Source organism: Phyllostomus discolor, chromosome 12, assembly GCF_004126475.2.
Source record: "Phyllostomus discolor isolate MPI-MPIP mPhyDis1 chromosome 12, mPhyDis1.pri.v3, whole genome shotgun sequence".
Taxonomy (NCBI): domain Eukaryota; kingdom Metazoa; phylum Chordata; class Mammalia; order Chiroptera; family Phyllostomidae; genus Phyllostomus; species Phyllostomus discolor.
Window position 1 is genome coordinate 2,679,598 of NC_040914.2, and position 72,089 is coordinate 2,751,686.

The following is a 72,089-nucleotide window of genomic DNA, read 5'->3' on the forward strand; positions in this document are numbered from 1 at the left end:
GTTTATGAGAGCACCTGCCCACACTGTGCTGAGTGTTCAGCAGTTTTTGACCAAAAATGGCATGACTCCCATGCCCTAACCTCTTTGTTCACCCAATCTTGCCCCAAGTGACTTCTTTCTGATTCCGTGGTGAAAAAAGTCCTCAAAGGAAAATGGTTTGCTGATATGAAAGAGGTGAAACAACCAAACAAAAAGGCAGAAGCACTAAAAGTCATCAAAATCTCTGAGTTCAAAAACTGTTTTGAGCAGTGGAAAAAACTGTATTTCATCAAATGGAGAGTACTTTGAAGGTGATCAAAGTTTAAACATAAAATAAATACAATATTTTTATAAATAAATTCTGGTTGGCGGAGTCCCTGTGTGTGTGTGTGTGTGTGTGTGTGTGTGTGTAATATGTACTGCTTTATTTCTCAACTGTTTTCTTTTTGTTTCTTTTTAAAATATTTTTAAATTTTTGCTCGAATACAGTTGTCTCCATTTTTCTGCCACCACTTTTAAAAGCTCCACCCACCCCCACTTCCCACTCTCCATCCTACCCCCCTTTGGCTTTGTCCATGGATCCGTTACATCTTCCTTGACAATCCTTTCCTTTCTTTCCCTATTATCTCCCTTCCTCCTCCCCTCTGGTTATGGTCAGTATATTCCTTATTTAAATGTCTCTGGTTATATTTTGCTTGCATATTTGTTTTGTTGATTAGGTTCTACTTATAGGTGAGATCATACAGTATTTGTCTTCCACCACCTGACTTATTTCACTTAGCATAATGCTCTCCAGTTCCATCCATGCTGTCACAAAGGGTAGGAGCTCCTTTTTTCTTTCTGCTGCATAGTATTCCATTGCATAATGAACGTTTTTTGATCCATTCATTTACTGATGGGCACCTAGGTTGCTTCCAGCCAGCACTTGGCTATTGTAAATTGTGCTGCTATGAGCATTAGGGCACATAGCTTCTTTTGAATTAGTGCTTCAGGGCTCATAGGGTATAATCCCAGCAGTGGAATTGCTGGGTCAAAAGGCAGTTCCATTTTTAGTTTTGTGAGGAAATTCCATACTTTTCCCACAGTGGCTGCACCAATCTGCATTCCCACCAACAATGTACTAGGGTTCCCTTTTCCCACAACTTTGCCAGCAATTACTGTTTGTTGATTTGTTATGGCAATTCTGACTTGTGTGAAGTTGTGTATCATTGTGGTTTTAATTTGCCTCTCTCTGATGGCTAGTGGTGCTGAGCAACCTTTCATATGTCTCTGGACCCTCTATATGTCCTCCTTGGTGAAGTGTCTGTTCAGGTCCTTTGCTCATTTTTTAATTGAGTTGTTTGTCTTCCTAGAGTGGATTCATGTGAGTTCTTTGTATACTTTGGAGACCAAACCCTAGTCCGAGGTATCATTGGAAAATATGTTTTCCCATTTGGTTGGTTGCCTTTTCATTTTGCTGATGTTTTCTTTAGCTGTGCAGAAGCTTTTTTACTTTGTCGAAGTCCCACTTGTTTATACTTTCCTTTATGTTCCTTGCTATAGGGGACATATAGATGAAAATATTGCTGTGTGGAATATCTGAGATTTTCCTGCCTATCTTCTCTTCTAGTACTTTTATGGTGTTGTAACTTACATTTAAGTCTCTTGTCCATCTTGAGCTTATTTTATGTAAGGAGTAAGTTGGTGGTCTAGTTTCATTTTTTTGCATGTAGCTATCCAGATCTCCCAACACCATTTGTTGAAGTGGCTATTTTTACTCCATTTTATGTTTCTGTACCCTTTGTCATATATTAATTGACCATAGGGACTTGGGTTTATTTTTAGGCTCTCTATTCTGTTTCATTGATCTATGTGTCTATTCTTATGCCAGTACCAGGATGTTTTGATTAGTGTGACCTTGTAGTATAGTTTGATGTCAGGTATGGTGATCCCTCCTACTTCATTCTTCTTTCTCAAATTGCTGTGGCTATTCAGGGTCATTTATGGCTCCATAAAAATTTTTGAAATGTTTGTTCCACATCTGTGAAATATGCCATTGGTGTTTTAATAGGGATTGCATTGAATTTATAAATTGCTTTGGGTGGTATGGACATTTTGATGATGTTAATTCTTCCAATCCATGGACACGGTATATGCTTCCATTTATTTGTGTCTTCCTTAATTTTTTTCTTCAGTGTTGTGTAGTTTTCTGAATATAGGTCTTTTACTTCCATGGTTTTGTTTATTCCTTGGTACATTCTTTGTCTTTTTGCTATATCAAATGGGATTTTCCCCCCTGATTTCTGTTTCTCATTTCATTTTTGGTATACACAAATACCATTGATTTCTGAATATTGACTTTGTATCCCACTGTTTTGCCAAATTCACTTGTTAGGTCGATTAGTTTTTTGGTGGAGTCTGTAGAGTTTTCTATGTACCCTATCATGTCATCTTTAAACAATGACAGTTTTACTTCCTCCTTTCCAATTTGGATGCCTTTTATTTCTTTTTCTTGTGTGGTCACTGTGGCTAGAACTTCCAATACTGTGTGAATAGAAATGGTGAAGAGAACTGTACTTGAACAACAATAAAATATTTTTAAAAAAAGAAATGGTGAAAGTGGAAATCCTGGAACTTAGTTCCTGAAAGTGGAACTAAGATCTTGTTCCTGATCTTAGTGGGAAAGTTTTTAGTTTCTGCCCATTGAGTATGATGTAAGCTGTAGGTCTCTCATATATGACCTTTATTATGTTGAGGAATGCTCCCTCTACTCCTACTTTGGTGAGTGTTTTTATCATGAATGGGTTTTGTACCTTATCAAATGTTTTTTCTGCATCTATTGATATAATTGTGTGATTTTTGTCTTTTCTTTTGTTTATGTGATGTATTATGTTTATTGATTTACAAATATTGTACCATCCTTGCATCCCTGGAATGAATCCCACTTGGTCATGGTGTGTCATGTTTTTGAAGCATTGCTGGATGTGGTTTGCCAATATTTTGTTAAGGATATTAGTGTCTATGTTCATCAGCGACATTGGCCTGTAGTTTTCTTTCTTTGTTATATCTTTATCTGGTTTGGGGATTAGGATGATGCTGGCCTCATAAAAAGAGTTGGTAGTCTTCCCTTTTCTTACATTTTTTTGTAATAGTCTGAGAAGGATAGGGGTTACCTCTTCCTTAAATGTTTTGTAAAATTCTCCTTGAAACCATCTGGTCCAGGGCTTTTGTGTGACAGAAGGTTTTTTTTATTACTGCTTCAATTTCACTAGCTGTTATCAGTCTGTTTCAGCTTTTTGCTTCTTCTTGATTCAGTTTTGGAAGATATATTTTTCTAGAAATTTGTCCATTTTACCCAGGTCATCATACTTCTTGGCATACAGTTGTTTATTGTAATTTCTTATACCTCTTTGTAATTCTGTGGTATCAATGGTAATTTCTCCTTGTTCATTTCTGATTTTATTTATTTTAAATGAGTCCTCTCATTTTCTTAATCAATCTGGTTAAAGGCTTGTCAATTTTGTTTATCTTTTCAGAGAACAAGCTACTGGATTTATTGATCATTTGAGTTCTTTTTACTCTCTGTGTCATTTCATTCTGCTCTGTTCTTGATAATTTCCTTCCTTCTACTGGGTTGGGGATTTGTTTGTTGTTGTTCCTCCAACTCTTGTAGATGTAGGGTTAGGTTGTTTATTTGTAATGTTTCTCTCTTTTTTAGGTAGGCCTGTATTGCTATGAACTTCCCTCTCAAGACTGCTTTTGACTGTGTCCTATAGGTTTTGGACTGTTGTGTGTTCATTTTCATTCATTTCCAGAAACTTCCCTATTTCTTCCTTGATGTCACTCTTAACCCATTCATTGTTTAATACCATCTATTCATCTCCATGACTTTGAATATTTTTTATTTTTTTCCTTGAGGTTGGGTTCTAGTTCAAGCCCTGTGGTCAGAGAAAATGCTTGATATGATTTCAACTTTCTTGACTTTGCTGAGGCTTGTTTTGTTTCCATCATGTGGTCTATCTTTGAAAATGTTTCATGTGCATTTGAAAAGAATGCATATTTTGCTTCTTTGGAATGAAAGCTTCTATATATATCCATTAAATCCATTTGTTCTAATGTGTTATTCAGTTCCACAGTATCCTTGTTGATATTTTGTTTGGAAGATCTATCCATTTTTGACAGCAGGGTGTTAAAATACCCTAGTATAAGTGTGTTGCTGTCTATATCTTTCTCCTCCATGAAGTCTTCCATGATTTCCCTTATAGACTTGGGTGCTCCTATGTTAGGTCCATACATGTTTATTTTATGTTTTCTTGGTGGATTCTTCATGTGAGTATTATGAAGTGTCCTTCTGTGTCTCTTTTTATGGTCTTTGTTTTGAAGTCTATCTTGTAAGATATAAGTATTGCTGCCCCAGCTTTTTTTCCTGTATGTTTGCTTGGAATATTCTTCTCCAGCCTTCACTTTCAGTCTGTGTAGGTGTTTTGTTTGAGGTGGTTCTCTTGTAGACAACATATTTGCAGGTCATGTTTTCCTATTCATTCAGCTACTCTATGTCTTTTGATTGAAGCATTTAATCCATTTACATTTAAGGTTATTATTGATAGGTACTTAATCATTGCCATTTTACTCCCTTTGCACCTGTGTTCCTCTCTCTCTCTCTCTCACTGCTCTTCTTTCTCTTCTTAAAGTAGTCCCTTTAGCAGTAGGTGTATTCTTTCAGCCTTCTTCTTTTTCTGGGAAGCTTCTTATTTCACCTTCCATCTCAATTAAGAATCTTGCTGGGTACAGTAGTCTCGATTGCAGGCCTTTTTTGCTTTTCATTGCTTGGAATATTTCTTGCCATTCTCTCTGGCTTGTAATGTTTCTGTTGAGAAGTCATCTGCTAGCCTTATCAGGGTTCCCTTGTAAGTTTCTCCATTGCTGCCTTTAATATTCTCTCTTTGTCATTGAATTTTGCCATTTTAATTTTTTTAAGATTTTACTTATTTATTTATTTATTTATTTTTAGAGAGGGAAGGGAGGGAGAGAGAGAGAGAGAGAGAGAAACATCAATGTGCAGTTGCTGGGGGTTATGGCCTGCAACCCAGGAATGTACCCTGGCTGGGAATCCAACCTGGGACACTTTGGTTCCCAGCCCGTGCTCAATCCACTGAGCTACACCAGCCAGGGCCTAATTTTGCCATTTTAATTTTGATGTGTCTTGGAGTGGGCCTCTTTGGATTCCTCTTGATTGGATACTCTGTGTTTCCTGGACTTGTGTGGCTTTTTCTCTCATCAAATTAGGGAAGTTTCCATCATTACTTTTTCAAAAAGGTTTCTATTTCTTTGTCTTCTTCTCCTCCTTATGGTATCCCTATTATATAGCTGTTACTACGTTTCATGTTGTCCTATAGTTCCCTTAACCCCTCTTTGTTCTTTTTCAGTCTTTTTTCCTTTTCTTGCTTTTTCTGGGAGTTCTCTTCTACCTTGTTCTCCAGCTTGCTGATTCAGTCCTTCACTTCATGGCACCTGCTTTTGATTCCTTGTACTGTGTACTTCAATTCAGACCTTGTATTCTTCATTTCTTCTTGGCCATTGTTAATTGTTTCTCTGACTTTTTTCTTGCTTATATAGTTTGCAGTACATTTCTCATAGTTTCCCAGTAGTTTTTGGTAGTTCGAACTGAGTTCATTGAGCTTCCTTATAAACATTGTTTTGAACTCAATATCTGATAGTTGACTTGCCTCTGTTTCAATTTGCACTCTGTCTGAGGACTCCTCCTCTTCTTTTGATTGAAGGTTCTGTGTCTTTCCATTATTTGTAAGGCTATCCTTGTTTGCTTTTGCTTCTTAAATTGATGTATTTTGATACCCTGAGTTTTTGGTGTGAACTTCTATGGTAGGAGGCCTGTGAGATTCAGTGGTGCAGTCTCCTTGATCACCTGAAGTTGTTCCCTTGGGATACCCTCTATGCTGCTTATGTTGGTTTTCTGGAAGTAGTTTGGTTTTGATTGTTGTTGGGTCTTTCTTTGGTGAGTCCTTGCCTCCAGCTTTTTGACTGAGGGTCACTCTGCCCACCACATCTTGTGTGCTGTTGTGCAGGTGCTGCCAAAACAAAACCACAAAGCCCAAGAAACAAACCTAAACCTACAAAAATACCTCCCCCCAACAATACCACCATCAACATGAACCAGTATTAATAACTGTGTAACAAAATTAAGGCTATTATAAGAAAGGAGAGTGAATGTGAGATGACGTACTGAAAGAAAAAGGGTAGACACTTTTTTACTGACAGGGTGGAGGAAGGAGCACTAATAAGAAGTGGGAGCTGAAGCAATGCAAAGAAAGAAAATAAAATGTAAATCATGAATAAAAAGGGAATGAAGAATAGAATGGAGTATGAGAAGAGAAGTGTATGGTATTAAGTTTAAACAGAAATTAAAATAATATAAAATAAAATAAAGTGAGAGAGAGAAATGAAAAAGAATAAATAATTAATTAATAAAAATATAGTTCCCATATTGGAGAGGAAGATCCACCACAGAACTTTCATTAGCAAGCAAGCTAAAATTAATATAGGTGGTATGGGAATAAGAGGGGAAAAAGAAAGAAAGAAAGAAAGAAAGAAAGAAAGAAAGAAAGAAAGAAAGAAAGAAAGACTTCAGAGATATTTAGAGGAATAGGAAGTGATTTTAAAATGATAGAGAGAGAGGGTATACTAGGAGTGAGGAACAAAAACTAGGCTAAGACAGGGAAAATTTAAAATTTGAGGTGTATGGAAAAGAAATATAAGGAGAATAAAGAAAAGTAAAATGGCAGAATGAAAGATAAATTGAAGGAAGATTAAAAAAAGAAAAATCAGGCTAAGACAGGGCAAAATTTAAAATTTGAGATGAAAAAAGAGTAAAAGAGGGGACCAGTTATTCTGATATTTGAAATACCAAATTAGTGACACTCTAGAGATAAAATTGAAAAAAAATGCAACAGCAGGACTTCAGTCCAAGATAGAGGCATAGGTAGACACACTGAGCCTCCTTGCACAACCAAAAGGACAACAATACATTTAAAAATGAAAAAAAAAAACCCAGAACTGAAAGAAAATCAAACTGTATGGAAGTCCAACACCCAAGGAGTTAAAGAAGAAACACTCATCCAGACCAGTAGGAGGGGCAGAGATGGGGAGCCAGACAGACAGGACTTGACAAGGCAGCGACTGGAGGACAAGTCCAGGTGAGATGCTGACTGGTGGAGTGGTAGGTCCACATTTGCATGCGGATACACTAGGAGGAACAACTGAGGAGTGAGACAGACTGTGTAACCCATGGTTCCAGCATGGGGAAATAAAGCCCCAAACTTCTGACTGAAAAACCCTGTGAGGTGGAACAAACTCCCAGCCTCACAGGAGAGTTTGTTGAAGAGACCCAAAGGGTCTTAGAATGTACACAAAACCACCCACCTGGGAATCAGCACCAGAAAGGCCCGATATGCTTGTTCAGCTCTCTGAAAGCCAGCAGAGAGCTGAAGAAGCAGGATTGTTCCCTCTTGGACCCTTCCCCCACATACAGTGCCAGAGTGCGATGAGGTGGGTTGCCCTGTCCTGGTGAATACCTAAGGCTCTGCCACTTACTACATAAGAGGAACTCCCAGACACACACACACACACACACACACACACACACACAAAGGCAGAAATGGAAGAACAGATCAAAGCTCCGGAAAAAATACAACTAAGCAACGAAGAGATAGTCAATTTATCAGATGCACAGTTCAAAACACTGGTAATCAGGATATTCACAGAATTGGTTGCGTATAGTCGCAAAATAGAAGAAAAGGTGAAGGCTATGAGAAGTGAAAGGAAAATATACAGGGAACCAACAGTGATGGGAAGGTGACTGGGATGACCCACATCAATGGTTTGGACCAGAAGGAAGAAATAAACAGTCAACCAGAATAGGATGAAGAAACAAAAATTCAAAAATATGAGGAGAGGTTTAGGAACCTCTGGGACAACTTTAAATGTTCCAACATCCAAATCATAGGGGTGCCAGAAGAGAAAGAGCAAGAAATTTAAAAACTTATTTGAAAAAATAATAAAGGAGAACTTCCCCAATCTGGCAAAGGAAAGAGACTTCCAGGAAGTCCAGGAAGCTCAGAGAGCCCCAAAGAAATTGGACCCAAGGAAGCACACACCAAGGCACATCATAATTACATTACCCTAGATTAAAGATAAGGAGAGAATCTTAAAAGCAGCAAGAGAAAAGGAGGCAGTTACTACAAAGGAGTGCCCATAAGACTATCAACTGATTTATCAAAAGAAACCTTGCAGGCAAGAAGGAGTTGGAAAGAAGTAGTTGAAGCCATGAAAGGCAAGGACCTACATCCAAGATTGCTCTATCCAGCAAATCTTTCATTTAGAATGGAAGGGCAGATAAAGTGCTTCCCAAATAAGGTCAAGTTAAAGGAGCTGATCATCACCAAGCCCTTGTTATATGAAATGTTAAAGGAACTTATCTAAGAAAAAGAAGGTGATCCAAAATATGAACAATAAAATGACAACAACCTCACAACTATCAACAACTAAACCTAAAAACATCAAAAAGAGAAAGAAACTACTAGAACAGGAATAGAATCACAGAAATGGAGATCACATGGAGGGTTATCATTGGGGGAGAGGTGGGGGAGAAAGGTACGGGGAATAAGCAGCATAAATGGTAGGTAGAAAAATAGAGGGAATTTTAGAATAGTATCAGAAATGTAGAAGCCAAAGAACTTATATGTAGAACCCATGGACATGAACTAAAGGGGGGTAATGAGACTGGGAGGGTGTGTGCAGGGCAGAGGGGATAAAGTGGGGGAAATGGGACAACTGTAATAATCAATAAAATATATTTAAAAACAAAACCAAAAAGAAACAGAAAAAAATGCAACAACAACTACCCTACCCACAAGCAAGTAGCAAGGATTGCTGAAGGTGGGAGAGAACGTGTGTATTTTAACAGCAGGGAAAAATGACTTGAGATTACCATTGATAAGAAAATTAGCTTTGTGTTTCTGTACAGAGGAGAAATAGAAAGAGTACGGAATGGAAACAAGTTGTAGCAAGAGAAAAAAAATAGAAGTAAAAATAATGTGAGGAAAGAAGGTAAAATGGGGTAAGAGAAGGGGGGAATATGCAAATTGAAATACTATAGTAGTATTTATATATTATATATGTTTGTATTTATATATATTATATATATATATATATATAGTAATATTATATAATCTTAATATGTACAAACTTGCCAGACAAGAAATGAATGTTAAAAAGCTATGCAGGAAAGAAAATATCACAAATCATGGAGAAAACCACAGTGGATTTCATCTCAGTAGCCTCTTGTATTGTATTTACCACTGTTTTTTTCTTTCTGGATCTGCCTCTGGTGATGTCAGATGGTGACCCTGTCTGATGTTAGACAGCCTGTTTGATACTCTCAGTTATCTACTGTCTGTGGCTGTCTTCTCCAGTTGTTAATCTAGTCACTCTGCACTGAGAGTGACTAGTCAGGATTAAGCACCACAGGGCCTGGGCAGAGACCCTCCTGGGGTCAGAGCTATTATTTCCCCTCAGGCTGCTGGCACTCATAGGGGAGTGGTCTTCCCAAGCAGGATGGCTGCTGCCATATGAGAGATGACTCAGCACTGGTATCTCAGTATCATTTCTCTCACTTCTCTCCCCAAAGATTCCGTCCTCAGTTTCTCCTCAGGCATCACCAGCTCACTCTGCCACTGCCTTTGCCAGAGCCCAAAGTAAGTGGCTGAAAATGAAAATGTGTGTGTTGGCCCTTGAAACAGCTCTTGCATCTCCAGCCATCCATCTCTGATAGAGAGCAACCCTGCCACTTTTTGATGCTGGTCATTATCTGTGCACATTATCTGGTGCTCTATGCTGGGAATCCTAGTTTAGGGTTTAGACCCCATTCTTCTCAGAAGGATCCAACTGGCTGCTTAATTATCCCTCCAACACTGCTGCCTGTGGGTGCCCAGCCAGCCTTAAGTGTCTATCCCACTCCTTAGGAGACAGGTTCTGCTGAAGCTGATTGTTCTGTCTGTCCGAGGTTATAAGGCTTCTCTCTCACTATTGCTCAGTTGTTTGTTCTGGGTGGTTTCTCCACAATTGATACGTAATTCCAGATTGGTACTGGGAGGAAGTTAGTGTGACTTCCATTTACTCCTCCACCATCTTCCTCTATCCCTCTTTGTGTAATGATACAGTCTAGATGTTGCTGTGAAGGTATTTTTAGACGAGATTAACAATTAACATTTACTAATCAGTAGACTTAGAATAAAGCAGATTACCTTCCATAGTGTGGGCAGTCCTCATCCAATCAAACATTTTAAGAGAAGAAGATTTAGATCCCCTGAAAAAGAAGGAATTCTGCCTCCACACTGCCTACAGACTCAAACTGCAATACCAACTATTCCCTGGGTCATCAGCCTGCTAGCAAGAATGCATGTTGCCAGCCCCCATTATTGTGTGAGCCATTTTTTAAAAATAAATAACACAGACCACACACCTTATTGATTTTGTGTTCTCTGGAAAATCCTGCCGAATACACCTGCTATCTTGGTTAGTGTATTCTATGGATTGTCATCATGCTCTGCTGATAATTCAAACTTACTGCTCTGTGGGTTCAGGGTCATCACTAATAGAAAATGCTAGCCTTTCCTTTCTGAACAATAGTGCTTTATTGATCCTTAAACAATAATATTCCCCTAGGAATACATGTACTTCCTGCAAGTTCTCTTTCTCTCTCTTTAATCAACCTTTCCCTCATTTTTATCAGATCTTTTTCAGACAGGCTTAGGTGTCTGGAATACTTCGCCTTTTAAAAAACCTCTCTTCTCCCAAAACTCCTTCTAGCAAATGCTTCACTTCTAGTCTCAGTAGAAAAACATCTTGGAAATTTTTTCTAAATTAACTTTCTCTAATTTTTATTTCACAGCCTCTCTATAACTGTGTCATATCAGGAAACGTTCCTATTGCTATCCCAAGGCTGCTTTTCTCTAGGTCAGCATAATCTCCACATTGCTAAATCTGAGAGTCACTTTTCTGTTATTATGTTTCCTGACCTCTTAGCATTTGATACAACTGACCATTTTTCATCAGTCTCTTCTTTTGATTCTATGATACTACATTTTTCTAAAATTTAGTTTAATGGCTGCTGCTTCTCAGTTTCCTTTGCTTGTTCTTCATCTCTTCTTTGATCTCTAAATACTAAAGGGACCCAGAACTTGATATTTGCATCCATTTTTTCACATTTCCTACATGTTTTTCCTTCTGCATTTTCATGTATTTATGAATTAGTATTAAAGATGATTCCCAAGTCTTTGTCTATAGTCCAGCCTTGCCTATCCCTGGAACTCTCAATTTACATGTCTAGCTCTTTATCTCCCAGCTCATTGTGATTGTTCACTAGCAACTCAGACTGCACATGTTTCATGTGGCCCTAGCAGAGGTCTTGATTTTCTTGTTATTCCCCTCCTCTTCCAGGCCCCCACAATTTAGCAAACAGAATCACTATCCCCTATTAGATAGATCAGGCATTTTCCTGTCTTTCTCTTTTGTCCTCACATGTAACATTCCCACACATAACCCTCCCCACACATAACATTCTAGTAGACAGTATTGTTTTCAATGCTGCCTCAAAGTAGTAGGCCATCAGGCTGCATTCATTAATACCCAGTTCTCACATTAAAAACTGTAATTGCTGCTTAACTGGTCTCCATGCTTTCACTCCTGCATCCATACACTCCACTCTCTGTACAGAAGTTAAATGATTCTTAAACTCCATGAACAGGGTTCCATTTCATAATATCTTTAATGGCTACTGATCTCTCAAAGAATACAACCCAAACTTTTCATATTGGCATACATGTGCCTACCTGACTTGGCTTTGCCTCATTTCATTCTTATCCTTGCTCACAAAGACACATATTAATTCAATGGCCTGTCTTCGCTACCTCTCAAGCGACACTTATACCACCTTCAAGCCTTTAAGCAATTCTTTTGCCCAGAGACTCATCCTCATGACCTCACTGTTGATCTTTCTTGTCATCTAGATCCTTGCTCTACTCTCACCTTCTAAAATAGGTATTTTCTTGTCACTTGCTCTAAAAGTGCATCTAGTCCCATCCTATTTTAATTACTTGCCCAATACTCTTCTTTCTTGGTTACTCATGTAGTCATTCACTATAGTTTGTTCATCATCTGTCAGCAAGCACTTGATTGGAACTTACTGAAAGAAGGAACAATGTCTTTTCACCACTGCATTTCCAAAATGAAGATTGGTCCTGGGGTATTGAAAGTACTTTATAAGTCAGAAAGAGAGAAAGAGATGCTGGTGTGATTGCTGAAAGCAGTAACTTTTTCTTTGTACTCCTTAAAATGTTGCTCCCTTTCAAAGAAAGGAAATCAGCCTTAAAGAGAAAGGTAATTTCAATAGTGCAGACATCAGAATAGTGGGAACATACAGGTCTACAGCAGATACAACGTTGTTATATTTGTTGTCATGGGCTTCCCTCATTCTCATGAATATTTTAGTCTCATTCTCCACTCTCATTATTTACCTCCTCTTTTAGTTTTCTTGCCCATAGCTTCCCATGTCCTTCCATAGCTCTTCTTTGTTGAAGAGTTGAATTATTGTTTATGAAAAGCCAGAACTGTATGGTCCATGCATGTTGGAGTAAATTAAAAGAGTGGGAGGGAATCTGAAGGCTAGGAAGCCCTACCCTGTTATTTGCAAGAAGAACAAGAACCAGGAGAAAATGAAGGAAGCGGGAGTGGGGACTGGAAGTAACTTACTTATCACTCCAATATGTAGTGACAAAATGGGTCTCCAATACGCTTCACTGAAATCATGACTACAAAATTCCGTATATGTGTGCCTAACACTTATTAAATTGTCACTGAGTAATCGTAAACCCCTCTTTGTTTGTTTGGAATGAGTATGAGTTCACTGTGATGTAGCAATGTTGATGCTACTCCCCTCGATTAACTTGTGATGTTTGTGTTTCTTTTAACATTTCCATTGTCATTGAATTTGTCTAGACCTCCACTCTGGGTTAGAATCATCACCTTTCATGATGCCTTTTGGGGGGTCTTGCCCAACTTAGAACCTGCTCACATTACTCTCTTTGGCTAATATTATCACTGTACTTCACATTTGGTTAGAGTTAAAACACATACTCCTATTTGAGAGCTCTGTTCAGTTTCATCAGTATATGTGTTTTACCCTTACCATTACACTTTGTGGAATATTTTGATAAAAGTGTGGCAAAATTCCTCTTCTTCAAATTTATTTATTCTAATTATTCTTTATCCACTCTGACAATCTCTGACTTTTAGTTGGTATATTTAGACCATTCACATGTGAATTGATTAATATCTACTATATCTATAATTGCTTTCTATTCAGTGCCTTTGTTCTTTGTTTCTTTTTTACAAGATTTTATTTATTTATTTTTAGAGGGGAAGGGAGAGAGAAAGAGAGGGAGAGAAACATCACACCACCCACTGGGGATCTGGCCTGCAACCCAGCCATGTGCCCCACCTGGGAATCGAACCAGCAACCCCTTGCTTTGCAGGCCAATACCCAATCCACTGAGCTACACCAGCCAGGGCAACTTTGTTTCTTTTTGTCTTCCATCTTTTTCTTCCTTCTCTGGTTTTAATTGAATATTTTTTTTATTTTAATCATTGTTCAAGTACAGTTTTCTCCCTTTTACTCCCAATCCAGCCCACCCACCCTTAATCGAATATTTTATATGATTCCATTTTCTTTTCTCTATTATACTTCTTAATTTTTTAGCACATCAATTATACTTCTTAATTTCTCTTTAACAGTTGCTCTATGTTTGCAGTACACATTCACAACCAGTTTCAAGTCAACTTTAAACAATAGTATACTGCTTCGCTAGTAATGTAAGTACCATATAAGAGACTATTCCTAATTCCTCCACCCCACCCCCTGTAACATTACTGTTATTTATGACACTTATCCATTAGCTAAACTCACCAAATGCAATGCTGCTCTCATTATTTTATCTGTTAGATCAGTTAAGAATGAGAAAATAAGAGATTTTATTCCTTCTCTAATGCTCTTTTTTTCTTTATGGAGATCCATGTTTCTAATCTATATCATTTTCCTTCTCTCTAAAAATTTCTTTTAACATTTCTGATATTGTAGGTCTACTGGCAACACAGTACCTCAATTTTTGTTTGTTGGAGAAATTTTTGTCCTTCACTTTTGGAGAATAATTTTTCTGGATACAGAATTCTAGTTTGGTGTTTTTCCTTTCAACACTTCAAATATTTTACTCTATTCTCTTCTTGTTTACATGTTTTCTGATGTAAAGTCTGATGTAATTTTTATCCTGGTTCCTCTAGAGGTAAGGTTTCCTCTGGTTTCCATCAAGATTGCCTTTTTATCTTTGATCTTCCGAAGTTTGAATATGCTATGCCTAGGTGTACATGTTTTAGAATTTATCTTTATTGGTGTTCTCTGAGCCTCCTAGACCTCTGGGTTGGTGTTTTTCATTAATTTTTGAAAATTTTCCACCATCATTACTTCAGATATTCCTTTTGGTCCTTTCTCTCATTCTTCTTCTAGTATTCCTATTATGACTGTGTTACACTATTTGTAATTGTAGTTTTTGGATATTTTATCACTGTCTTTTTTTACTCTTTTTTTGTCTTTTATTTCTAGCTTCCTTTTGTAAAGTTTCTATTGACAAATCTTCAAACTTATTCTTTCCTTGGCCTTATCTAACCTGTTGATGAACCCTCCAAAGGCAGTCTTCATTTTGCTTACAATGATTTTTATTTTTAGCATTTCTCTTTAAATTTTTCTTAGCATTTCCATCTCTCTTCTTATACTACTATATGTTCTTGTATGTTGTCCACTTTTTCCATTAGAACCCTTATAATATTTATCAGTTGTCTCAAATTCCAGTCTGATAATTCTAAATTCTCTGCAATGTCCAAGTCTGACTTTGATGCTTGCTTTGTATATTGAGATTGTGTTTTTGCCTTTTAGCATAAGCAGTGCTCCCCACCCCCCACAATACCTCTTCTCCCCCTTCCATCACAGCAGATCCCCCTAGAGATTTCTGGGAAGCCTAAAAACACACAGCACTGTTAAAAGTCATTAATGGAAGAGGAGCAAGAGATGCATATGAACTTGCCTCTATAGCCCTACCCATCCCAGCAGAGCCTGATAAAGAAAGCTGAGAAACCCTGAGCAGTACTGAAGTGCCATGAACAATTGCTTGAAGTGAGGCAGAGCTGCAAGGTCATGAACTTGCCACCTTGGCCCCACCCAAACCATCAGAGACAGGAGAAGAAATTGGAGATACCTTAAACAGTACAGCAGTGCCACCAAGATATGCACTTGCCTCCACTTCCCCACCCATTCTAGCAGATCCTGGTAGAGGCAGTGCAGACACCTCCAAAACTACCAGTGACTCTACCACCCACCACACACCCCATCACAGTAGTAGCACACTATAATAGAGGTAAGCTAGTCACAAAGTATACCTCCACCATCCAGTGGGTACACACACTTTTTCTTTTTCAAAAAAAATTTATTGTATTTTTTTCCATTACCATTTATCCCCTTTATACTCTTCTCCACCTCCACCACCCCACAATCTCCACACTGTTGTCCATGTCCATGAGTTCTTTTTCTTTTATACATTTTATACATTTAGAATCAATGGAAAGGAAGGTTACATGAAATCTATTTAAGATTAAGGATGTGGAAGGAAGGAAGCAAAGCAAGGAAATCAGCATCCAGTCCAGTTTATAGGATTGAATAAAAAGTAAACTGGAGAGATATGCCATTCTTTCTTTTAAAAAATATTTTATTTATTTATTTTTAGAGAGAGGGTAAAGGAGGGAGAAAGAGAGAAAAACATCATTGTGTGGTTGCCTCTCGTGTGCCCTCTACTGGGGTCCTGGCCCGCCACCCAGGCATGTGCCCTGACTGGGAAGTGAACCAGCGACCCTTTTGCAGGCTGGTACTCAACCCACTGAGCCACACCAGCCAGGGTAGGTACACAATTCTTTTATGTTAGTTAAGTACAGGGTAGTTAACATTTAACATTTACAATAAATAGGGATAGTATGCAGACAATAAAATCATGTATTTCCTTAAGGGTAGTTACCCCTCCAAAAGGTCTGGAAAAAAGAATTACTCTGGCATTTCAAGTGTGTTAACTCAGATGCAATGGACAGGATTGTATCTTGAGGCAAAGATAAACCTTTTACTAAAAAAGCTACAGGTCTGGGGTGTAACTACCAATCTTGACCTGCCCAGTTCAGATTTACTACATAACCCCTTTTTGGTTCACAGTATGTATGTATTAAATTTGGTTATTTTCTCTTGTTAGTCTTTTATATATTTAATTATTGGATCAGCCAAAAGAACCTTGAAGATAGAGAAAAGTTCTTCCCCCCACCCCATAGGGACATATGAAATCATCAGTTTTTAAAGTCTTAGGTGATAGGTAGCAGATAAATTTGGGTGTTTCCCCTCTAAGAAGGTGTGAAGCCTTGTCCCCTTCTGAGAAGAGAAGGACTAATGCTCTGTTTAGAGCATGCACAGTCTGGCCTGGTTGCTCAGTTTTGGTTGTGGTAAACAATATGATACAGCAGAGCTAAGCGGTCAAAACATGTGCACTAGAAATAATAAAAAATACTGAACAAAATAACATGCTTATTGGAACTGAGGAAAACGTGTTTATGAAGAACCATGCAAAACAACATGAGCTTGCAATCAGAAAGGGCATAAAAGCAGAAGCTTCCGACAGAAGGCTGAGACAAACAAGAGGGAGGGAGAGAGCAGTGCACCACTGCTCCTCTGATGGACCCCGCTCCAGCTGACTCACAAGCCACCACAGACTCTGACTTGCACGACCCTGACCCGCGGCCTCCCTGGGTGCCCAGGACCTGATCTGGGCTCAGGACTCAGCTTCCTTGTCGTGTTATCACTATTTTTACTGGATTTATTCGGAATCAATCGTAACCTGAGTGAATAGCATAGTCACCTGCCTTGGCTCACTGTCATTCCTTGATGTCAGGGTAAAGGGCTCTTGGGTTCCCCAGGTCTGAGAGGCTGGTGGTAGGTAGCTCAGGCTACCCTTGGGTATGGGCTCCTAAGGCTCAAGGGGAGCTCCAGCAGGGACGTGGTTTAGAGGAAAGACTCTAGCAGATACTTGTAGTTAAGAGTGTGGCCGGCAACACCTTCCTAACAAGCTGTTACAGAAACAACCCACCTCACCCCCAATCCCGGGGTCTTTGGTTCTATGGTTCATCTTTTCCCACCTCATCATGTTAGGAATCGTGGCTCTCAATGCCAGTTTGGTAAAAAGGAAAGGAACTATACTCAAAAGTTATATAGGTTCAGAGTAATGGCGGAATGTCGCCATTAAATCACAAAGTCCTGTTAAAACACCCACAAACACACACACCTCCCCTTGCCAAACCAGGACAGTCACGGTACCGCATTTCAGGAAAAGAAATACAAGTCCGTATCAGGCTTAGACAACCGTTCTTGATCCAGAACCTCATCCTCATGGTAGGCGGGTGGGAGCCCTGCATTCTTTCAAAACACAGAAAGAGAGAGCTCTGCATGACTGCTACGTCTTGCTTTCCCGCTTCAAACCCGAGTGATTAAGAGAGCCTCCTCTCTGCTCCCCAAACCGGGTGGATAAGCACCAGCACAGCTGCGGAGCCCAGGTTTAAATTCTGGCGCGGATCTTCCTCCCTACCCTCATTTCTGACTCCTCCCACAATCGGCTACACCTGCCAATAGTCTGGTTTCTTCTGCCTTTCTCCGCTGCCACTGTTAGTCTGGGCAGTTTAGTCCCGGAGGTGTGAAGTGAACCATCTCCAAGCTGTCTCGCAGGCGCAGTAACCCCGGGAGCTGCTTCCCAGTTACATTAAGAGTCAAAGTCCTACCTATCCTCCCTAGCCTGCTGTTATTAATATGCAAAACAACTCTCAGTCTCCGAGCTGTTGCATTTCCTAGCCCCCAAACTAGGCGTGGGGGGGGGGGGGGGGGGCCTGGAGCCTCTCAACCTACCCTGTTAAACCTACACATTACAAAGCCACTCTTTTTTCCAGCGCCCCAGCCATTCAGGAGGTGGTTTAGAAGATTGGAAAAAGTTCTCCCGACCCTTCCCGGCTGCACGCAGCAGACAAACTACGTAACCCAGAAGTCTGAGCCGGTTGTGAGTTGGAACCCTAAGGGACTGTGAAAGGGGCGTTCCTTGCTGCCCCTTTTGTTGGGCGGGACTTCCGGTGTCGTCAGCGAGCTAGTTCTTTAAATCTGGGGATTCTTTGCTCACTGGCTCTCCTGGCTCGGTGGCCCTTCAGCACCTTACAGCACCCTACGGGAGAGGACAGCCACCTCCGTGCCTTATAGGACCTGGGAGAGGGTTCAGCGACCCCACGGACAGTCTCTGTTGCTGCCTCTTTCGGTCCAGCTCCGAGCACGGACTTCATTGTTGGTGCTAGTACTAAATGGACCTGGCGCAGGTGAGTGCAGAGTGCCCACAACCCTGCCCACTCGCACATCTATCTTCATTGTCTGGCTCCCTGACGTGAGAACTGGTGTTAATTAGGGAAGTCCTCACCTTCACCTCTCTGCTCTTGTGTCTGCGTGTCCCGGCATGGGGTCAGTTACAGCCCATGCATGGAATCCAGCATGGGGGTTACATAGAAAGATTCTCATTTCTGGCAATCACCAGAATTTTTGTTTCCGGTGTGGAAGGAGGAAGTGTAGTTTCACAGAATCTCTCCAATATGCGCGACCCGCGTGGGTCTTCCTGCTGAGTGGACGTTAGGCTACTGAGTGCAGAGACCTCAGTGTGGATTCCAGGCCTGTGTCTACTTGACGGAGTCCACTCATTATCCTTGACCTACATTATCTCAGGCAAAAAATGGGAATGTTAACAATTGTTCACTCTTGGTTTAGGGAACTGGAGAGTGCACTTCTGTTGCCCCAGAACCACCCAGGGACCATCGTTCTGTACTCTTCCGCCAGAGAGGTGCATTATGGACCTATGTTAATCTTAGGGCCTTACCCCAAGGAGAATCTAGCCCTTGAGCCTTCCTGGGCTCTGGCCTCCACAGAACTGATGAGTGGAGTGGGACGGATAGTCTGGGGAACAGGTGGATGGGAAAAACACACTTGGAACTGCTGCTCCTCTGCTGGGGCACAGAAGATCACAGATCTGCTTGAGAGCCAGGAAGGCCCCCAAATTCATCACTACAGGTGCCATCTTGCCAGTGGGATTGACGTGCCACTGACAGTAGTGAATCTGAATCAATTTACCTGTTTAAGACACTCACGTGTGAAATGCAGATGCATTACACATTCGATGTGGATGAAAAAGGGGTGCTGTAATAAATCTAACTAAAAGTAACATCACAGGGTGATCTCATCATAAATTCCTAATTGGGCAGTCATGCCCCAGGTCTAAACTTCTTTAGTAAAAGGTTTATCTTTGCCTTAAGCAAGCCTTGTCCATTTTCTTCTGCATCTACATTAACACACCTTTGAAATGCCAGAAATAATTCTCTTTTATAGATCTCTTGGAGGAGTAACCACCCTCAAGGGATAATCTCGTTAACTATCCTGTACCTTGCTTTCTCCCACCTTCAGGTAATCTTTAAATTCTCTCCTTAATTCGACCTGTGTAAGAGCACTATAAAACTGTCATCTAGAAAGTGTTTGAGATCTTGCTTTCCAGCAATTGTCATCAGTTTTGGCTCAAAGAAATTCTTATAAAAATTGTCTACAGGTGTGGATGTTTCTTATGTCAACATCAGTAATGATGCTGTGCAGCAGTGTTGTGTCTTCCAATGTAAACACACAATAGGCCCTCTTTGGCTCCTTTAGATGGCACCCTGTTTACTTTTGTCACAACCCTATAATCAGCATCAGGACTTGTCTTATTTATTTGTCCTCCACATGGTTCCATTTCACACTCATTTCATGCTCCCTCCAGTGCCCCCTCCTTGGAGAGGCTTTCCCTACTCACTCCATTTAAAGTCCTCTCCAGTCTCTGTTACCCTCATTCTGTTTTGTTGTCTGTAGAATCCTTACAGCCATTCAAGACAGTATTTCGCATTCCTAAACCCTGGAACATCAGCCCCTGTTCTGTGCTTTGTTCTCAGATAAGAAGAGTACAGGGCATATAACCAGTGCTGTATAAATGATTAAAGAGTGAATGACTCCTCTTCAGACACTTCTGCTACATCCACCTCTGTCCCTCCCCACCTCTTCTCTCCTTCTGTTCCTCCTTGCTCACTGCACCCCAGCTAAGCTGCCTTGAACATTCCTAGCTCTTTCCCATTTCCTGGCCTTTGCCCATGCAATGCCCTCAGCCTGGAAAACTGCCTCTTTACTTCCTTCCTAGCTCTCTCCAGTGTCGTGTCCTAGAAGGGTCTTTCCCTGGCTTTGTTAGTTCTAAATAAATATTTGCCATCCCTACCTGCTCATCTTCTGGAATCTGTGCATAGAATCTGGTACAGTTACAAAAGCAGAGATGGGGGTTTCACTGATTTGTTTTTTCCAGAGTATTCTGGAAGCAGAGAGGAAAAATAACTATAACAGCCATAGCAGCTGGCCGTATTTAGCACTTGATCTGTGCTGAGGTGGAGTTAACCCACCTCCTCAGAGTTAGGGTCTGTTATCATCTCTGCTTTATAGAGGACGAACTTCAGGCCTGCCAAAGGTCACAGCTCCAAAATAGTCAAAAGTCAATACCCCGTACACTGACAACCAAAGCCCACATTGTTGTTGTTTTTAAGATTTTATTTATTTCTTTTTAGAGAGAGGGGAAGGGGGGGAGAGAGAGGGAAACAGCAATGTGTGGTTGCCTCTTGCATGCCCCCTACTGGGGGCCTGGCCCGCAACCCAGGCATGTGGCCTGACTGGGGATGAAACCTGCAACCCTTTGGTTGGCAGCCTGTGCTAAATCCACTGAGCTGCACCACCCAGGGCTGCATTCTTAATCACCCTTCCACCCCTAGTGGACTGGGGAAACCTGGAGGTTACACCTAATGACAACTTTTTGCCAGGAAGGAGGTGTCCTTTGAGCACATGGACTTGGGAACAAGGGAGGATGGTGGAACTTCCAGCCACATGGAAGTGTATGTACACAGGCAGGGAATACCTCTGAGATGTGCCTCAGGAAGGTGAGGTTGTGTTGTTTTTTACAGATGTTCAAATTCTGCCTCTGTTCCTGGGACATATAACTCTGGGTAGCTTGCTAAAGCTGCTTAGCACCACTACTGTGCCATGGAGATGATGATGGTGTGTTGACATCATAGCTGTGAGTGGTAATGGAAGCAGGAAAAACACATTGAGCACTGACATGTGCTAAGCATTCCAGGATTTGCTTCATGAACATTTTTTTTAATTCTCACAACTACCTAGTGCAATGGGAACTATTACTGTACTGATGTGGAAATCAAGGCTCAGAGAAATAAGTTGACTTTCCCCAGAATACAGAGCAGACAAGTATCATTCCCAGTAGGGTATATTCAAAGTCGGAATCTAGCTCCAGAGCTGGAATGTGTAGTTGCTAGAGTGTGATGTGTGAAACCTTAGTATGGTAAGTCATGCGGTAAGGACCAGCAAGGCTCAACTGCTGCTGCTTTTGTCATGACTGGTGCTTTGATCATTGTCCTGTCCTCCCTATTCTTCTTCATTCCCAAAGTGCTTGCTCTCTGTGTTTCTCAGGCCATTTGGCCTTGCCATCGTCTATGTCTTTCGTGAATAGCTTCAGCATAGACAGTTTTTGTCTCTAGCATGGTCACATTCTGTCCAACAGCAGTGTCTGACTCCCTGGAACTGGAACAGAGCTAGGCTTCCAGGAAGTGCTCAGTGATACTGGCCTTGGGGCTCTGTGGTCCTTTACCAATGACTGGGCATCGGGCTTTAATCTTGTTTGACTGGCCATGGGCCAATGAAGCTACCTCTGTTTGACTTTTCAGGCATCAGTTACCTTCAAGGATGTGGCGGTGACCTTTACCCAGGACGAGTGGGGGCATTTGAACCTTGCCCAGAGGACCGTATACAGGGAAGTGATGCTGGAGACCTATAGGCTCCTGGTCTCTCTGGGTAAGGCCTCACTGCTCCTTTGAGTAAGTACCCACAACTTCCTTCATTCTACCTTTCATTCAGAAGATTTCTACAGGATGCCCTTTCTCCTGCCCATAGCCCCAATGTGTATTGATTTCACCTTCTTCTGCCTGTTTCTCTGTATCTCCTACAGGGAATAGTGGGCAAGAAATGTAGTTCTCCTTGCCCTGGTTTGTGTGGCTCAGTGGATTGAGTGCTGGCCTGTGAGCCTATGGGTCACCGGTTCAATTCCCAATCTGGAAATTGTCTGGGTTGTGGGCCAGGTCCCCATAAGGGGTGCACAAGAGGAAACCACACATGTTTCTCTCCCTTTCTCCCTCCCTTCCCCTCTCTCTGAAAAATAAATAAATAAAATATTTTTTTATTTATATAAAGGGAGAGAAATTTTTATATAAATAAATATTTTATTTATTTATTTTTAGAGAGAGGGGAAGGGAGAGAGAGAGAGAGAGAAACATCAATGTGCAGTTGGTGGGGGCCATGGCCTGCAACCCAAGCATGTGCCCTGACTGGGAATCGAACCTGCAATGCTTTGGTTCGCAGCCCGCGCTCATTCCACTGAGCTACACCAGCCAGGTAAATAAAACCCTTTTTTTTTTTTTTAAAAGAAAGAAATGTAGTTCCTTTCAAAATGGCTCAGGTACTGAAGAAAAGGATTTGTAGGAGGAAATAATGGGTTTCTTTTAATACCCAAGGGCAAGATGTCCAGTCAGGAATCATGAGAGGCTAAAGACAAAAAAATGGAAGAAATCATGATTAGATTTTGGCCTCAGAGACTTCTGATCCTTTTGTCTGTCTCTCTGTGGGTCTTCTTGTGCCATTCTCAGCAGATAGGCTTTTTCTGCCACAGGGAGTAGATAGCTAGAAGAGGCCACTCCTGTCCTTGCTCTAAGAAACCCCCAATTTCTTGTCTCTACTTTTCTGTGTGTGTGTGTGTGTGTGTGTGTGTGTACATTTTTTTTTTCATTTCTATCTCTTCCTCTGTACCTGGCTATTTCTGCATGGATGTCCTAAGGCTACACTTCCCTTTACCTTTCACCCTGGTGGTCAGCACAGGCTGGCTTTAGCCTGTCCCTTCTCCAGATTCCCAGGAGATGGAAGCTGAGTGGCCAAGCTTGGCTGGCTCACAGCCCAGTCAGCAGGACCCATGGGTAATGTGATACTGCTCAGAAAATGAGTGAACCAGACGGGACACCAGGAGGTATAAGTCCTACTGGTTAATGTTCTAAACAACACAATTTATTGAAAAGGCTTCTTTGACCCTGATGCCTACCTGCTCATCCCTTGTGTCCTAAAGTCTAGGCCATGGTTGTGTCTTGGTATGGCAGATCATTTTAGGGAGTACAAACATAACAAATGCTATTGGTGGACAATTAGAGAAAGCCATTCTTTTTTCTTTTATTTCTTTTTTAAGATTTTTATTTATTTATTTTCAGAGAGAGGAGAAGGGAGGGAGAGAGGGAGAGAAACATCAATTGGTTGCCTCTTGCTCGCTCCCAAATGAGGAACCTGACCCACAACCCAGGCATGTGCTCCAACAGGGAATCAAACCAGTGACCTTTCGGTTTCACAGACCAGCATTCAATTCACTGAGCCATACCAGCCAGGGCCCTTTTTTCTTTCCTACTTGCTGATTGTTTAGGGACAAAATATCTGTGCTGAGTCTTAAAGCCCCTTTGACTTCCTGGAATTTTCCTAAACAGAGGAGACAGCCCCCAACTCACAGCCCTGAGCAGATGGTGTGAATTCACTGAGACTTAACAGTGCTCTCTTGATTTTCTCATAGTAACTTTCCATTTGTGGCAGGTGAAACTGGTTTTTCAACTTCTCAAATTGACACAAGATTCCCTTTTTGAAGATATGTATTGAAATGAAAAGTGGGTCAATATAAAGAAAAATAGTTAAAAAAAAAAGAAAGAAAAGTAGTTAATAGCAATGGTCATAATGTCCTATGAGCATTGGTGCATGTAGATCCTGTGACAACATCTGAACAGTTTGGGGGGTTTTCTAGGATGGAGGTCAAAGGAGATGGAATCGGCACGAACAGCCAACACTACCTTACTCAGCATTTAGGACCCAGTGACAATATTCTTGGCCTTGGTTTTAGGTCACAAATCAATGTGGACAAGAGCAGCCTCATTCCGAGGTTTCCTCTCCATCCTGAAGTCCCAGGCAGTATGGAGACATTTCTTTTTGTCTTTGCTAAAATATACATATATTATTTCTTTCTCTACAAACAGGATATCGAGTTCCCAAATCAGAGCTGATCCACCTCTCGGAGCACCTTTCCCGAGAAAGTGCCTGTCCAGGTGGGTGGCCAAGATTTATGCAGTGGGTGTCATGGAAACCTAATGGTGAGGGGCCCACTCTCTGGAATTCTGTGGGAAGCTTCTTGTGGCCTCTTTGGGTGCCTGGGGTCTTGATGTCCTTCTGTCCTCCTGTGACCTGCACACATTGTTTACTGCCACTGTGTGAAGAACCTGTATTGTTAGATAAGAGTGAGGCTCTGGGCTCCAACTCTTGGTCTTAAAACCTGACTTTGCCCCCACCAACCTTGTGACGATAGGGAAGTGTCATGGTTTTTTGTGTCTCAGTTAGCTAAGTTAGGCTAAGTTAATGCTCACTGCAGAAACACATAGTCTCCAAAATGTCAGTGGCTCAATATATGAAAAATATCTTTCTCACTTATGACAGGGTCCATGTGGGTCAGCATGGGAGTTTGTATCACATAGTTATTCAGAGACCTGTGTGCCTTTTATCATCCACATGCAGCTTTATGGTTACCCTGGCATCTTTCTGCTGCGAAGGACAAACGAAAGGAAGCTAGGACTCTAGGTCACACACAGTTGTACACACACATCACGTCCCATCACATTCTGTTCAGAACTCAGCAGTTGGCCATCCCTCTTTGAATGAGGCAGGGAGGTGAGATTTAGTTGTGTGCCCAAGGAGAAGAGCAGATGGGTTTGGTTTACTCTACCTACTCTTGTAAAATTAAAGTGGTAATAATTTGTAACTCATTGGGCTGTTTGACAGTATAATCATTTAATGCACGAAACTACTTAGCACCATGCATAGACTATAGTTAGGAGCTCAACAAAATTCCACTGTTAGGATCTTTCATAGGATAATATCATTCACAATGCGTAATATCTCACATGCTCTTCTGGATTCGTTAGAAAAAGAGCCTATCTTACCATATCTGCCTATAATTTGTTCCCTCCCTTCTCCATCCATTTATCCATCCTCCCATTCATTAGGCAGAAGCGGTGCCTGGCCCCACTTGCTGTCTGTCCCTCCTTTACTATAAAACTTCAAGATGACATTTGGATTTGTCTGCCCCACATCTGGGCTGGTGAGCACAGTTGGAGTCATTGCATGTTTTGATTGGCACCACTGCAGAGCCAGGTCTTCCTGTCCCCTGCTTCCCTGTGCTGCTCAGCCAGCTGGTGAGTGTCTCTAGCAAGACCCTCCTCCCTGAGTCTCTTCCAAACACTTATTTTTCAGTTACATTCCATGTTCCATCAAATTCTCCATGCCTAGAAGGATATCATAATCTTGTCTACCGCTCTGTCCTCCACAGTTTCACTAAATGGCCCTGAAAGGGAAACAACTTTGTACAAACCCGTAACACTCTGCCTTCATCTAACCCAGCATCCAGCCATCCTTATCTTGCTTATTTTGTGTTTTTCACATCAAGTGAATCCATCACCTCCACCACCTCCATGAGCTTCACCACTAACATCCCAGTCTAAGCCCTCATCATTTTTGATGGTATGATGCCAGCACACTGCTAACTGGTCAAGCCACATCTTGCTCCTTGTTTCTGGTCAGCTCTGTCTCCTGCACCAGCTCCCCACCCACTCAACCATTGATCCAAGCATCGACCACTCCCTGAACCACTGGTGTCTCAGCATATAATATACATCATGTCTTTCTGCTTTTGCTTCTCAACCTTATGGATTCATCTTTGTCTGATTCATGCCTGTAGCTCCCTTTATGACCTCTGTGGAAGAGATCTTGCCCACTGCCATGGCCACATTCTGTACCAGAGACTAACTCATATCTCCTGCCTCTCAGAGACCTTGCTTCTTCATGTATTTTCTTTCTTTTGTATCTTTATCTCCTTGTAGTCAATTAAGAAAAAAACATGCTCAGGTTGCTGACTTGGGGAATATAAAACACACAAAACAGTCCTGGCTCCATGGCAGTTTCTAAATGTTGACTAATATAGTTGTACAAGCAAACTCTTGGAGTTGTCTTATTCTTGGAAAAGTTGCCTACATTTGACTTCCTCATCTCCACTCTGCTCTTTTTTTTTTTTTCTCTCCAAATTATAAGAGAAAGTTTATTTGGAAAGTTACAGAGGTAGCACAAGTCAGCTGGGCCTTGTAGGCTCAGGAAACAAGTTACAAGAGCAAAAAGAAAAAGAAGGACCCTTGGAGCTTAGGACAGAGAAAGGCAAAGGCAATGCACCTGGCAGAAGGAGGGGAACGGAAAGATGTGGGCATGCTCCAGAGAGGGAAGCACCCACTCTGTTCTTTCTATTGCTTTAATTTTTAAACTTGCATACAGCAATATGCATATACCTTGAGAAGTTCAGTCAGATGAATTTTTACATAGATATAAGCCTGAGTAACCACCACCCAGGTCAAACATGTACAGTAGTTCCAGCAATTCAGGAGGCTTTGATGCTTCCTCCCAGAAAGGTATACAGTGTTTAGATTGTCCCCACAGATTCATAATGACTGTTCTCGAATTAATATAAATGGAAACCAACTGTGTATTCTGTCATGTCTGTCAGCCTTTTGATCATCAGTATGTCTGTGAGCTTCATTCTTGTGGTTGCTTATAGTTGAACTCTGTTCTTACTCAGTAATTGACAGTATCATTGTAAGTATGCCCTTTCTCCTGTGATTGTCATCTTAATTTTTCCCTATATCTGATATTATGCATATTTTTCTAAGTGCTTTTATAGATGCAAGGACTTATTTCTGTTGGGGAATGATTTGGTCTTACGGTAGGTCTATGTTCAACTTGCCAACAGTTGCGCAGTGACTGCACCCTTCATACTCCCGCCAGCCACGTGTGAGGGAGCCAGTGCCCCACATCTTCTGCAGCAATTGGCATCTCCCCCGCACTCTTATTTTTGGGGCCTGGTGGTGAGGTGGCTCACAACCACGGCACTGAAACCATTCTTGAGGAGGTTGCTGCTCTTATCGTAACTGCAAGATGTAACAGCAATAATAATGACAATAGATAATGGCCCACAATTTACTGAACATCACACTGTGCCTGACACCGTGTTGCATACTTTATAGATATTGTGAACTCTCATGGCAGCCAGTGAATTAGTCTCCCAGTCTTTCAGATCAGGCAAATGATATTTGAAGTCAGTTAACAACTGTCAAGATGACTGTGCTTGGTAGAGGCAGGAGTTGACTGCAGTGATGGTCTTCACTACCTCATTACACCAGTTTTCAATATATCAGAAACTCGTTTCAGGTGTACTTTTTTGCACCTGAGCTTTAGTAACATTTAGTCCCAATGATTCCTCTTTTCCAATTCTGATTGCTAGGTTCTCTGCCTTTCATGCTGATCATTCTCTTAGTGTTAGCTTCACCTAGCATCTCGTGGTCCTTCTTCTTTTTACTGTAGTCTCCCAGAATGATCCACCTGTACTTAGTTCTTCCACTTCAACCCATACATGTTGTGTCCCATATTCAAGCCATAATATAGATAGGCTAGTTAACAAATATTGATGGCTTTTTCAGTGCTTGCACTGCATTGAGCAATGTATGTGTCCTGTTTCACCTCATTCTCACAGGGATCTATGAGGCAGGCTCTATTTGTAGCTCTGATTTTTAGATGAGGGAGCAGAATTTGTGGAAATTGAATGGCTTACTGAAGGGCACAAAACTAGCAAGGTTGTTGCTGGGATTTGAGCTTCAGCTGGGTCTCCCTAGGTACCATAACATTAACCACAATACTCTGTTGGCTTCTAACATTTATAATTGACTAAAGATGTACAGAGTTATATTAATCATATATGTTGGTTTATAACACACTCTCATCATTTGTCAATGAGCTGTCATGTTTATTTTGAAACTTTTCCAGTCATTTATTTCCTCCAAATAACCCTATCATGAACACCATCAGCCTTGCAAGAACAGGAGCATTGCCAATATCCTATATCTGTCTCTACCTTTCTTCCCTTTCCCATCTTCTCCCTTCCCCACAAAGATAATCACTTTCTTAAACTTTGCTTTTATAATTTAATTATTTTATATGTAGCAGTGTTTTATATAATGAGTTGAATTTCTTTTATAGATAATGGTGATTAAACATTTTCTGTTTCTTGTATTGGTTTTGTTATTTTGTATCTTTCAAGCAATTTGTTTATTTCATGTAGTTGTCAATTCATTTCTAGGTTTAATTGTAGTATTAAACCTTTTTGTAAGCATGCTTAAACAGTATATTGTATAGTTTTTTTTTTAACTTTTGATAAATGGTGTCATAATAGATTGCTATGGTTTGAACATGTTCCCCAAAATTCATAAGTTGAAATCCTAACCTGTGAAGATGATGGTATTGAAGATTTGGGGAGGTGCTTAGTCATGAGGGTAGAACCCTCATGAAGGGGATCAGTATTTTATAAAACAGGCTCCAAAGAGATCCTTGGCCCTTTTTACCATGTGAGAACAGTGAAAAGGTGCCAGCAATGAACCACAAAGAAGGCCCTCTCCAGAACTTGACCATGTTGGTACCTTGATCTTAGACTTCCCAGCTTCCAGAATTGTGAGAAATAAATTTCTTTTGTTTATAAGTCGCCCAGTCCATGGTTGTGTTGTTATAGCAGCCTAAACAGATGAAAATGTTAATGTAGTCTTCTGATACATACTTTTTTAAAATTCAGCATCCTGTTACTAAGAATCATGTGTGTCTTCTCAAAATATTCTGCTATATTGCATAAATATATCACAATGTATATGTCCATTTTGGTGGACATTTACCTATTTCCATAATTATATCCAGAATATCTGACTTCACTAAACTGATCAATAATGATACTTTTTTCTATTTGTGTGGTCACCATCCTACCACTTTGGAGAATCATATATATATATATATATATATATATATATATATATTGTGTGTGTGTGTGTGTGTGTAGTCATCACATGTAGTTCTTTTTATTACTGGAGTGACTGGATAATGGAAAACAGCTTTACAAGATGTTGCCCAGTGTTTTCTGAAGTGTTTTACCAAATTGTTAAGTTCACCAGCAATGAATGAGAGATTCCATAAACCAAATCCTGTTCCACACTTGATACTGTTGGGCTCTGCAATTTAATCCAATTGAATGGGTACAAAGTGGTTTCTCATTCTAGTGTTTATTTGCATTTACTTCATTACCATAAGGTTGAACACCTCATATGTTTTTGTTTTGGCCAATGTATACCTTCTGTAAAATATAAGTTCATGATTGATCTTTTGCCTATTTTTTTGTTAAGCATTTTGCATTTCCGTTTTAGATTTTTAAGAATATTTGTTCATTCCTTATATTAATGTTCTATTAACTATATATACTTGCAAATATATTCTCAGTTTTACTGTATCTTTTGTCTTTAATGTCTTTTAATGATTAGAACTTCTTAATAATGCTTTGTGACAATACATGAATTAATTTTTTAAAATATTTTGTTTTACCTTTTTTTGTCTTCACCCAAGGACATTTTTCATTGCTTCTAGAGAGAGAGGAAGGGAGAGAGAAAAATAACAATGTGACAGAGGAACACTGATTGATTGCCTCCCTTATGTGCCTAGATCGAGATTGTATGCTCCTGTACTGGGGACTGAACCCGCAACCTAGGTATGGTGCTTTGCCTGGGAATCAAACCCACAACCTTCAGGTTATAGGATGATGCTTCAACCAACTGGGCCACATCAGCCAGGGCTTTTTGTTTAATCTTTTAAAGTAACTTTTTATTTTTCAATTACAGTTGACATACAGTGTTATATTGGTTTCAGCTGTACAACCCTGTGATTAGATATTTATATAACTTATAAAGTGATTATCCCTATAAATCTAGTACCTATCTGACACCATATATAACTATTACACTATATTATTACAATATTATTGATCATATTCCCTATGCTGTACTTTACATCCCAATGACTCTTCTATAAGTACCAATCTGTAATTCTTTTTTTTTTTTAAGTTTTTATTTATTCATTTTTTTAGAGAGGGGAAGGGAGGGAGAAAGAGGAAAAGAAACATCAATATGTGGTTGCCTTTCACATGCTCTCCACTGGGGACCTGGCCCGCATCCTAGGCATTTGCCCTCACTGGGAACCGAACTGGTGACCCTTTGCTTCACAGTCCGGCACTCAATCCACTGAGCCACGCCAGCCAGGCCAATTTGTAATTCTTATTCCCTTCACCTTTTTCACCCATCCCATCTGGGAAGAGTCGAAATGTTCTCTGTATTTCTGAGTCTATTTCTTTTCTGCTATTCATTTATTTTGTTTTTTATATTCCACATATAATTGAAATCACATGGCATTTGTCTTTCTCTGTCCAACTTATTTCTCTCAGCACAGTACCCTCTAGGTGCCCCCATTTAGTTGCAGATGGCAAGATTTCATTCTTTTTATGGTTGAGTCATATTCTATTGTATATATGTACTACACATTCTTTATCCATTCATCTATTGATGGACACTTAGGTTGCTTTTATATCTTGGCTATTGTAAATAATGCTGCAATGAACATATGGATGTATGTGGGGGGCTCTGTCCAGAAAATAACCAGCCATGTACTATGAAAACCAGAAACATTTATTGAAAAAGATACAAGATACAAAAAACATCATACATGAGACAATGACACCCCAGAGTAGGTTTCTTGGGACCTCACACAGTTCTTCCAGCATCTCTTCCACTGTTCAAAACACTCTGCAAAATCCTTTGTTGGAATTGCCATCAGCTGCCCTGTGGTATTTTTCAGATCTCTTCAATAGTCTAAAATCTCTTCCCTTTCAAAGATGATTTTAGTTTGGGAAAAGCCAGAAATCACAGGGCATCATATCTGGGCTTGTAGGGGTGCTGAGCCACATAGGTGATTCAATGTTTTGCCAAAAAACTGCATGAGATGTGATGCATGAGTGGAAGTGTTGTGATGAAGCTGCCAATCACCAGTTTCCCATAGCTGTGGACACAGTAGTTTTCAGGATCCGCAGATCAGCTTCTAATTCTCACACGGTCAGTCACCAATCTTTGTTGATTGCAGCCCATACACGTTCAACATCCTCAGGTGTTCTGCTTGTTGCAGACCTTCTAGAATATGAATCACTTTCAACAGATTCTCAACCATCTTTAAAGTCTTTGTGCCACACTTTTATTTGCATTGCACTCATTGCATCATCCCTGAAAGTCTTCTGAATAGTTTCCATGGAGGAATGTACAAGTTTAATGCAAAATTTGATGCAGATTCATCACTGGACTCACTCAGTTATTTTGAATGTGACACAGTACACATGCTTATTCAACAGCATCTACCGCCCTTACTGACTAGAACAGCAAAGTTGTAATTGTTCATGCATGCACATTCCAGCCCACTCTACTAGGCTGCCAGGTTACACTGATGTCTTGCAAACCATTCTCATTATAGTAACAATGGCTGGACTTTTTCCTGACAGACCTAAAAGACCATATGTCTTTCTAACTCAGTTTTCATTGGGGGGGGGAGTGGGATTAATGCCCAGAAGTGGAATTTCTGGGTCCTTCTTTGTCTCTTGTTACAGCTTTTATTTTAAAGTCTATTTTGTCTGCTGTTAAGTATTGCTACTCTGTCCTTTTTGTTTGTTTATATTTCCATAAAATATCTTTCAATCTGAAGTGAGTTTCTTGTGAGACAGCATATGTAAGGGTCTTGTTTTATTATCCATTCAGCCACTGTTATGTCTTTCGACTGGAGTATTTAATGTATTTGCATTTAAAGTAATTGGTGATACCAATTCAAAAGAACCTATACACCCCAATGTTCATGGCAGTGCAATTTACAGTAGCTAAGTGCTGGAAATAGCCTAAGTGCCCATCAGTAAATGAGTGGATCAAAAAATTGGTACATTTACACGGTGGAATACTACACAGCAGAAAGAAAGGAACTCCTACCCTTTGGGACAGTGTGGATGGAACCGGAGAACATTATGCTAAGTGAAATAAACCAGGCAGTGAAAGAAAAATTCCATATGATCTCACCTATAAGTGGAACCTAATCAACAAAACATACAAGACAGCAAAATGAACCAGAGACATTGAAATGAACAAGCTGACAGTGACCAGAGGGGGAGGGAGAGGGGTATGGCAGCAGAAGGACAGGGAGGTGTTGTCAGGGAGCATGTGTGGGGGACCCATGGAAGATATGCGGGGGGAAGATTGGATGTGGGGAAGGAGGTTTGGGGGGGGTGTAGTGCAGGAAGGATGGGGACAGCTATAATTGAACAATAAAAAAATTGGGGCAAAAAGTACACGTTATACATGGCAAAGTACAGTACATTCCTCAGCCTCTCCTATAGATGGGGGGGCTGGTGGGGTGGCAAGCAATTGAATGTAAATGGCATTTGGGCTTCTGGAGGAGTTGTTTTTTTTTTTACCTTCCCCTCCTTCCTGCTTCTTGCGTGGAATATAGATATGATGACTGGAGCTCCCGCAGGCACCTTATGACCTTGAAATGAAAAGTCACACACTAAATTTGGCAAGACAGGAAGATAGAGCAAGCTCAGTTCCTAATGAGTGCATGGAATTCTGGCCATGTCCTGACTCCAGTCTTCCTTGAGGTGAGGGACTAAATCCTTACATATTTAAATCACTATAATCAAGTCTCTATTATCTGGCAGTCAGAAGATTTCTAATCATAATTTCTAGAACATAAAGTAAATGTTACAGACCTTGATGATGTGCTATATTATTATGTAAAACAAAAATTAAAAGAGAAGAGGAAAAATCCTAAGTGTAATTCCATCCTTCCTGGCAGTCAGTCAATATTATTAAAACTGATGACAAGGGAAAAGGCATAACACCACCTCTTGATGTTTTTTTCTCTTATTCTCTTTTTTAAACTGTTGTTTTATTGCTGGTGTTCCAATTTTTCCCCCTTTGTCCTCCACCACCCAGCCTACCCTCTGCTCCCACAGTCACTTCCCACACTGTTGTCCATGTCTGTGGATCATTCGTACGTGTTCTTTGACTAGTCCCTTCCCCTCCTTCGGCCACTGTCCCCCTCCCACCTTCCCTCTGGCCACTGTTTTTGTCAAATGTTTTTCCTCAACCTTAGAAAGGTCTCTTAGGAACTGATATTCCCTGTGGTAAATACGTATTTTTTCAAAGTGTATAATTTCTTCAGTTTGACTTCATTTTCTCTTTATAATGTTAAATGCTAGTAAATGTAAAGTGAATAACTTTGATTAACAATATATATATGCTCCAAATTTCATTTAAAAATTGTCTATGTGTGCAGCGAGCTATCTAGAATGCTATTAACTTCATGTTATTGGTAGTTGTATCAGGATGGTGGAAACTGAGGTGGTTTTAACTCTCAATTTTTCACTTTGAACCTGAGCTGCCTCAGGACATGGCCCTTCCACGACCTCAGAGAACAAGTATCTGCCTCGCCAACAGCCATAAGGAGCAAGGAAAACAGTCATATCTGGAGTCCCAGCCTTCTCAAGGCCCCTGTGTTTATCACAACCCTATAGCATTTTCACAAGCTATTGTGGCTTCCTCCCTGCTACTGCTGGCCCCTCATCTTTTTTCTTCTTAAAGAAGACTTTTTAGTTTGGTGGTGATGAACTTCTTTTACTTGTCTGGGAAGTTTTATCTGTCCTTTGATTCTAAATGATAGCTTTGCTGGGTAGAATGCCCTTGGTTGTAGGTCCTTACTTTTTATGACTTTGGATGGATATTTCATGCCAATTCCTTCTGGCCTGCAATGTTTCTGTTGAGAAATCAGCTGACAGTCTTATGGGAGCTCCCTTATAGGTTAACAACTGCTTGTCTTTTGCTGCTTTTAATATTCTCTCTTTGTCTTTAACATTTAGCATTTTAATTATGATGTGTCTTTGTGTGGGCTTCTTTGGGTCCATCTTATTTGGGAGTTTCTGTGCATCCCAAATGTCTGTTTCCTTCACCAGGGTATGGATGGTTTCTGTCATTATATTTTTCAAATAGTTTCAATACCTTCCTCTCTCACTTCTACTTGCAGCATCCCCATGATTCAAATGTGGTATGCTTGCAGTTCTCCCAGAGGCTCCTTAAACCAACCTTTTTTTTTTTTTTAATCTTTTATCTTTTTGGTGTTCTGATTGGGTGTTTTATGCTTCCTTATCTTCCAGGTTGCTGATTTGATCCTCTGCTTTATCTACTCTACTGTTGAATTACTGGAATTTATTATTCATTTTAGTCATTGTATTCTTTATTTCTGCATTTAAAATCTTTGTATTCTATCTCTTTGTTGAAGTTCTTACTAAGGTTCTCTAACCCTTCTCTAAGTTTGTTGAGCATCCTTATAATGAGTGTTTTGAACTCTGCATCTGATAGATTGCTTGTCTCCATTTTCTTTAGTTATTTTTCTAGAGTCTTGTTCTATTTCATTTGGGACATGTTCTTACTGTCCTCATTTTAGCAGTCCCTGTGTTTGTTTCTATGTATTAGGTAGAGCTGCTACATCTCCCAGCCTTATGTAGTAAGTGTCCTATAGGACCCAGAGCCCAGCCTCCCCCGCTCCCTGAGCTGGGTACCTCCATGTGGGTGTGTGCATCTACCTGTTGTAGTTGAGCCTTGATTGTTGTTGGCACCCTAGTGGAGGGATTTACCCCAGGGCCAGTCAGCTGTGAGAACTGATCTGGACTTCAGTGGAGGATCTGCTGTGCAGACCTTGACCTTATGGAGCAGGATCGCTTCCACAGGTCTCTGGTGCCCACTGATTCTGCCCCTTGAGTTTATTGTTCATGGGGGTTGTTGTTGGGTGGTGTTTTGGTGTGGCTGAAGCTATCCACTGGGTGGACCAGCTTTGGGCCTCCTGAGAGGTACAAGCCAAGGTAAGTCACTGCATGTGTTCTGCCCAGGACCACTTGGCATGAGCTACAGCGTGATCTGCAGATGGCTGCTACTCGTGCTGGGCTCACAGGTGCTCAGGAGAGGCCCCACTTCAGACCAAGGTCAGCTACTTCTTGTGTCTGTCCTGGGATCCCTCAGAAAGGTGTAGAGGGCATGCTGAGGCTAGATGCTTCTTGTTCAACAGATTTTAGGAAAGTCCAAAACATGAGCTAAGACAAGCCATTTTTATGGAAAAGTCATTGGAAACAGCTTGGGTGGGCCTATAAATTGGGTGAGATAGGGGTATTAGGGCATTCTCAGGGTGGGGCAGTATAAGCCAGGTTGATAGAGACTCAGATATGGGGCCTGCCTGTGGGCTCTTTGGGGGGGGGGCAGGAAAGGAGCAATGGCCACTGTCAGCATTTCTGTCTGAGAGAAAGCTGCCCTTTCAGCTTTCACCTTAATGCCAGACAATTCAGTTCCTCCCAGTATGTCCTTGTCACCTCTGAGCTGCTTCCCCAGCACTGGAACTCAAGAAGTATATCAGCATAAGTCCATGTCCAGGCCCTTTAAGAGGAACACCTGGGACTCCAGAAGCCCTCTGTCTCACTCAGCCACACTCCCTGCAAGTTTTCACAGCTAGAAGCTATGGGGACTTATCTTCCCAGCACTGGAACTCTGGGCTGGGTAGCCTGCTATGGGGTGGACACCTCACTCTTCAGGGCAAACCTCCAAAGCTGTGATGTGTCTCCCAGTTTTTAAGTACTACACATGGGTGTGGAACTAGCCCGTTCCCCATCTCTGTCCCTCCTACCAGTCTCTGTGGCTTCTTTTTATATCCTTAGTTATAGGACATCTGTTCAGCTAGATTTCAGGTGGTTCTGAATGATGGTGGTTGTGTAGTTTAGTTGTAATTCTGATGTGGTTGTGGGAGGAGGTGAGTACTGTGTTTACTTATGTATTTTTCAAACTATAAGATGCACTGCTTCCCCCTGCCCACCCACCCAAATTTGGGAGGAATAATGGTGGTTAATGCTGCTGTTGAGTTCTGTTTATATTTACATTGGTGAAATATTATGTTATTTGTGTTATTAAATATTTTACCACATTTTTTGCTTCAAATTTTTTTCCTGTTTTCCTCTTCTAAAACCTAGGTACATCTTATGGTCTGAGAAATTTGGTATCTGCCATCTTGACCAGAAGCTCCATAAACTAATCTTATTTAGTTATTCAACTTTGTCATTGTCATTATGCAATACAGTAGCCACTTCATATTTTCTCCTGCATATATTGTTTCAGATGGATCTTTATTGATATAAGAGATTTTATTCCAAATCACATGTTTCCTTAATACTGGCATTAGGAGAGTTGTTTTCTTGATTAAACTATTTTTACAGGTGTGCTTGTGATACCACATATAACTTATTGTGTAGCTTTCAAAGGAACTTTTCAAAGTTTGTTTTTAAGTAAATGTTTTATTTTAGAATCATTTGAGGTTTACAGAAAAGTTTTATAAGTAGTATGGAGAGTTCCCATATACTCTTTCTTCACCGATTGCTCCTTATGTTAACATTGTTTATAACCATTCTAAACATGTCAGGTTCAGCTTATTAACTGACCTCCAGACTGTATTTGGATTTCACCAGTTTTTCTAACAATGTTCTTTATCTTTTCCTATATTCAATCTGAGGTAACATACTACATTTGGGTATGTTCCCTTAGTTTCTTCTGACCTGCTATGGTTTCTCAGTCTTGCCTTAGTTCTCCTGACATTGGCAATTTTGAAGAAAGCTAGTTAGGCATCTTGTAGAATGCCCTTCATTGTGGTTTCTGTCTGCTTCAGTCATGTTCAGACCAGGGTGGTATGTTTGAGAAGACCAGCCCAGAGGCGAGGCATCCTCTCATCATCTCATGTGAGGGATACATACATCCACACATCATTGGGAATGGTGACCTTAATCACTTCATTAAGGTCGTGTCTACCAGGGTGTTTTTTCCTCTTTAAAGTTATTATTTTCCCCTGTGTACTCTTGTCTTTGGAAGTGAATCCCTAAGTCCAATCCATATTCAAGGGGAGAAAAAACACCTACATATATTATTTGGTATCCTTTATTAAGATAAGTTGTCCCTTCTCCTATATTAATTTATTTATATCAGTGTGAACTCATTTATATTTGTTTTATAGTTTGAGTTTTAATCCAGTATTGCATTTATTTGTGTTTTTTGCACAAACTGTTACAGGTTTGGACCTTGGAAAGGTCCAAGGTCCTTTGAGGGTGTCTCCTGTGTCCCTTTGATATGTCCCTATTTTTTCTGGCCCTGTGAGTGGCTCCTGATTTCTCTGTGTTCCCTGTCTCTGCCATGCAATCGGCTGTCTCCAAAGGTCCCTGCTTCCCTTTCCCGAACACTATCAAATAATAGCACTTAGAAACCAAGGTCTAGGCACTAGGTGGGTTTGTGGCTACAGTGTTGCTTCTGTAGCCTCTCAGAACTAAGAAATACTGGTATGAATAGTATAATTATTTCTCAACTGTAATCTCATTGTTAGACATGCTTCATTCTAGCCTTCCCTCTTTGCTTATTTGTAACTTTTTTCTGTGACCATGAAAATCTGGCTTCCATTATCTACCGTCTATTGACTTCTTTATTCAGTTCCATTAGACATGTAAAGTAGGTTTTCTGGGAAGCAAATTTACCAACTAGAGTACCGTGTTTATGTACACATATTTTGGATCTGTGCTTGGGAATCTGAGCAAGCAGAGAGGCGACATAAGTTAACATGCATTTTTCTACTATGTGGGTGGTGGTGGGCACCCCTAATTCCCCCTTGTTCAAAGGTCAGCTGTAGTTTTTGTCTTCAGCCTTATAGTGAACAGTCAAAACACCATTTTTCAAACCTACTTTGGTCAGCTCGTTTTCCCCCCACCTCCTTCAGTGAGGTCATGCTGCACATGTTTGTGATTCACTTCGGCTCATTCATCACAGTTTGCATTCCACTCTGAAAGCCCCTGACTACCACTGTCTGCTGTTGTTTTTAATGTGCGCACATTAATATTCACCCAGTGTGATGTACAGATCTTTGTGTTTTGACAAATACTTAGAGGTGTGTACCCTCTACCCTAGTACAATACAATACAGTTCCTTTACCTACAAATGCCCCTTGGCATCTCCTGTATAGTCAGCCACTCTCCCCTTCCCCATTCACAGGCATCTGCTCTGTTTTCTGTCTCTATGCATAGTTTTACTCTTTTCAGAATGCTACGTGAATGGAATTTGTACCACTTTTTGAGTCTGGCTTTCTTCACTTGCAAAATGCATTTAATATTCATCCACATTTATTACCTAATAGTGTCACAATGTGAGGATGTAACCAGAAATACTGGTTGAGCAGCATGCTGCAAGGAAAGCCAAACTTGTGAGACAGATGCTGGTACAAAAGAAAGAGGTTTGTTCAGGTGCTGTACCTGGGAGAATGGTGGACCCCCATTTCAAAGATCAACTCCCCTTCCTGCTCCAGCCTCTGGTTCTTATAGGGATAGGAAAGGGTGAGCTTTTCTCCATCCAAATATCTTGCCAGCTTTTGGTACACTAGGTTCCTGTCCTTTCAGCTTTCTAGCTTTCAGAGTGCTCAGATCCTATCCATTTATCTTTGGAGCTTTTGGTGCCCTTGGTGTAAGAACCTCCCCCTGTGCCATCTTGGCCAGTGGAGGAGACTCCCCAGTGCTGCTGGACTCCATGGTAGTGCAGGTGGGCTTCAGGACCTGCTATTAGGAAGCCTGGAGATGCCGCAGCCCTCAGCCCCTCTGCCAGCGCTGGACAGGGCACCAGCACATCTGGGGAAGCCAATTGGAGTCCACCAGGGCACCCTTGGATCCTGGCATTCTGGGTCCACTGTGCAGCCTCTGCTCACCTGCCCCTCTTAAGTCACCAGCTAGGCCCACACTCCAACTGACACTGGGTGCAGCAACACAGGTGTACCAATTTGTTTATTCATTCACCATCCTGGCTGCTTCCAGGGCTTGGCTATTTGAATAAATCTGTTATAATAATTCACATACAGGTTTTGGGGTGAACATAAGGTTTCAGTTCATTTGGGAACACATTTAGGAGTTGGCTTGCTTGGCCATATGGTATTTCTTGAACTTTTTAGGAATTTGACAAATTGCCATCTATAGTGGCTACAGCATTTGGCATTCCCACCAGTGATGAGTGAGAATTCCTCATGATCTTTGCCTTCACCAGCATTTGTTGTTACGAGGTTTTGTTTTGTTTTGGATTTTAGCCATTTCTAACCTATGTAGAGATAACTCATTGTGGTTCCAATGTTCTTCTCTAATGACAAGTGACTGTCATTAGACCATCTAATGTCTAATGACATATGCTCATTTTCCATCTGTATATTCACTTTTGTGAATTGTCTATTCACATCTTCTGTTCATTTTATTGTTGTTGTTTATTGTTTTCTTATATTTGAGTTTTAAGGATTCTTTAGTCTAGATATGAGTCCTTTTTTAATATGCAATTTGCAAATATTTTCTCTCCACTTGCAGCTTGCATTTTCATTCTTTTAATAGTATCTTTCACAGAGCAAACATTTCTAATTTTGGTAAGTCCAATTTAACAATGTTTTGTTCAACAATTATGTGTTTCTTTTCTTATCAAAATATTCATTGCCAAACACTAGGTCTCGCAGATTTTTCTACTTTGTATTTTCCTAGAAGTTTTATATTTTTATGTTTACATTTAAATATATGATCAATTTTCCATTTTTTTCTGTAAGATGTGAGGTGTGCATCAAGGTATATTTTTTTTACCCTTTATAAACATACAGAGACATTTATTGAAGAAAAGACTGTTCTTTCTCTGTTGAATTAACTATGCATCTTTCAAAAAAGAGTTTATTGTATTTGAAGGTAGCTATTTCTAGGCTCTCTTCTGTTCCAGTGATCTGCATGTCTATATACTTTTGCCATCACCATAGTTTTGATTACTATAACTTCATAGTACTTTTCAAATTGGGTAAGGTGTATCCTCTGACTGTTCTTTTTTTGAATTACCTTGTTAATTTGATTTCCTTTGCCTTTTCACATAAATTTTACAATTTCCTTTTCAATATCTTCCAAAAGAACTTGATGGATTTTTTTAATTGGGATTGTGTTTAATCTAAAAATTAAATTAGAGTTAACATCTTAACAGTATTGAGTATTCCAATTCATGATCATAGAATATCTTTTCATTTATTTAGCTTTGCTGATTTTTTCACCAATGTTTTGTAATTTTTAGCATAAAAATTCTGCACATATTAGATTTATGTTTAATCCATTCTATCCTGTAGGGTTTTTTTTAGAGTGTTTTTCTTTGTATTTAAGGTTTTTATTTTGAGAGAGAGAGAGAGGAAGGGAGGAAAATATTGATATCCAGGGAAACATCCATCAGTTGCCTCTCACAAACCCCTGATCGAGGACCTGCCCTGCAACCCAGGCCTGTGCCCTGCCGGGGAATCACACCTTTCAGTTCGCAGCGTGACTCCCAACCTACTTAGCTACACCAGTTAGGGCGAGAGTTCTTTTTTAAATCATGAATGGCTGTTAAATTTTATTTATTGATTTTTCTCTCTGGTGATGTAATCATACAGTTTTCTTTTTTAATCTTTTAATTGAGTCAGTTACACTGGCTTATTTTTAAATGTTGAACCAGCCTTTTATTCCTGCACTGACTTTCTGTTTTTTGTGATGTATTATATTGAATATTTTGGATTCAGTTTGTTAATATGTCATCCTATATTTTGTGTGTCTGTGATCTTGAGATATTAGCCTGTAGTTTTAATAATAATCTGTTTTTAGTTTTAGTGTTAAGTCATGATGACCTCATCAAATGAGACGGAGAGTATTCCATCCTCTTCTGTTTTCTGGAAGACATTATATAGAGTTGGTATTTGATATTTTGTATTATTTCTTCCATAAGTGTTTTGTAGAATTTAGCAGTAAATCATCTGGTCGTACATTTTTGTCCCTTTTCTATTCCACATAATATCTAGAGTAATCTTTTTGAGTTTTATGAGAAACCCTATTGTGAATTTATCTAGTTTATTTAATTAATATATCCATTGAGGAAGAATGAACACCTTTATATTGTTAACATTTCTGTTTTCATAATGCCTCCAAGTATGTATTTATAATTTTCACTATCCAGATTGTATCTGTTTTGTGTCTTTTTACTTGGCTGTTCTTCTGGTGCAGCAGACTTAATGTGTCCACTCAGACTGTGCTCACGTCTGGCCTATAAACCTTCACGGGAATAGCAGTGACTGTGCCCACTGGCACCCAGGTTGGAATCCTGGGAATCTGCTGCACTCTGCCTCATTCTGCCTCTGCCTCCATGTCTCCAACATCCTCTCATGTCCTGAGGTTCTTTAGGTGTCCAGGCTTCACTCAGATCTGACTGTGCATTCTGTCTCCTTTGCCTACAGCACCCCCTTCCACTTCCTCTGTCAGGTTGTTTTTACCTCTCTATTAGGAAACAACTCATGGCAACACCTGGGAAACCTCTTGTGATCTGTTTCACTCCCCCATCTGGACTGGAATTGGTGCATCCTACTCGTGCTTCCCGAACACCATGATGAGACATTTTCTCTTAGAGCCAACATACTGCATGTGACGTCAGCATGACACTTTCTGCTCTCCTTGATTCTGGAATGGAAGGAGTGTTCTCCCACCAGATCCTCTGTTCTCTGCCCAAGCACCCACTCTTGAGTTTCTCTTTTTAAATGTGCAGAGCCCAAGAAACAGAAAGGAACAAATTGTAAAGCTGGGTTTCAGAGATGTAAAAATATAACAGACTCAGAGGCATTGTTGTCATCATTTTTCATTTAATAAAAATGGTAATTTTGTTTTTTCTATGTTGACATCACTAATAGGATGCTCTTGTGTAATTGATTCTTTTCAGGAGCCAAAGCCAAGTCAGAGACAACAGAGCTGACATTTTCTCAGCTGCTCTCATCTGAGGGACACTCACTTCGGGTCTGGCTGAGGCAGGGATCTTTGAGGGACTCCAGGACTGCAAAACTGAGTACTCAGGAAGGGCTATCAGAAATGCAGGAAGGAATCTTAAGGCCAGTGACAGAGCCCAACAGGGAGACTGGCCCTGGGAAGATGAACCCTAAATGAGATGAGTTGGGGACAGGTAACAGTCCACACTCAAGAGTTTTACAGGAGCGAGTCTCTCCAGTAGGTGTTCTCCATGAAAGTGACACACACAGACTAGTTAAAGACTCCAGCAATCAAGTGGGGAAGAGCCATGATGCATATAGTGAATGCAGGAATATCAGGAATTGGGATCTTGTACATGACTGTGTTCATGCTAAAGCAAAGCCCTATGAGTGCATAAAGTGTAGGAAGGCCTTCAGCTTAACATCAGACCTCATGCAGCACCAGCAGGTCCACACTGGAGAACAACCTTTTGAGTGCAAAGAATGAGGGACAACCTTTTGCAACAGTTCTGCTCTCAGGCAACACGTGAAGAATCACACTGAAGAGAAACCTTATGAGTGCAATAAATGTGGAAAGGCCTTCACCACACAGTCAAACTTAATTAAGCATCGGAAGACCCACACTGGAGAAAAACCCTTTGTGTGCAAAGACTGTGGGAAAGCCTTTTGCTACAGATTTAATTTGAGTCAACACATGCAGATTCACACTGGAGTGAGGCCCTACGAGTGCAGTGAATGTGGGAAAGCTTTTTGTCACAAGTCACACCTCGCAGAGCACCGGCGAATTCACACAGGAGAGAAGCCCTATGAATGCAGTAAATGTGGAAAGTCTTTCTCCTACCACTCTGGTTTTTTCCAACATAGTTGGATCCATACTGGTGAGAAACCTTTTAAGTGCAAAGAATGTAGGAAAACCTTTTGCTCCAAGTTTAATTTGCATCAACACATGAAGGTTCACCTTGGAGGGAAGCCCCATTCATGAAACAAATGTGGAAGGGCCTTCAATCAGCACTCATTTTGTACGCATCACTTGACCTGCATTGGATTAAAACCCTTTAAATGCAAAGCCTGTGGGAAAGCCTTTAGCTGCTACTCTAATTTCAGTTGGCATGTAAAGATTCACTGGAGAGAAGACCTGTGAGTTCATCAAGTATGGGAAAACTTTCAGGGACAAGTCATACCTCCAACACCAGCAGATTCACAAGATAAGCCAGTAAATGTGGACTTGTTTTCATTTAATACTTATCTTTATCCATTATAATAGGATCCTTACCTATTGGAAACAAATTTTTACTACTTCATGAAACAACTGAAATGTTCCTCCTTTCTTCTCTGCATGGTTAAATCCTCTCATTCACCTCTCCCCTGCACCCCCAAGGCCTGTTTTCTCCAAGGCTGCTGGCTCCTTACAGGGCTGAGAGGTGCCTCCTGCTTAGTGTGGAGCTCTGGCACCCAGTCTCTGGAAGCTTAATGCTTGGTGTCAAATCCCAGCACTGGAGGCTAGGAGCTGTGTGGCCCTGTGCATGTTACTAAACCTTTCTCCACTTCAGTTTGCTCATGGGTAAAATGGATGATTTAGTAATATATTACCACTTCACAGGCTGCTATGAGAACAAACGGTTTTGTGTACTCCCTGAGTGTGTATTGGTTGACAGTTATCCCTGCTGATGTTGCTATTTATTGGGACTGTTACTGTCATCATCACTGTCATGCCTGGATTCAAGACCCTTGGGAGCAATTTTGTGAAGCTTTGTGGTTAAACAGCACAGATACCAGAGGCAGTCACACCTGGATCCCAGCTCAGATTAGGTGTTACCATTTTTGTCCATTTCAGCAAATTAGGTTATTTCCTTGACCTTCTTTATTGTCATCTACTAATAATGCCTATCAAGGAATGTGAATCATTTGGATGCCATTAGGAACACCTAGAATGAGTTATTTCCTTCTGTTTTACTTACGACATAAAAAGACTGTAAGGCTTACACACAGTGACATCAGGAAGGTGGTGGACTACGTGGTTCCATACGTCGTTCTCACAGAAGCTTTAGTTTTATAGTGATCCACACTCAGTAAATGCCTTCTTGCAAAGTTCTGGTGTCTGGCTGAGAGATTTTACCACTCAGGTGGTGCAGAGAAATGAGAAAAGATGCATTCAAAAGGAGAGGATCAACAGTTTCAGTTTACCTGCACCACCTCTACCTCAAACCCATTTAGCTGAGCACTGAGAGAGATTCTCTCCACTCAGGAGCTCTCTGATGGGGAAGAGTAAAATAAGTGTTTGACTTTTTTGTGGATCCAGGGTCCAGTCCTATTTCAGCCGGCCTGGGTTCCAGCAGTTTCCAGGACTACTCCAGCCCTCATTCACCTACCATCCTGGTGGCCTGCACCCACAGACACAGGCTTATTCCTTTCCCAGTGGATCCCAGTGGACCCTGGGGCCAAGGTACACCCCTCAGACTCAGATTCCAGGCCTACCTACCCAGACTGGGCCGCAGCCCCAGGCTTTGAGCCCCATCCCACAGACCAGGTTCCAGGCCAGCTCCTGTAGACTAGGGCTTCAGGCTACCACATAAGCTGTAGGTCTGCCCTGGTGGTTCCTGGTGCCAGACCACCCCCAGAATCCCAGGTTTCAGGCTCACATCTGTGGGCCCATGCTCCAGGCCCACCTCATATGATCCAGGTGCCAGGTCAGCCCCTATGGACCCAGGCTCCAGATCTATCCCAATAAATAGGTTATATGGCTGGGTCCTTGACTGGTGCCAGGACCTATGGGCGAGTAGGCAGGTGTCAAGCCATCTCCTACAAACCTTAGTATCAGGCCAGTTCACCCATTGACCCTCATACTAGGCTTCCCCAAGGAACCTGCCAGTCACCTGTCCTAAAATATCTGCCCAGGCTGATTGGTGAAGAGAGGCTTGAGTGGGAAGACACCAATGCAAGGCCACAGGGATTACAAAGAATCAAGAGGACAGTGCCACCAAGAAAGCAAGCATCAGTAACTGGTCCTAGTGGTATGGAGATCTACAAATAGACTGAAAATAGTTCAAAATAATTATCTTAAGGAAGCTCAGTGAGTTACAAGATAGCACAGAAAGTCAACTAAGCAAAATTAGGATAACAATATGTGAACTAATCAAGACATTCAGCAACAGAACAGGAATTATTTAAAAGGAGCCAAATAATTAGGGCTAAAGAATACAATGAGTGGCCTGGAAAAGTCCATACAGGGCTTCAAAACCAAACTTGATCATGCAGAGGGAAGAATTAGCAAGTTCAATAACAGTTCTGAAAATACACAAAAACCAAAGGAGGGAAGAGAGTGAAGAATGCCTACTGGACTAATGGGGCACTGTAGCATGTGCCCTGGTTTTAGGGGGGACTTGGGGGAGGAATGGCAGTTTGTGTTACTGTAATGCAAGTGCCAGGCATGGCTTTGATTGCTGAGGCATCTGTTTGGAAGGGGATCCACTTCAAAGAGCTATCTCAAATATACACATTGCCAGCCACACAACTAGGTAAAGAGCCACACCACCTTCCTGCACTGAGGATTTTCTGCTTTAGAGGTCTTGGTTGATTTTAATAACTGACCATTGGAGCTACCTGTTTGTTGTGTCTTCTGGCACTTTAAATTTCTGCTATTATATTTTAAATTCAATAAAAAATGAGCCTGTAAGGAGATGAGGGTTGGTGGGCTGGGTGAAAAAGGTAAAGGGGTTAAGAAGTACAAATGGTTAATTACAAAATAGTCATCAGTGTAAATTTTAGCATAGGGAATATAGTCAGTAATATCACAATAATTACATATGGGGCCATGTGGGTACTTGAAATATTGGGGAGACCATTTGTAAAGTATAGGATTGTCTAACCACTGTCCTGTACATCTGAAACTAACAAAAAAATGGATGTAAACTGTAATTGAAAAAAATTTAAAAATATTTCAACTAATCTGTGGGCTGAGAGCCAAACATAAAACTTAACTTCAAAAAGAATATGGAAAAGTAAAAATGCACTTAAGGATCTTGATGGTTAGGATGTGATTGACATTTTATTTATATGTTAAGTTACATTTCCACTAATAACAAAAATAATGCGTGCAGTGCTTTGTAAGTATGACTTTGTAGGGATGACTCTTTTTCCAGCATTTGCTACAATTTGTATCTTAAAGGTGGTTTAAAAAAAAGAATGAGGCTGTGAAACCCTAGACCCTCACTTTCAATTCCAAAAAAGCAGAACCCCGAGGCCTGTGAGCTCTGTCTCCACCTGTGAACTTGCTGTGTGGCCCCAGGTGTACTGTGTAATTTCTAGGTCTTGTAAGTGATAAGCATGTATTTCAGAGTTTCCTGATGGTTATTGCTAAAGGGTTTCTAGAGATCGTAATAAGAAACGCAGGGACTGGTCCAGCCACAAAACTGCTTACCGATAGGCTGAGGCCAGTACAAAACAGACACCATCAAGCAAGCCAATATACAGTCAGTCCTCTATATTCATGGAGTTTGCCACATTGAATTCAACCAGCCATGGATCAGAAATACTAGGGAAAGTGACATTGTTGCTGACATGTACTATGTAGTTCAGTACAATGGTTGCATCCGTACTGAACATGTACAATTTCATCTTGTCATTCCTTAACACAGTGTAACAACTATTTACACAGCATTTGCACTGTTCTAGGTATTATAAGTAATTGAGAGATGGTTTAAAGTATCAGGAGAATGTGCTTAGGTGATATGCAAATACTAGCCATTTTGTGCAAAGGACTTGAGCATCCATGGATTTTGGTATCTGCAAGGGGTCCTGGAACCATCCCTGCAGATACCAAGCGATGACCATACACATTATGAAAGTTAAAGAAGGGCGGAAAGGCTATTAAAAAATGGCTGAAAACTTTCCAAATCTGATGAGAGGAAAGGACATCCAAATTCATGAAACCCAAAATATACAGATTAACTGAGCCTGAAAGGCATATACCTAGACACATTTTAATAAGTTGTCAAGATTCAAAGAGAATTTTGAAAGCACTAAGAGAAAATCAACAGGTAAAGACATATATAGACAAACAGAGAATAAAATAAAACTAAGGGTGATTTCATGTACCATTTTAACCCTAGTATAAAAAAAGGTAAAAGTTAGGAATAATTGTTACCACAAAATATGTTGATAGGTACAAAATAGAAACAAATTAATTTTGACATCAGTAATGCAAAGTGTGTTGTAGGAGTAAAAACATTTTTGTATGTGATTGAAATTAAGTCATAATTTGCTCACATAGATTTATAACAAATAAGCATCTTGTGGAAGCCTCATGGTATCCACAGAGGGGAAAAAAACCTATAGCAGATCAAGAAATATAAAGAGGGAAGTGAATCATTACCCAAAAAAACAACTCACAAAGGAAAACAGAGAGGAGCAAAAGAACTACAAAACACAGGAACACATTAACACAATGGTGGTGGTAAGCCCTTAACTATCAATGACTTTTAAAGCATTAAATGTAAGGAGTGATGTGAGCATTATGGAGTGAGAAGACCCATTTGTATCTTCCCCTCAGTCTACCACTAGTTAGATATCTATAACCCAACAAAGATCCTTCTGCTCAACACTGGCATGAATGGGAAATTAGCACATTGGTACATCTGAAGGTGTGCATTTTGGAATGCATAGAGGAGGCAGAATGGAGGGGAAGACAAGTATTGCCTGCAGACATGGTTCCTTGGCCCCCGCAGCAGAGCCTGAGGCCCAACCCAATGCAGTAGTGATGGAGGAGTTGGGGTGCGGCTCCCAGGTGAGGAGGCAGAAGCAGCATCAGTGCCTGGGAATACAGCTCCCCTCTGCTTCAGGACCTGGTACAGCAGCGGAGATACACGTACAGACTCCCAGCTATACAACAGTGATGCCAGCAGCCATGGGGAACCAGATAACAACTGGGCTCAGGAGCCTGGCCCCCAGCCACATCCCTCCACCACGATAGTGGTGCCCTGAGACCCAGGGACCCAGATATAGCCACGACACCCACCACCCTGGTCGTCCACATGGGAACTTCCACAATTACATAATGTTCCCCTACTGTGACCCTGGAGGCAAGGAAGCAGGTGAGGGAACAAACTTCTGCTCTTGCACCACTTACTGGAAAACAAAGACAGACCTCTAGTTATTAAGCCGCTGACTTATTAAAATGGTGCCCAAATAAGAAAGGTGTTCATTACTCCTAGAGCACTAGCAGAGGAACAACCCATCAAGCACTATGAACAACCAAGGCAACATGGCAACAGAAGGGAAATCACAACTCTGCAGGAACCAAAGTCAGAGTCATGGAAGACGGTGATCCAAATGGTAGAGGATAGACAAGAGCTGTTATGAAAAGGCTGAATGTGATACAAGAAATTTCAGAAAAGAAGTTGAATTAGTTCAATGACAAAGTTAATGAACAAAGGAGTACTTTGCCAAAGAGATTAAAGCTATAAAAAGAATTAACTTTTGGAGTAAAAGAACTCAATAAATGAGATGAAGAATACACATGCTCCCTTTGGCAAGGAATGCAGTAGAAGCACTGGAATTAAAGAAGAGCATATGGAAGCGAGGACCAGTGAACTAGAAGCTGGAAATCTAGAAATGCCTCAGGTGGAAGAGAAGACGGAACTAAGTTTTTAAAAATATTTTATATATTCTTAGAGGGAGAGAAACATCAATGTTAGGTAAACATCAATCTGCTACCTTTCGCACAGGCTGCAGCCAGAGACCAAACCCACAACCCAGGGATGTGCCCTTGGCCGGGAGTCAAACTGGCAACCTTTCACTTTGTGCATTGACACCAACCCGACTGAACCACACTGGTCAGGGCAACTACCTTTTTAAAAAAAAAAATCAAAGAACTCTCCCAGAACTATCTGACTTCATTAGAAAAGGCAGCATAAGGATACTGGGTGACCCAGAAGAAGACAGGGAAAAGGGAACAGAGAGCCTATTCAAAGAAATAATTGATGGGAACTTTCCAAACCTAGGGAAGGAACTACACTTCCACATAAAAAAACCTAATGAAACACTTAATTAACTCAACACAAAAGGCCTTCGCCATGAAACATTAAAACTGTCAAGTGTTAATGACAAAGAATTCTCAAGGCAGACAGGGGAAAACAAAATTAACAAAGGAAATTTAGCAGGTAATCATCAGACTATCCAGCAGAAACACGATAAGCCAGGAGAGAGGGGCATGACATGTTCAAGTACTGAAAGATAGAAACTACTAGCCAAGAATAATATATCCAGCAAAGGTATCCTTTAAATATGAAGGAGAAATAAAGGCTTTCCCAGGCAAACAAAAACAAGATTTACTACCACAAGACCTGCATTTCAAGGAATTTTGAAAGGAGCTCTTTTACCTGAAACAAAAAGACAAAAGTACCCAAAGCTCCCAGTAAGATGACAGACAGAAAGAAAAATAAAATTACAACTTTATTTCAAAATGGGGTGTTAAAAACTTAATTGTAACATAAAGGTTACAAAGAGGAAAACATTAAAAATAACTGTAGCCTCCGAAATTTGGTAATGAAGGTACAACATAAAAAGGGATAATTTGCAACAAACCAAAACATTAAAGGGGAGGAGGAAGGATGGAGTTTGCAGTCGAATGAATTGAGATGCTATGAGAATCAAAAACAAACTACCAAACCATTTTATCTATGAGACATTTTATACAAACCTCACGGTAACCAAGAAAGAAAAATCCAGAGCTTTCACACAAAATATAAAAAGGAAAAAATGGAGAGCCTTGTGGGTAGAGTAGTCTTGGTTGCAGGCCTTTGCTTTCATTACTTGGAATGTTTCTTCCAGTCCCTTCTGGCTTGGAGTGTTTCTGTTGAGAAGTCAGCAGCTAGCCTTATCGGGGCTCCCTTGTGTGTTATTGCCTGATCCCAAACCTCAACACTGTAGGAGAATTAACTCAAAATGGATTAAAAACCTAAAACTTTGAAACCTCCATTTGGAAACAGGAGAGAATTTTCTTTCTCTGGATTAAACAAAGATTTCTAATATACATCACCAAAAACATGCTCAACAAAAGGAAAAACATAATACATCGGGTCTTACTAACATTAAAATTTTCTGCCACAAGAAAAAATCTGTTAAGATAGTAAAAAAACAACAGCAACATAGACTAGAAGACAACATTGGCAAATCTCATATCTAATTAAGGACCTGAGTCTAGACTGTATTAAGAATTCTCAAAACTTGATAATATAACAAAAAAAGAGTAATGGGCAAAAAATCTGAACAGTTGCTTAACCAAATAAAGGGATATCAGTAAGCATGTGTAAAAGCTCTAAACAACATTAGTCATCAGGAATATACAAAATAAAGCCACAGAGAAATACCACTACATCCCTGACACGAATGGTTAAAATGAGACAGACTGCTCATACCAAGTACTAGAGAGAATACAGAGCAATCAGAATTCTCATGCTCTGCTGGTGGGGATGTAAAATGGTATAACCAGTTCTTTTTTATTGAATCCTTTCTGTATTTTTATCCATTACCATTTAGTATTCTTATACCCCTCTCTCCCCAGCAATCACCACACTGTTGTCCATGTCCATGAGTCCTTTTTCCTTTGGGCCCAATCCCTCCACCCCTTGCCCTCCCCACCCACCATTAGCTGTTCTCCTTCTATGTGTCTGTCTCTGTTTTGCTTGGTACTTCAGTTTGTTCATCAGATTCCACGTATAAGTGAGATCATATGGTATTGGTCTCTTTCTCTGACTGGCTCATTTCATGTTGTATAATGTCCTCCAGGTCCATCCATACTATTGAAAAGGTAAAATTTTCTTCTTTTTTACAGCCAAGTATAGTATTCCATTGTGTGTATGTCCCACTGTGGTTTTGTCCACTCAACTATGGGTGGACATGGTATAACCGCTTTGGAACACAGTTCGTGAATTCATAAAAAGGATACACATCCACTTACCTTTAGACTCAGTGTATTTCATGGTTTGTTTTTTATTTTTCTATAGTTTTTGTATGTTTCAACATCTTAAAAAGTTTGCTGGCCAGGGAGAGACTACTCCCAGGCTATCCTGTTCTTGAGAATGCAAAGGGTTTAACCAGGGGTATGTGTCTCCTATACAAACCAACCAATCCAAGGCTGTAGCCCCAACTACCTCCTTATTTAACCCTCACATATTTGCCCTGCCCTAGATCACTCCAGAGCCACGTATCAGAAAACTAGAGGCCATGCCTATAATCCAAAACTCACTGGAATTATTCAAGCTAGCAAGCCCTAAACTGTTTACTGTGTCCTGTCTTACCTCTCCCACAAAAACCCCAATAAAAGCTGTGGCCTATGCTTACTCCAGCCTCCCGACTAACACCGTGCTCTCCATGTGGCCCTGTGTGGCAAGGTGTGGCCCCTTTCCCCTGGGAAATATAATAAATTCTTTAAATGGTACTGACCTCTCCATGTTGGCACTTAGTCACTTTCATAAATTAAAATGCCATGGGTAAAAATGAGACACTCAAGCCTTATTCCTAAATATTAATCCAAAAGAAAGTGGTGTGTGAATGTCTAGAGCAGCTTTGATGTAATAATAGTTTGATTCCAAACTAGAATCAATCCCAATGTCCATTAAAGATGAACAGAAAAACAAATTGTGCCACATCCATACAGGTGAATACTATTCTGTAATAAAAAATTAAGTACTCATACATGTAACATGTAGAAATATGAAAATAATTATGCTGTATGGGGGGAGGCAAAAAAGAGTAAACTTTTTGTTATTCCATTTATATAAAATTCTAGAAAAGAAAGCTTATAGTGAAAGACAGTAAATCTACGATCATGGGAACAAGGAGCCAGGAGGGGAGAGAAGGAGGGGTATGCAAAGGGGAATGAGGTAACTGAGGGTGGATATATTCAATCTCCTGATTACAGTAATTGTTTCATAGGCATACACATACAGTGAAACACCAGACTGAGGTCATGGAGAGACAAGTGCAAAGGGATATGTAAGCCAGAGTGGTTCCCGCGTGATTTCTCTGAGGTCCAGGGAAAGGCTCCAGGGCTGAAAAGCACAACCAGCTTAACCCTGTCTAACTGGCACTCCTTTCCCCTCTCTCCTCCTCTGACCCCCTCCCAGCTGTCCCCTCTTTCCTCTCTCTCCTCTCCTCTCTCTTCCTTCTCTCCCTCTGTAAGAGGAGATTTATTTTAATTTTTGCTGTACAGATATTATTTGAACAACTGGCAAAGTGGAAATTTGGGTCTTTAGATTAGGTTGTAATATTGTTTCAATGCTTATTTCCTGTTTGTGATGGATTTTTAAAAGTCTTTTGGGAGAATGTCCCAGTTATTACAAAGTGCACACCACAGAATATGAAATATAAGGGCCATATTGTAACAGGGAGCATCTGAAGAACCTGGCCAGTGTTTCAATAATATTAAAACCTGTGCTGGGTTGGAGCCAGGGACATGGGTGTGACTTGGACCCCTGATGTAACTGGGAGGCAGCTCCCCCTGGTTACAGTGCCTGTGCGAGAGCTTGGAGGTGGGTCACTCCGCCAAAGGACCATGCCTGCCCCGACTAACTATGGCAGCCAAGAAAGGCAAAAAGTACTGGAGTGCTTGCAGGTGTAGCTGATTGTGGGAGGAGTTGGAAATGGGGTTATGGAGGAGGTTCCAGGATGGTATTTAAACAAAAAGGGGAGCTGCCATGTGGGACAGAGACAATGTGAGACAATGTGAGACAATGTGGGACCTGGTGGGACAAGACAGGAGAAAGGGGGTAAAAGGACTCTCGCTGCTGGGCCACGAGGAGGTGCCATGTGGTTTTGGAAATTGGGGGTGGGGTAGGAGTGAGGGCCCACCCTGGGAGGAGAGAGTTACTGGAGCTGGTGAGTGGGGTGGGGAAGAAGGAGGAGCCATTCTCCCAAATGTGGGTGTGGTCTTGAGAGGCAGGATGACTTTCTGGATGAAAGACTACAATTCCTGAAGGCTTCGATGAGTGCCCTATGTATCAGAGCAGTTGGTTCTTTTATGGAGCTCACTCTTTGAAATCGGGGAGACAAGATAAACAAGTAAACAAATGAATCTTATATCAGTTGAGGGTATGGGCTATGAAGGAAAATATTTTTTTGTTTCTTCTGAGGAGCTGACATAGTATTTTTGATGGGAAATTCCTTGTTATGTGAGACAGTTCTAAGCTTTGACCACATGTATTATTTCTCACTCCACACTAAGTTCTGGAAGGCCTATCAAGTCACTGATGGAGCCAAAATGCCACCCCGAGTTGAGAAAAACATCCAATTCTTTAAAATTTATTTCCAGGCTTTGTGTCCTTTTGAGGAAGCTGGGGGCTTCCAGGGAACGTGAACAGGTCTGTTATCCACCCATGATCACCAGACAAGGTTCTGAATAAAGAGGATTCTTCCCTCATTTGGTCTTTTCCTGCTCATGGAAATTTTCTCTTAGCAGAATTTTACCTAGCCCTGGCCAGATAGCTCAGTTGGTTGGAGAATCATCTCAACACGCCAAGGTTGTGGGTTCGATCCCAGGTCAGGGCACCTACAAACTATCACCCAATGAACGCATAAATGGGTGGAACAGCAAGCTGATAGGTCTGTCTCTCTCTTCCTTTCTCTCTATAACCTATAAATAAAAATTCATTTATAATCTCTAACCTATTTCTTCTAAAATCTGTAAATAAAGATTTTTAAAAAGAGAGAAAGAAAAACTCACCTCAAACTCCAGGTCCATTCTTTCCTAGGGTACATAGGGAAAATATGTCTAAATTATCCCAACCCCCATCCCTATTTCTTTTTCTTAACTTCAACCTTAATTTTTTAAATTATATTTTTTATTTATTTTATAGTATATTTTATTGATTTTGCTATTAGTTTTCCCAATTTTTTCCCTTTATTCCCCCTCCACCTGTACCCCCAACCCTTCAGCATTCTCCCCTTTAGTTCATGTCCATGGGTTGTATATATAAGTTCTTTGAGTTCTGTTTCCTACACCTCTCTTAACCTCTTCCCATCTATTTAATGCCTACCAATTATGCTTCTTCTTCCCTGTACCTTTCCTTCCCTATTCTTCCCCTCCCCTTCCCCACTGAAAACCCTCCATATGATGTCCATTTCTCTGATTCTGTTCCCATTCCAGTTGTTTGCTTACTGTTTGCTTTCATTTTTTTTTAGGTTCAGTTGTTGATAGTGTGACTTTGTTGTCATTTCACTGTTCATGGGTTTCAATCTTCTATTTCTTAAATGAGTCCCTTTAACATTTCATGTAATAAGGGCTTGGTGATAATGAACTCCTTTAACTTGACCTTATCTGGGAAGCACTGCCCTTCCATTCTAAATGATAGCTTTGCTGGATAGAGCAATCTTGAATGTAGGTCCTTGCCTTTCATGACTCCAGATACTTCTTTCTAGTCCCTTCTTGCCTGCAAGGTTTCTTTTGAGAAATCAGCTGATAGGCTTATGGGCACTCCTTTGTAGGTTACTCTCTCCTTTCCTCTTGCTGTTTTTAAGATTCTCTCTTTATCTTTAATCTTGGGTCACTTAATGATGTGTCTTGGGGCGTTCCTTTTTGGGTCCAATTTCTTTGGCACTCTCTGGGCTTCCTGGACTTCCTAGAAGTCTATTTCCTTCACCAGATTGGGGAATTTTTCCTTCATTATTTGTTCAAATACATTTTTAACTTTTTGCTCTTGTTCTTCTCCTTCTGGCACCCCTATGATTCAGATATTGAAATGTTTAAAATTGTCTCATAGGTTCCCAAGCCTCTCCTCATTTTTTTGAATTCTTATTTCTTCATTCTGTTCTGGATGGATGTTTATTTCTTCCTTTGTTCCAAATCATTGACTTGAGTCCCAGTTTCCTTCCCATCACTGTTGGTTCCCAGAATATTTTGCTTTACTTCACTTTGGGTAGCCTTCATTTTGCAACTGAGCTCAATCAGTTCCGTGAGCATCCTGATTACCATTGTTTTGAACTCTGCATCAGATAAATTGGCTATCTCCTCATGACTTAGCTCTTTTTCTGGAGTTTTGATCCTCCATATTTCCTTTTCTTGGCGCACCTGTAATGTTGTAAGGGGGCAGGGCCTTAGGTATTCTCCAGGGCAAGGCAACCCACTTTGCTGCACTGTGGCGCTGTCTGTAGGGGAGGCATCAGAGAGGGAACAATGAAGCTCGCTTGCTCATTTCTAGATCTACTTTCCATCAAACTCTTGTGTGAGACTAGGAGTTTCTCCCTCTGTGGCAACCCCTGACATAGTTTACAGTTAGCTTTCAGTATTAGTTTCCTGTTCACCCAGCCCCACCTCGCTGGCGCCATCTGCTGCCTTGCTGTGGGACCTTTTAGCCAGCCCACCCACGTGGTCCACCTCCTTACTGCAGGTCTCCTTCACCTGCCTGGATGCTTGTCTCCTTCCTACTGGTCTGGTTGAATGTTTCTATACTTCCTTCATTGTCAGAGTTCCATGCAGTTTGATTTTCTGGCACTTCTTGTTGCTTATTGTTTGTAGATTCATTGTTATCCTCCTTTCTGTTGTGTGAGGCAGTGAAGGGTCTCTACCTATGCCTCCATCTTGGCCGGAACTCCCTTCCCCATCCCTATTTCTTGAGAGAGAGGAGTTGCTGTGGGGACAATATTAGCAGGAAAGGCTGAGACTCACAAGAGCCCCTATCAAGCCAGGACAGTGCTGAGCTGTCTCCACACTGCCCCTGGAACCAAGGGACCATGGACAGCTTTCAGCCTTTCTCTCTTTGCCAATGCAGGTAAGGGCCCAGGGAAAGAGAAAGTGGGGCCAGCTGCAGTTGACACAGATATGAGCAAGGACAGAGCAACCTGAGCAGTGGACACAAGGCAGGGGTAACTTCTCAGCTCCTCCCTCAGTGTTTTGAGCCCTCCTGCCTTCTCCAGCCCAGTCTCTGGAGGAAAGATACCCACAAGACACATTGACTCTTCAGAAAAGCTACCACCTGTTTCATCTCACCTTCCCTATGGCCTCCCTCTCCCCTGCTCTTTGCCATCCCAAGTCCACATGTACTGCAGCCACGTGACTCTTGGTCCATCAAGACTTGCTCTTGCCTCCCTATAGCTGCCCGCATGGTCTCCACCTGGGATGCCCTTTCCCCTTTCTCCATGAACCTGCTCCTTCCCTTTCTCTGCAGTCAACCTCATTGGCCATCCTGACACAAGGTCATTCTAACCTCCACAGGTGGACACAATGGGTCCTTTCTGAACTCCCACCTCAGACTGTTTTTTGTGCTGTGACGTGTCCAGGAGCAGTTACCTGTGCTCGTGTCATGTGTCCTGTGGATCCCTGAGTTCCTGAAAGGCAGGCAGGATGAGACTGGCTGTGCTTCTCAATGGCCCCACTGTGGCTTCGCAACAGCCTGCCACAGGAAAATGGTTGAAAGTGTTCAAGAATGAATAAAGGAGGGAATTTGGACACATGGGTGGACACTGCTTCTGCTTGCACATAATTCCTATGCCCCCTGAGGGGCATGAAGAAGTGGGCAGTCATGTACACTCCTGCCGCCATGTTGGTGCAAGTTTTATACAAGGCAATATGTTCATTTCCTAAATGTTTTGCTTGTTTTCTCCTAACGTTCACCATGTTAGCCATTTTAAAGTGGCTGAGGGAATGAGGCCCTGGATAGAATCAGGCATGGAACAGAATGAGGTATGGGAGCAATAGGAGTTCTTGGAGCAACAGGGACTGTGACTCGTGAAGTGGAACGTGATGGAGTATTAACATGCTATGTGACCCATGTGAAATGTGTAGGGGGCATGGTGACTGCTGCACTCCCCTCCTTGTCCACCAGAGGTCGGCAGAGATACTCCACCGCCCAGAGCCTGCCCAGGGTGCCACTGACCCGCCCTCCTCCCTGCCACAGTCCAGCAGGATCTGACCCTCACCAGTATCCCTGAGTTCAGAGTTTGCCTCACCAAGCTGTCCTCACTGGACTCAGCTCCTCCACCCAGCCAGGCATCTACCCACCAAAGGCCAGTTCTCCACAGGCAGCTCCTCCCCAGCCCCCATCTGCCTGAAATGGGACAAACATGTAAGTGCACTCAGGCCCACTCACACTTAAGGTCCAGCCGGAGGAACCCCTCCTTGGGGCAGGAGGGGGCACTCTATACAGGCTCCCACCACACGAGGTACTTCCCATCACACTCCTTCCAGGTTGTCATTAACCAGTCTCTTCTGTAAGGGCCAACTGGGTGCCTGGCTCCCTGCTCTAAGCCCGGGGATCACATGAGGCCTGTCTGTGTGTGTCCCCAGGCCAAGCCCGGGGCTGACCCAGAAGAAACGCTCTAGGAGTACTCACAAGGATGGAAGGAAGTCGGTCAAGCAGAAACAGAAGACCAGACTTACGGGACACTGGAGAACGTGTGGGCACCAGCAGCACTAAGGGCTTTCCTGTGGACCTGGGTTCTTGACCCACATGAAGTCAGAACAGGTGCGCACAGGTGAGAGGGATAAGCTTCTTTGGGTCCAGACCCTGACCACACCCACCCTCACCTCTCAGCTTGAGCAGCTCCACTCCCTGCTGTGGGCTCTCCTGGCACCACCTGCTCTTCTCACACAGGGTCCTGACCAGGCCTGGGACCCTTGACCCAGATCCAAATCCAAGGCGATGTCAGCTCCAGGCAGGACTGAGCCCCCTGACTGCAGTGGGAGTCAGGACGAGTCCCACAGCCCAGCTGACCCACCCCCACGGCCTCTCCTCTCAGGACACACAGAGAGTTGAACTTCATACCTCTAGGGACTAGTCCTGCTGGGACCCCGAGTTCCTGGCACTTTGTCCCTGGAAGCTGTGGCCAGGCTAGAGCCCCAGGGAGATAGGAGGGGGTCCCTCTCCCCAGTCATCACACATTTGACCCCTTCTCACCCTGAGAGTCAAGTCTGTGACCTTCCTGCAGGGAGGAAAACCAGCCATCCCAGAGCATTTGAGAACATGGGAAAGACCCTGTGCCCAGCTGGGTTTTGTGTCATAAACAAAAATAGTCCCCAGGTTTGGGGGCCCCTGGGGCTCTCTGTGTTGTGCTGAGAGGCCCAGGACCAGGGCACAGTAGAGGGTGGGCAGGTGTCACCCTCTCAGGGGCAAGGGCCCCCACCCATCGTGCCAATGAAAGTACACCACAGGCCAGTATGATCAGTGTGCCCTGAGAGCTGGTAGATGCAGAATCTGCATTTTAACAGAATCTGCAGATGCTCCCAGGGCACAAGAGAGGAAGGGGGCCACCTAACCCCCACATCACAGGATCCAAGCCTGCCAGGGCATCCACCTTAGCTGGGCAGCTGCTAATGCAGCACTTCTAAGGTGTCACCTGGGCATCACAACCTTGTGAAGTTTCACAGCTGATTGCATTGCACAGTGGGTTTGGCAACCCTCTGACAAGAATTCCTGATGTATCCCTGGACTCCTGCCCTAAGGAGAAAAGCCAGATGGGATGAGAGGGCGTGGCAGGGGTGAGCTACTGTGCACCTGATGGGGATCTGTGGGGAATGCCCAGAACCCAGATACCCCAGGCTTGCTTTTGTCCCAACAGGGCATGTGTGAGAATGTGTGTGTGTGTGTGTGTGTGTGTGTGTGTGTGCATGCGCGCATGCGCAGAGGTCTCAGCAGTTCCCAGGGAACAGAATTGTAGACCCAAGGTAAACAGAAAGCAGAGGACAGGAAAGGCAAGAATGAGGTGGGGGAGAGGGTAGGTCCTGGGCTCAGACCCCACTCTTTGCCTATGGTACATGGAGGCCCTCCTGCCCAAGAGGACAATAAACACAGGGGGGACACTACTGTCGAAGAGGGACACAAACCACGGAAGACACACACAGGGAGGAAGGTCACCATGGAGTAAACACACAGGGAGAAAGGACATCAGACAAACCTGGTAAACAGAGGTGCCGCTGAGTGCTTCTGGAGCTGAAGCTCTTTTCACAGAGGGAGGACAGAGCAGGCAGCAGACACTACAGAGTCCCCCTCAGCCCCTGCCCTCAAAGCGTGTCCCCGGGCAGGGGCTCCTGCTGGCCCCTGAGGAAGAGGCAATCCCTGGGGATGGGTGGGAGGATGGGAGACAGAGTGACTGGCTGGGTCTCCTGGGGAGGACAGCACTCTGAGAGGGGACAGAGAGCTGCTGCTTGGACCTGAGGGAGAGGACATAGGAACAGAGTAAGATGGGGGCAAATCTCAGCAACAAGAAAATCTCATGATCTGCAGGTGGTGAGGGGCAGGAAAACCTCAATCACTGAGCAGTAATTTCTGAAAACTGATATAATAGCAATTCATGTCAAGTGACACCAGAAAAACTTAACCAGGGGCACTAAACATTGTCCTTACAACCAACCTCAGAAATGGGCAAATACACCCCAGGAGGTGCAGAACCCTGGGGACACCCACTCACTCATCCATGGGTATTTGCAGCTAGCTGCAGACATGGGGTGCAACAAGGTCAGAAAGTCCCTGCCCACATGGAACTCATGTTCTATGAGGAGGAGAGGGACAAGGAGAGATTTAGATGTGATGTCAGGCATGCACATGTGTCATGAGGGAACAGAACAGGGACAGGTCAGAGGGTGAAGACAGAGGGTCTTTAAAGGAGGTGGCCAGCAAGGTCTCTCCCAAGGATGTCTCTGAGTGTCAGCAGGGGTCTGAGAGCAGTGAGGGGGTGAGCCAGACAGACATCTGGGGAAGAGTATTCAAAACAGGAAATAACAAGTTCAGAGGTGCTGAAGTAATGGTGGCCATGTTGCTCACCTTGACCTTGGGAGGCACACATGTGTGTGTGCACACACCCACACATGCTCACAAAAACCAGGGCTGAAAGATAAAGAGACCTGCTCAGGACCCAGGGCCTTATCTTTCCATCCCAATTCATAGATCCAAAATATCAATCAATTTATCTCTTCCTTCCTAGTCTCATGCTTAGCCTTCTGGAACTTGCCCTCCACTGCCCAACTCACTGTTGAATCTGTGCCATCCTGTGCTGCCAAAGGGAAGGATGTGCTTCTCCTTGTCCACAGTTTTTCTGAGAATCTTGGAGGCCTTGCCTGGTACAGAAGAGAAAGTGTGCACAACAATGGTCCAGTTGCATCGTATGTAATAGACCCTTAAGGAATTATCACTGGTCCTGCCTACAGCAGCCAAAAGATGATATACTGCAGTGGGCTCTTGCTCTTGTAGAAGGTCACCATGGAGGCTACCACACCATGTAAGCCATAAAGGACAATTTTCAGAAAGAAGAAGTAACTGGACAGTTTTTGTATACTGTGAGTGACCTCTCACTGACCTCTGGGTGTCAGGTGGGGTGAGTTCTACTTTCACACAGGACTGACACCCCTGGTCTCTGGCCTCCATCCCCCTCTGTATCACACACATCCCAGGTTGGGGTTTGAGCATTAAGTGCAGGACATGCACAGTGGAGACAAACTTCCTAAGATGAGAGTTTCCATGCTGGATTTCTGCCCTGAAGACATTCACTGCCGAGAAGAATCAGTCTGATGGGAGTACCTCGCAGAGGAACTCCAGTCTCCATGCAGCCCCAACCCACCAGGAGAAGCTGATCGGCTACTCCAGGTCTGTCTGCAGCCATAGCCCACCCTCTCCTCCACCCTGGGAGTCTGAGCAGGTGTCTGTGCCTCCCTAGACCAACTGTTGGCTCAGACCCTGTTTTCTTAGGCATCCTCAGCTCAGAGGGAGAAATTCTGGTCTGGGGAGTGACAGCAAATGGAGAATTCATTAATTTTTACTCCCTCCATCAGCCAGGGGCCCCTAAATAGCATGTGGGCCCGGGGGTATTGATGTCCCAGATGGCTGCCCCATGGCCTGGGGTCTGGGGAGGTGGTGGGGCCCAGCCACATGAAACACCACCACCCACGCAAGGCAGCTGCTTACCAAAATATTTTATTTTAGGAGACCCCTCAGAAAAAGACCCTCCATGTTAGACAGATGCCCAATACCCTGGGCCCTTTTCTTTTGGTCTTTTGTGTATTTTCTTTATTTTCAAATCAACTAAAACAAAATGATACATAATGTTAAGTCAGAGTCACTCAAAAAACCAGACAGACGCAGCGAGCTAAGGAGCAGGGTTTATTAGTGGGGAATAAGAGGAAAAGTGGAGTCAACCAAGGGAGGTTGGGGAGCAAACGAAGGAAGGTTAGGACTCTCTTGGTTGTTCTTAGGGCAGGGTTTTTAAGTGCAAAAAACCCCCAAGAAGGGTAATTGGTTGGGGTGTCAGAGTGTGATTGGCTACAGCTGGTTGCTGGGTGCCATTTCTGCTCATCTTTGTTCTTGATACATCTTGTCAGCCTCATGTTAAAGCTGTATCCTGTTACACAGGTTAGGCCAACCCCAGACCCTAATCTTAGCTGGGCATCTGTCTGTCCTGGGCAGGGTCGGCAGGCATTTTCCCGGGCAGGCATTTTCCCAGGCTAGTTTCCTACAATACAGTTTTCCTGCCTGGTGATTTTCTATTCCTCCTAGGCCTACCTAGGTCTGTCATTCCTGCTTTTTCTTTTATATAAAAGGGCAGGAGAGGCCCTATAGGGATGAGGGGCATCGTGTCATCTTAGGGCTACTTCCTGCTGAGTAGGGGGTATAGATTTTAAAAGCTCAGGGCAAGGGGACCTCCTCTTCTTGCGCTGGATTATGGTGTAGAGCATGGTGCTCTCTTAATAGTAGAATGGCTTTCATAGTTTCTGCCGCAGTGGCTTCAACTGTTTTTCTTAAACTGATTGACAGCTTAATTAAAGAGGGTCCTACTAAGAGAAATAAAGTGAGGAAAGGGGTAATTAGGGGCAATAGAGTGCCTTGAGTGATGAGAAATAGGGGCAATAGAGTGCCTTGAGAGAGAGAAAGCAGAGTTGAGAGCCAGCTTCCACTAGTGGAAGAGTGAGTGGAGAAGTCAACCTGGCAATTCTGGCCAGGACCTGTCTCCTGGCTTGGTGAGTTGGGAAAGTGGGAGGTCTCAATTTCCACTGTGGTGTTGTTTGTTGGCAGATGGCACATTGCTGTTCTTTTTCTAAGATAGAGAGTAGGGAATGGTGTAAGAGGGTCTGAGAGAGAAAAGAGGCGAGGGGTCTCGCACTGATGTGAAAGTGGTTGTGTGGGTCAGTAAGGATTTGGGTGACATGTTCTGGTAAAATTATTTTGTTGTTAAGAGTATACTGCCTATTGGAAAAGGTCGATCCCAGTTTGGGGAGATTTAGATGTTCCTCATGGGTATGTGGTGGTGCTTTAGAGGGTATTACTAACAGCTGAGTAAATGACTGAGCGTTCTGGGCTAGCCTTTGTGTCTGCTTTATCATTTCCTATGGAGATGTGATCTCTCCTGTGTTGATGTCCCTTGCAGTGAGTTATAGCAGCGCGTCTGGGTAATGAGGATGCCTGGAAGAGCCTGAGGCTGAGGTTTCTGTTAATGATGGGGGAGTGTTTAGAGGTGAGGTGTCCTCTCTCCCTCCACATGGGGATGTGTGAATGTGTGATATGGAAAGCATACTTGCAGTCCGTGTGTATGTTTACCGTTTGTCCTTTGGCGAGAGTTAGCACCCTGGTTAGAGCTATACACTCCTGTTGGCAGGTTGTTCCTGGAGGGAGAGACTTAGTCTCTAGAACATTGTCAAGGATGATGATAGCATAGCCCACTCCCTGTTTGAGAGCCTTAAAGGAACTCCCATCTAAGAGCTAATTGGGTGTAGGTGACAGGAGAGAGCTGCCCTTGAGATTGGTGAAGGGATGTAAAAAGTGATGAATGACCTCTTACAATGGTGAGAGTCTGTAGAGAGATAAAGGAAGCTGGGTTGAGACTTCAAGGGAGGGATGGATTTGGACTTGAGGGTTTTGTAGGATTTGAGCATGGAGAAATTGTAGCTGGGAGGGAAAAGCATTAGATATAGCTGGGCGTGTGTTACAAATGCTAGAGAGAGGGTTTATGGAGTGGGAGGAATATACCATCAGGTTGGCATATGGAACCAGCTTAAGAGCCTCCTGAATGCAGATGGCTACTGCTGCCAGAGCCCACACACAGGCAGGCCGGCCGGCCTAGGAATGGAGCATGAATGGGGCATCTAGTGGCTAAGAGAAATAAGCTACAGACCTTAGATTGAGCCTATAGTGTTGAGCTAAGAGGTTCAAGACATAGCCATCCCAGGTGTCCAAGTACAGGACAAATGGTTTTTGGGGGTCTGGGAGAGAAAGCTTTAGAAATAGTCTTTGGGTTTTCTTTGGACTCCTGTAAGTCACCAGCTGTTGCCTGGTATAAAGGTTTAGTTATTAGGCCGAAGTTGGGAATCTAGATCCTAAAGAAGTTGGCTAGCCCCAGGTAGGTGACCTGAGTCTGTGAAAACTGCCCCTTTGTCTTGGAGACCTAATGACCCTTTTTTAATAGGAAGTTAAGAAGGGTGATGGTGTGCTCCTGCAAGATTTCTTCAGATGGGCTGCAGGGTAAAAGGTCATCTTCATGTTGGAGCAGAGTGCTGGGGGCTAGGTCTATCTCTCGTAGGTCAGAGGCCAGGGCCTGACTGAAAAGATGGGGGCTATCCCTAAAGCCCTGAGGGAGGACAGTCTGTTTCAGTTGTTTGGTTACATTGTAGTTGGGTCTGTGCAAGTGAAAGCAAAGAGGTTCTGTGATTGGGAGAAAAGGGGAATGGTAAAATGCTACAGAAGGGTGTTTGGTGTCCCAAATTCAAGGGTCAACAGAGGAAAGGAAGGTGGGGTCTGATGAGCTGGGCACTGGGGAATTAGGGGAGCTTCCTAACATTAGCAGCAGGACTGTTTGTGGGTTTAGAGCATGTGTTACGCTCTGTAATGAGGGTATTAGAAGGGAGGCTTGCAGCTTGGCTGAAATGTCCCTCTCTATCAGCAAGACAGGGCAGGTAGGTGTAACTAAGAAAGAGTGAGCAAAGGTGTGTTCCCCTATATGGCAGAAGAGCTGAGGAGTGGCCCACAGTTTTGTTAGTTTTCTGTCTATTCCTACATCAGAGGCTGAGGAGGGGGTTAAAGGCCCCAAACATTCTGGCCCAACTGAGAACATGCCTCCCATATCGAGGATAAAGGAAATGGGCTTACCTGCCACTCATAGGGTTCCCGTGGGCTCAGTGGTGGTGATGGCAACAGCTGGGGCTCTTGAACCCGGGCCCCGTCAGTCTTCTGCAGCTAGACTGAGTAGGTCAGGGACTGTGAACTCAGAGGCCGCTTCTCCCACAGAGGAAGGAAGTCTAGTCCCTCAGCTGGAGGCCAATGGACAGTCAACTTTCCAATGCCCTGTTTTCTTGCACAGCAGACAGAGTTCAGGAGGTGGCCATGGGTTCGGGCAGAGCCTCACCCAATGTCCCTTCTTTTCGCACCTGAAACAAGGACCCTGGGGAACCTCCACCTGAGTAGGTTTCTTTCCTTTCTCACACCTCGTAGGGATTTGTCCCTGGTGGGCAGTGGCAAGCATTAGGTATATCTTTTCTCTTTCCTGCTTTTCCTTTTCCCTGGCATTTTCTCCTTCTTCTCTCTCTTCATCTCTCCTTTTTTGTTCGAGTTTTTCTCCTACTCTTTGTTGTTGAATACTCGGAAAGCCATCTCAGTGAGTCCCTCTAGTTGTTGGAGCTTTTCCGAATATCGAGTAAGCGCCCTTCTGCAGAGCCTGGGTCCAGACTGGTGTGTTTGAGAACTGCCTCGCTGAGGCGGCTCATGAAGGCCCCAGGATTTTCATCTAGGCCCTGGGTGATCCCTAGAATTTTGTCATACTCCCTAACACAGTTTGTGGGGTCCCAGAAAAAGAGCTGAGCTCACACTCTATTTGTGCTGAATCTGACAGTGAACAAGGAACAGGAGCCCACTCTGCTCCCCTTTGTCCTGCTGCTCCCGTGAGAGGAGACATCCCCAAGTAGGCCTCAGTGGGGGCAAACACTGAGGGATTTGAGACAGGCCTGTGAGAAGGGGTGTGAGGCTTCCAGATAACAGGTGGGTATAATGGCTTTGTTCCACGGGGGTAGGAGAGTCAGGGCTGGGAGGCTGGGAGGGTTCTGAATCCCCTGGAGATGAGTCATCTAAGAGCAGGGCAGGGATCCACCCAGGGCAGAGGGTGTTCAGCTAGATCAAAGGAGGTGGCTAAGGAGGAACTGGGAAGGGAGGGGGAATGGAAGGTGTAGGGAGCTCAGGCAGCTGGCCAGTGAGCTACACAAGATCTGTTAGGAGTTTGAAACAGAAAAAGTGCCATTCTCTGGCTATCACTACACTGCCATTTCCTGGCTATCATTCTTAAGGCTTCAAGCCAGGCAGCTAAGAGGAGTGTCCCAGGAGGGAAGAGACTGAGATGTCCCTATAATTATGCTGAGAATGAGATAGGTAATGAGGGAGATTACTAGGCAGGTGAGTCCAAGTCCCAGGACTTGAGTGCTGACTCCCAGAGTCAGAAGTGGGGCCGGGCGGCCCTGAGTGAGTGCGAGTACCGAGGCCAGTGTCTCTGCATCGTGACACAGACCTGAGAGGAGTGGGTGGGCCTGTCCCTGAGGAGAGACAGGACCATGAATCAGTGCAGGAGGGCTCCAAAGGAGCACTCAGACTTGAAAAGCTCACTCCTGAATTTAGAAGTGAGGCTAGTGAGGCTGGGATGGAACCCTTAGAGTGCTTGGAGTCAAAGGTCAAGGACTCACCCGAAAGAATGGTGACCAGTGTCTACTGGAAAGGTCTGGTGCAGCAGCAAGGGTCCCTGAAGGGGGTGTCCTCTAGAGTGAGGACCGAAATGGGATGGAAGAGTCAGAAGCTGGAGCCGCTGTCCCCTAGGGTTTTGTTCAGATTATATATTTCTTATCATACTATTGTTATTTTATATCCCACCCAGCACCCTTCCCCAATCTTAATCCATTTTGCCATCTTTCTGAGCTTTATTACTATTGTGGTGAACTTTATTTTCTCTCACACTAGGCCAAGTTTCTACCCCTCACTCTCACCATTTCCCCTCCACCTAACCTCACATAAGCTGTCTTCTTTCTTAAGTCAGCTCACATTCTTTTTTCCTTCTAACAATAGTCTTATTTCTTTTCACCTTTCATAAACAGTGGCTAGTTGTGTGAAATGTCATGGTTATTGCTGTGCTTCTCCAAAGGATCTCCTCTTTGTTCATGACTTGTTTGTACTTTGAATCTCATAGAATAGTCTCCCTCTGTCTTACTCCACTTTGCCTTTGCCCTGCCCCTGATCCCTTAGTGAGGAATTTTATTTTGTTTTCTCTCTCCCTTTATTTTTTTTCTTTGTTCCCCCTCTTTCAACATGGGCATTATTCCTTACTCTTATTAGTGTGCTTCCACTATCCTCTCAAAATCATTTTTCTTCACTGTAGACACTCATAGTAACTTTTTGCTTTTCTACAATATTGGGGTTTTTTTAAAAGATTTTATTTAAAGGGGAAGGGGGGGAGAAAGAGGGAGAGAAACATCATTGTATGGTTGCCTCTCACATGCCCCCTGCTTGGGGATCTGGCCTGCAACCCAGGCACGTGCCCTTGTTACAGGGTGCAGCCAAGAGGGGGGACCCCAAATAGGCATTTTAAAATGGCGTCCAGAACTTAAGGTGTCCAGGAGATTTTAAGACGTCTCCATCCCCCACCCCAGGGTGTGGGTTGGGGGAAGGGAAAAATGGAGCAGGGCCATTGAGAGCTGTTTAGCATAGCAACAGCCTTGCAGCTAAGCTCTGGCGTGGTCATTTAACATATCTATAGCCTTTGACTGGATGCATAGATATGTTAAGTAGCTGTGATCAGCTCTAAGCCAGGGGAATGGAAGTAACTTCCCCACCCAGATGTAACTGGGGGGCGGGTCCCCTGAGTTACAGTGCCTGCGTGGGAGCTCAGAGAGGATTGGCTCCAGGACATGGGGCCACGCCTGCCCAGACTCATGATGGCAGCCCAGTAAAGCTGGAAGGACACAAGTTCTGGCATGTGAAGCCGAGTGTGGGAGGAGTCGGAAATGAGGCTGCAGAGGAAGATTGGCCGTGGGGATTTAAAACCCAGATTTGGCGGCCATTGAGGAAGAGAACCATGCTGCTTTAGGAGAGAGACCCATGTGCAGCCCTGGGAGAAGAAGAAGCACGCAGACTTGATGGAGTGTAGACTCCTGCAACCCTGAGAGAGGGAGAACCACGCGGCCTGGCAGAGTGGGGACCCCCACAGCTTTAGAAGGGGGAACCACCACCTGGTTTTAGCAGAGATCCCGGCGACTCAGCTGAGGGTGCTGGGAACCCAGGGAGGTCTCCCAGTCGAGATCGAGTACTAACTGGGAAGAACCAGAGGACTGCCTAAGCCATGGACTTCTATTTCCTTTCCTGAGATACGGTACTCTGGACTGGGCAAAGGGGGAAGGAAGGAAGGACTGTGTCTGTTTATGGGTGTTTTTAGGGACTTTGGGATTTTGGTGAAGACATTAGGTCACTACTTTAAGTTAGTATAGCATTAAATAAACATTTCCTTTCCTTTTCACAAATCTCTGGCATTGAGAGACGTCTTTCCTCTGGTGGCGGACATAACGGACCCGGGGCCTTCTTTCAAAAATAGTATATCATCCCAGGCCCCCCTCGTTGTGTTCTGTAACACCCTGACTGGGAATTGAACTAGTGACCCTTTGGTTCACAGGCCTGCGCTCAGTCCACTGAGCTTTTCTACAATATTCTTATTCCTAGTCCACCTTAATTAAACTTCATTCAGTTGTCATTGCTACCGACCTTGCTGTGGTGTTTCTGCAACTTTGCTCCCGTGGGTCCCATACCTTTTCAATTTTACTTCAAACCTCATGATATAGTCTTCCCTCTTCTTACCCCATTGTTCCCATTGCCCTTTCATGCTTTACTTACATTGCAAATTTTGCTCTCTTTCTCTTTCTTCGCCTCGGTTCTATCCCAACTCTTATCATTTCTCCTCCCTCTTACCACTCAACAACTTTTTCCTTCTTTTAGTCATCTCATCTTCCCTTTGTCATATGTTATAATATCTGCAATCTCTGTTCACCTTTATTAATCTTAGCTCACTTGCGATTGAGGCTGCTGATGTGGTAGGGAGGTTCTTTTTGCTGGCATAGGTTTGGTTGTCTGGTAATACTGCTTTGTTAACCAACACCTGTACAACAGCATACAAGGCAAGGTGGGAGTTGTGAATACCAGTAAAACCACTGGAGGGGAGAACACAACAATAAAGGACCCACCAACAGGTAAAGCCCAAGTACAAGAGAGCCCACACAAAAGGAAGCAAGGGCAACCCTACAACAACCAGACAAATAGATTAAGGCGACTGCACCACTGAGTCCCACAGAACCCCTACCAAAGAAGTTCACCCTATGAAGACAGCTGGCAAAGCAGAGCATCTGGAACCACAGAAACAAACAAAAAAGAGTGGACTAAAATAGGGATACAAAGAAAGAAACTACAATCAAAAGGAATGGAAGATTCCCCAGTAAAAGAGCTATATGAAATGGAGGCAAGCAAATTATCAGATATAGAATTCAAAAGAATGCTTACAAGGATGCACAAGTTACTCTGAAAACTACAAGGAACTGAGTGGGAACCACAACAGCATGAAAAAGGAAAGAGGAACTATAAAGAAGAACCAGGAAGAAATGAAGAATACAATATCTGAAATAAAAAATACACTAGAAAGAATTACAACCAGAGGACAAATTAGTGAGCTAGAAGATAAGCTAGAAAGAAATACACAGGTAAAGCAGCTGCATGAAAAAAGACTAAAAAATGGGAGGCATAGGTAGCCACACTGTACCTCCTCGCACAACCAAGATAGGGACAACAACAATTTAGAAACAGAATAACAACCAGAACAGACAGAAAATTGAACTGTATGGAAGTCGGACAACCAAGGAGTTAAAATAGACTCATTCATCCAGACGGCATCACAACCCAGCAACTGGGTTGCCCCTCCCTGGTGAACACCTAAGGTTCCTTCCCTCATACATAACAGACGTGACAAGACAAAATAAAAATGGCCCAAACAGAAGAACAGATCAAAGCTCCAGAGCAAATACAATTGAGAGACGAAGAGATAGCCAGTCTATCAGATGCATGGTTCAAAGCACTGGTGATCAGGATGCTCACAGAATTGGTTGAATTTGGTCACAAATTAGATGAAAAAATGAAGGCTACACTAAGTGAAATGCAGGAAAATGCACAGGGAACCAATAGTGATGGGAAGAAAATTAGGACTCCAATCAATGGAGTGGACCAGAAGGAAGAAAGAAACAACCAAACAGAAAAGAATGAAGCAACAAGAATTCAAAAAAAATGAGAGGCTTAGGAACCTCCAGGACATCTTTAAACATTCTAACATCTGAATTATAGAGGTACCAGAAGGAGAAGAGGAAGAGCAACATGTGGAAAAGTTATTTGAGCAAATAATAAAAGAGAACTTCCCCAATCTGGCAAAGGAAATGGACTTCCAGGAAGTCCAGGAAGCTCAGAGAGTCCCAAAGAAGTTGGACCCAAGGAGGAACACACCAAGGCACACCATAATTACATTAGCCAAGGTAAAAATGAAGGAGAGAATCCTAGAAGCAGCAAGAGATAAGGGGTCAGTAACCTACAAAGGAGTTCCCATCAGACTGTCAGCTGATTTCTCAAAAGAGATCTTGCAGGCAAGAAGGGGCTGGAAAGAAATATTCCAAGTCATGAAAGGCAAGGGCCTACATCCAAGATTGCTCTATCCAGCAAAGCTTTCATTTAGAATGGAAGGGCAGATAAAGTGCTTCTCAGATAAGGTCAAGTTAAAGGAGTTCATCACCACCAAGCCCTTATTTTATGAAATGCTAAAGGGACTTATCTAAGAAAAGAAGATAAAGAAAAGACATGTATAGTAAAAGGACAGCAAACTCACAATTATTAACAACCACACCTAAAGCAAAACCAAAAGAAACTAAGTAAACAACTAGAACAGGAACAGAACCACAGAAATGGAAGGCACATGGAGGGTTAGCAACAGGGGGGTAGGAGGAGGAGAGAGGGGGAAAAGGTATAGAGAATAAGTAGCATAGAATGTAGGTTGAAAATAGATAGGGGGAGGGCAAGAATAGTACGGGAAATGTAGAAGCTAAAGAACTCATAAGTATGACACATGGACATGAACTAAAGGGGGGGAATGTGGGTTGGAGAGGGGGTACAGGGTGGAGGGGAGAGAAGGGGGAAATGGGACAACTGTAATAACATAATCAATATATTAAAAAAAGAACTTATGACACATGGACATGAACTAAAGGGGGGTAATGTGGATGGGAGAGGGTGTGCAGGGTTGTGGGGAATGAAGAGGAGGTAATGGGACAACTGTAATAGCATAAACAATAAAATATATTTTTAAAAAAAGATTAAAAAAGATGAAGATAGCTTAAGGGAACTGCAGGACAATATAAAATGCAACAATATTTGAACCATAGGAATACCAGAAGGAGAAGAAAAAGAGCAAGGGATAAAAAAATTTGATTGAAAAAAAATAATGACAGAAAATTTACGTAACCTGGACAGGGGAAAAGCCATGCAAGTTCAGGAAGCACAGAGGGTCCCAATCAAGATGAACCCAAAGAGGCCCACTGCAAGACAACACATCATAATTAAAATGCCAAATTTTAAAGACAAAGAGAGAATCTTAGAGGCATCAAGGAGAAACAGGAAGTAATGTTTAAGGGAGCTCCAATAAGGCTAGCAGCTCACTTCTCAACAGAAACACTACAAAGCAAAAGAGAATGGCAAGAAATATTCCAAGTAATGAAAAGCAATGGCATGCAACCAAGACTACTCTATCCAGCAAGGTTCTCAATTAAAATGGAAAACTAAATAAGAAGTCTTCCAGGAAAAAGAAAGCTAAAAGAATACACCTCTACCAAACCAGCACTGCAAGACATGTTAAAGGGACTGCTTTAAGAAGAGAAAGAAAAACAGTGAGAGAGAGAGAGGAATACAGGTACAAAAGGGGAAAAATCAAGAAGTACCTGTGAAAAATACCCTTAAATGTAAGTGGATTAAATGCTCCAATCAAAAGACATAGGGTAGCTGAATGGATAAGAAACCATGACCCACACATATGCTGCCTACAAGAGACCCACCTCAAAACAAAAGACTTACAGAGACTGAAAGTGAAGGGTTGGAAAAAAAGTATTCCAAGCAAATGGACAGGGAAAAAAGCCAGGGTAACAATACTTATATTCAACAAAACAGACTTCAAACAAAGGCCATAAAAAGAGACACAGAAGGACACTTTGTTATCCTCAAGGGAAGAATCAATCAAGCAGACATAAATATTGTAAACATACGCACTCAACATAGGAGCACCCAAATATATAAGGAAAATCTTTGAGAACTTAAAGAAATACATAGACAGCAATGCACTTATACTAGGGGACTTTAACACCCCACTGTCAACAATGAATAGATCTTCCAAACAAAATCTCAACAAGGATACTATAACATTTGACCAATGCTATAGATCAAATGAACTTAACAGATATATACCTTTCATCCCAAAGAAGCAAAATACACATTCTTTTCAAATGCACATGGAACATTTTCAAAGATAGACCACATAGGACACAAAACAAGCCTCAACAAGTTCAAGACAATTTAAATCATATCAAGCATTTTCTCTGATTACAAGGGACTACAACTAGAAACCAACTTCAAGGAAAAAACTCAAAAACATTCAAATTCAGGGAGATTGAATAGCATGCTGTTAAACAATGAATAGGTTAAGAATGAGATCAAGGAAGAAATCAAAAAGTTTCTGGAAACAAATGAACATGAACACACAACAGTCCAAAACCTATGGGACACAGCAAAAGTTGTCCTGAGAGAGTAGTTCATAGTGATACAGGCCTACCTAAAAAAGACAGAAGCATTTCAAATAA

At 42.4% G+C, this 72,089-nt stretch overlaps 1 protein-coding gene across 1 annotated transcript; it reads left to right on the forward strand.

Annotated features, from left to right (window-relative positions):
* Positions 1-18,068: 18,068 nt before the first annotated feature.
* On the forward strand, positions 18,069-45,775 carry LOC118497631 (zinc finger protein 599-like). The gene is made up of 4 exons (XM_036012707.1): positions 18,069-18,519; positions 21,988-22,114; positions 24,376-24,444; positions 42,181-45,775. Exons 1-4 carry the CDS (start codon positions 18,505-18,507, stop codon positions 42,399-42,401), a joined length of 432 nt encoding a protein of 143 aa, XP_035868600.1. The 5' UTR covers positions 18,069-18,504; the 3' UTR covers positions 42,402-45,775.
* The last annotated feature ends 26,314 nt before the right edge of the window (positions 45,776-72,089 follow it).

What these genes read in the sequence shown, in the direction of transcription:
- LOC118497631 (XM_036012707.1), top strand. An exon ending in TAGGCTCCTGGTCTCTCTGG is followed by an intron (nt 22,115 to 24,375) that starts GTAAGGCCTCAC and finishes CTCTACAAACAG; the next exon opens with GATATCGAGTTCCCAAATCA. An exon ending in CCGAGAAAGTGCCTGTCCAG is followed by an intron (nt 24,445 to 42,180) that starts GTGGGTGGCCAA and finishes GATTCTTTTCAG; the next exon opens with GAGCCAAAGCCAAGTCAGAG.